Here is a 71,826-nt window from a genome sequence, read left to right as displayed (position 1 = left end):
TAGTCAAGTTGGGGATTTATTCATACTTGATGTCATGAATGAAACTTTCTCTGCTCATGTAGTTACCTTGCAGACGCTACATGAACGAATGGCCCATGTTAACGTACAAGGAATCGCATCAATGATTCACAATAATGTGGTAAGTGGCATCAATGTTCGTCAAAGCGATGTGATCAGAGCAATGAATCGAAAGTCTGACAATCACTCTCTCGTTTGTCCTGCGTGTGTGTTCGGCAAAGCAACGCGATCAGTAATCCCGAAACAGCGATCATCGTCTCGGGCACAGAACTGTCTTGACTTGGTACATTCTGACGTTTGCGGTCCGCTCGAAGTACAGTCCATTGGTGGTTCGAGATACTTCATTACATTTGTAGATGATCACTCGAACTGGGTTGTTGTGTACACGATGCGAAATAAATCTGAGGCCTTTGCAAAATACAAGTTGTATGAACAGTTTGCCCAAACGCACACTGGTCGCAAAGTGAAGGTGCTTCGCACTGATCGAGGGGGAGAGTACTTGTCGACAGAATTCAAGTCATATTTGGATTCAAACGGTACACAGCACCAGCTCACCACTGCCTACACACCTGAACAAAACGGTGTTGCTGAACGTTTAAATCGAACCTTGATTGATCTTGTCCGTTCCATGCTTTCTCATAAACAGGTCAGTAAACGATTCTGGGCAGAGGCTCTTGCCACTGCAGTATATGTACGCAATCGAGTTACTTCACGGGCTTTGCCAGTTAACACGACTCCCCATCACACTTGGATGAAGTCAACTCCAAATGTTGGCCATTTGCGAGTATTTGGGTCAAAGTGTTGGTATACATTACCGAAATTAGAGCTCCGTAAGCTTGACTTGCGAGCGCGTGAAGCGATGTTTCTCGGTTATTCGCAATGCAGTAAAGCATACAAACTTTGGGACGGAGAGTTGAGTAAAGTTGTTGTTTCACGAGATGCCAAGTTTGATGAATCGACATGTGGGATGCATGACATTCCTGCACATGAAAAAGATTCAATCAGCTCTGACGTTGGCGTTGTATTGCTCGGTGGCGACAATGAGAATGAAGCCGATACCCCAAATGCTAATGAGGTTGGGTCGGAAGAGGATGAAATTTCAGGGGAGGTTATTGAAAACGAGGACACTCACTCTGTAGGTGAGAATGATGAAGATGATGTATCACCTCCCGTCGAAACTCCGAATGTCACCCCTCCAACTCCGACTCCAGCTGTACAAAGATCGTCTCGAATCAGTAGACCTCCCGGATCATGGTGGAGGAGCAACTTTGCAGCTGCTCTTCTTTCACATGCGCATGTCGCTATTGAAGGTCCCAAGACTTTCAAACAAGCAACCCACGGTCCTAGAGCTGCATTCTGGCAAACCGGCATTGACAAAGAACTTGCATCACAGACTAAGAATCAGACCTGGAAACTTGTTCCTCGATCTGAGGCGTCAAACATCTTGACATCTCGATGGGTTTTCAATGTCAAGCAGCTGCCTGATGCAAATGGCAATATAGTTGAAAGTGCAAAAGCCAGACTTGTTGCCCGTGGATTCCAGCAAGTGCAGGGTCTTGACTATACTGAGACATATGCCCCTGTCATAAAGTTTACGACTATTCGTCTACTTCTTGCCTTAGTTGCTCATTACGACCTTGAACTTCATCAGATGGATGTCGTGACTGCGTTTTTGAACGGCGACTTGGATGAAGACATCTACATAGAGCAACCCGAAGTCTGCGTTGACAAAAGCAAAAGTGATCATGTGTGTAAACTTTTGAAAGCACTTTATGGTCTTAAACAAGCACCTCGTCAATGGCATACCAAAGTGGATGATTTCTTACTCGGTGAATTGGGATTTGAGACTTCACGTAGTGATCCGTGCCTCTACATTAAACGCATTGGTAACACTATCATGCTAATTGCACTTTATGTCGATGACTTGTTGCTCGCTGGTAGTGATATCCATGCCATCAAATGGATGAAGGGGGAGCTTAACAAACGGTTTGAGATGAAAGACCTTAGTGAGGCAAAAGTCTGCATTGGTCTTGATATTCAAAGAGATCGCACTATCAAGACATTGAGTCTCACTCAAACTAAGTATGCATTAAATGTGCTTGACCGTTTTAAAATGTCGACTTGTAACCCTTCTCTGACTCCAATGGAACAAGATCGCAAAACCACGAATTCTATCGAAAACGACTCCGAAACAAAGGCACCGTATCGTGAGGCAGTCGGTTGCCTTATGTACTTGATGGTTGGCACTCGTCCAGACTTGGCATACGCCATTGGAAAGCTTTCCCAACATTCTGCCAACCCATGTGAGTCACACTGGGCAGGTGTAAAACGAGTAATGCGATACGTGCAAGGGACTCCAAACTTAGGAATCGTGTTTGACAATAAATCCAAATCGCCGGAGTTGCTCGGTTTCAGTGATGCTGACTGGGCCGGTTGTTCAGACTCTTGCAAGTCGACCAGCGGATATGTTTTCAAATTCTGTGGTGGAGCTATCAGTTGGAGTTCCCGGAAACAGACTGTGGTTGCGACTTCGACGTGTGAAGCTGAGTACATTGCACTATGTGAAGCGTGTAAGGAGGCGACCTGGTTGCGTCAAGTTGTTGCTGATGTCCTTGGACTTGATTCTGATCCCACGATCATGATGGGGTGTGACAATGCAGGGACGATTTCGTATGCACAGAATGAATCGATCAACCGTCGCAACAAACATGTTGATGTAAAATACCACTACGTACAAGATGCTATTAAGAGAAACATTGTGTATTTGTCGCATTGTCCGACCACTTCGATGCCTGCTGATATCTTAACCAAAGCACTTGGGCGAATTCTATTCCAGAAGTTTGTAGAACTTCTGGGGCTTGCAGTGTCCAGTAAAAGCATGTGATCGAGGGGGAGTGTTGGAAATCTTCGACCACATGCTAAGCTCCAAGCCTGACAGATATTACACGTGTACGTCAACGAAACCTAAAATGCTTGCAAGAGCATTCTCAGGATATTTGGTCTTCAACGTAGACACGTGTCATATTTGTACACGGTTGCACTTTCCTATCATTTCCGAGCATGTTTCAATTTTGGTGTTGACACGTGTAAGTTATGTACCTCGTGGCACTCTACAGTACATTCTGAACATGTTTCATTTTTCTCGATTTGACACGTGTGTGACACGTATGACATTTGTCCTACACGTGTGTGACACGTATGACGTATGTGCCACAGTGGTTATTAATCGTAGTGTAAAATCTGTAATCTACAGTACAGTACATTCAGATATTATTGACTCTCAAACGGTCCCAAATTATTAGCAAGAGAGAGTGCAAGAAGGAGAGTCATTTGATTATCAACGGAGAGTGGAAGTAGGAGAGTCACTTGATTATCAACCGAGAGTGCAAGAAGGAGAGTCATTTGATTATCAACCGAGAGTGGAAGTAGGAGAGTCACTTGATTATCAACCGAGAGTGCAACAGGGAGAGTCACTTGATTATCAACGAGTGCAAGAAGGAGAGTCACGTGACCAGCCCTAATGGCTCGTATTGTATGCAGGTCGAAGAGTATAAGTAGCGCCAATAGTTGGCGACCAAGAGTAAAATGGCATCAACTTCTTTTCCCGTCAACCACCAGCAACCTTCAACCATCCTTCTTCCCTCTGCCCCGCTGACCTGTCTATATCATGTGCATGTGGATCGCTGTGTGACGGGGCGATGTTGTCCTGTAAGACACGGGCCTTGGCACGCGTCTTCTTGGTTGGAGCCCGCCTCAGGTGGGGGTGTGGAGGGTCTCGTCGGGGGCGCCTTGAAGGCTCCTCCAACACTCCGACACCGAGTGCACCCACATATCAAAAGGTATAAGTTATACCTTTTGATATGTGGTGGCGGCATGGGTTAGGGTGGTTTGGTAGGGGCCGGTGAATAGTGCGCCTTTGTGCACGCTAAGTGGAGGCGTGTGGTACGGCCGGGCTTGTGGCGTGGTGTGTTGCCATGGGGAGGCGGGTTGGATCGCATTGCGGTAATTTTGGATGCGATTAAATTTGTGCACAAAGTCTTTGGTGTCCTTGGGTTGCAGTGATAGCAGTTGGAGGCCAATGTCCGCTGTAGAGGGATTTTTTGAGTCCTTCGACCATGAAGTCGACGGTAGTAGAGGGGTTGGCGATTTCCGGGAAATCTTGCTGCGATCATCTGTGCACGGATGTGTTCGTGTCTTTTCACGTACTCGAATATTGACTGGCCTGGCTTGATGTGACATTGTTCGGCGAGTTGCTTGAGATAAAGGTGATCGCTGAAGTGGGTTGTGTCGAGGTGGGCCTTGAGCTTTTGGAGTATGTCGTACGGGGTTGGCTGCTCGTCGGGCATGAGGAGCAGGTTAATTATGTCTGAGGGTATGGTGGCTAGCATTTTGCCTATGAGCGTTTGCTTGGCGTGCATGTGAGCCTTACGGTCTTGTTAATTGTCGGGAAGCGGTGGGTTGCCGTCAACGTGCTCTATGGCGTCGTTGGTGTACGCTGCGGATCGGAGAGCGAGGAGCCATGGTCCATAGTTGGATCGATCAAGTTTTGGGATGTCTTTGAGATCCACGGTAGAGGTGTGAGGGGTTGTAGTCGGGCGGGGAGGGATGTAGAGGAGTGCTGTGGGGTGCAGTGGGGAAGGGGGTGATGAGGATTCGGTTCGGATTTGCTGTGGGAGCGGCGATGGGTTGTCCGTTCCGGCTTGGCGGTGCGCAGGGGGTCGGCGTTTGCTTGGGTTTGCGGTGCCTCTGCGTGTGCGTGTAGCGCGATATAGTTTGAAGTCAGGCTGTTGGTGAGTTTTGCAGTGGGGCGAAGCTGGCCATAACCTGATGAATCGTAATCGTCATGGGGTGGCTTTACTCGTCGTCGCCGTCGCTCCTATTAAATACTGTTGCGGACAGACTGTGATATGGACAGTCTGTCCTTGCAGTCCGTTACAAGAGCACACTTCAGCGTCTGATGAAAAGAGTTGCGGTCCGTCAGTCATGAAGGATAAACAGGTGTGTAAATCTTTAATCAATAAGCTTGCCCGCAAGCTCGAACCTGCTAAACTCCAAGAGCGGATCTTTGATGCCAGAGACTGCTAGACATCCACTCAGCTCTCTAGTATTAATTTTTTTCAGGCGAGGGTAAGTGCTATAGCGGTTGAGGTATCTCAAGGTGAGATCGCCCCGCACGGATTCAGCGCCGAAGTGGTAAACGAATTTGAGAAGAACACATCGGCAAAGAGAAGATCCCAAAAACTAAATTTCAAACCAGAAAGGAGAAAAGAGACAATAACCGACGGCAGGACGCAGATAGATCTTCTTCTGCTAAAGGCTCAACTTGGGATAAACCATGTTGGAATCCGGAGCGTTCTGAGCTACATCCGCTTTCTAAGTGTCAAAATACTCCGGATGATACGAAAAAAGATCTTTTTGCCAACTACAGCGCTCAGAAGCGTCGGAAGGGATACGAAACCCCCAATTTGGGCGTCGTGTGCAGAGTATTAATTATGCTTTGCACACGTGTATCACAGCAATGCATGTCTATCATTACTGGTTGATCTCCTATAATTGCATGGCAGTACACCAGCAATGCAACCTGCTTCTGATCATCGAACTCAGTTGAATGCAATTATTGCATGGCCGATGCAGTCTGAATGCACTCTCTCCTGTGTAATTATGTCGTGCTCCCCACAAACAAATAATGTAGCACAGAATCACATCCGTATGTTCCTTTGTTCTTTCATGAACCTTTAGCAGTGCATTTAAGCAGAACTCCCTCGCCCATCTGTATTGAGGCAGGGCACACGCACAGCACTAACACAGCATCTGATAAAAGCAAACCAAGGCGCCTGCCTACCAGCTGTAGCCCTCACGTCCAGCCAACGTACTGTACCAAGCTGCCCCTCTAACTACTTAGTTATTGGCCCAGACCTACCTTCGCGTCCCAAATTTTCTTTGGATATCAAGAATGCTCCTTGGACCGACGCCAAAGGAGGGCAAGAAAAATACTACAAGTCAGTGCTGCTATGGAAATCCTTTCACGACAAGCTACCGGGGACGAACAGCAACAAGATTCCCAACGAATTGCAAGGAATTATTATAAAATCTCTGCTTTTTGGTCGAGCAGTACATCTGATTGAAAAAGTCCCAGACGATGACATTACTGCTGTAGATGGGGCAATGGCTGTAGCAAAATGTATTTCCAAGTGTGACCCTCTTTCAGTTGTCATGGACACCTTTAACAAATTTAACGGTTTGTTGCAGACTATTCGTGGAAGCAACGAATCTTTCGTTAACTACGAATCTCGTTTTGAAGCTGCATATGCCGATACCAGGGCGCTACTTCTTCTCTCCCTGAATCTTTGGTCGGATTTATCATGATTGCGAATGCGCGTTTAGAGGACACTCAGCGAGTATCTGTCCTCTCAGCCGTGGCTCCTAAATCGGATACCGAGGAAACATCTCACGAAAACGCCTCGATTCTTTTTAAAAAAATCAAGTACGAGGACTCAGCATCGATAATCCGCTCTTTCGACAAAGTTCAGTCTCATACATCGATGGCCAACCCCGCCAACTCCTTTACTCTTACCGCAAACTCTTCGCACTATCGCCCACCGCCGCACTATGGCGCGCCGCGCGCACAAAATGGAAAGTTTAGGTATCGCCGATCACCTGATCATTTAGCTTCCCTAAAGAAGGTCTCTACCTGCAAGTCATGTAAGCAGAAGGGACATTGGGCGGGCGATAAGGAGTGTAAGAACAGCAATAACGACGTCACTCATGACTTGGAAAAATGCATTGAAACCAAATCTAATAGGGGCTCTACCGGTACAGTAACATTTCATATGGTCAGTCTCAGCAGCAATAATGCTACCAAGATCCGTTCGAGTATTCGCCCTCACGCAGACCATGACGAGAAAATCCAACTAGAACCTCTGATTGATGACGGCGCTCCGTACAGTGGCATGGGTCTAGAAGAATTCTTGGAATTGAAGGACACAATTATGCCTTCATTTGACGGCATATTGGACCCACTACCCGCTACAGTTGCGTGTAGGCCATTTTGGCAGTATGGTTCGGGAAACCATGCCAGCTCGCGCAGAAGAATACTTGGCTCTCAGTTGCTAAGTTTACTGTCCGATCAGGGGGTCAAGATGGAAATCCGACATTTAATAATTGAAGGGTCTTCACCCTGGATAATTGGACGCAATGTAACTCGCCGTACTGACATTATTCACCGCAAAGGAAACTTCTTACAATTTTCTTTACCACAATCCAATGACACAAACACATTGCAACTGATCGATCACGATTTTCACCGCTACTTGCCGCGCCACAAATTTTTTAATGATAAGTACGTTTCAGTCCATGACCCAAGGTCCACAGCGATATGCGGCCTTTCGGCTTCAGCTCAAGTGTCATGGAGTGAGAAGAAAAAAATTATTCAGCGTGTACATGCCCATACATGCGGCCATTCAAATTTTCGGGACATCAAGCCTCTCTTGCAGAGAAATAAGATTTGGGATGACCAGTGTGTGTCATTTCTCTCTCAGTTATTGGAATCGTGTCGTCATTGTCATGTTGTATCTCAATCCCTTCGCTATATGTCCGCCAACTTTAATGATGTCGTCTGCGTTGACCACTTTTTTCTGAACGACCTTAACATTTTTCATATGATGGACTATCAGACGCGATATTCGACAGGCTCAGTTGTTCCCTGTACCGATATGAATAATTGTATTCAGGCTTTCGAGTTGTGTTGGATATCTGCCTTTTGGTCACCAGCCGCTGTCATAGGCGACAAAGCTTTCGACAACGACCTGTTTTTGCGGTATCTGAAATCTCATGGGACCAAATTTCATTCTATCCCTCCTCGTCGGCATAGCAAAAATGCTATAGAGTCGAAGCACAGAATCATAAGAGATATATTTCTTCGGCTATTCTCTGCAAATCAGAGCACATCGTTGCCCCTTCTCGGAACACAGGCTATCCCAATCTCGAACAATCTATACGGAAATGACATAGCTTCAACACACGAGCTCGCAAAGGGATACACCCGCCCGGTCGGCAACCTTTCCTCACCACTGACATTCCCAATGGACATTCTCGCTGCACATGAGCAGCTCCACGCAAAGAGAAAGCTCAACCGTATTTTGCGTACCAAGCCGATCAAAACAAATCATTTGCAAGTCGGTGACACCATTCAGGTATCTTTGAGGCATGCGCAGCAGAAACGAGGACATTGGACCATGCCTACAACTGTTCTGAAATTTGATCATGAATCGCAAACAGTCACTGTAGCCGGCACTAAAGGAAAATATGTCCAAGCAGCAATAGAAGACACCAGACACGCCTTCATGCCACAAAATGATTTCTCCACCGCTGTCCAGGAAGCGCTAGATGTTTGCGAACGTTCTATGATGCAAGAACTTGATGAACTGGATGATGACTGTTCTACCAACACTCAACATAATTCTAGATCTCCAGAAGCAGATGTGCAATTCGATGGCATTAACAATAATAATGTATCACCTCAGAGTGATTGAGCCCAGGCCGACCACACCAACAGCGGCACAGCCAGCGATTGTCTGTCTATACCCAGAATCGATAACGTTACATATATGCCCGGTTGCCCATCAGTACACCCAATGAACCTCCGCAGCGCTACACATCAAGCATTTGCAGCCGATATAAAAATTCAGCCTGGAACTGAACTCACTTCCTCAAAACAGCATGATCTACAATTCTTCTATAACTGCTTCGTCAATGGATCAGCCGGATTCGCTGAACAAGGTATCCAAACAACTCTGTTAAGCTGATGTGTTTCGAAATGATAGCGCAGTAGTAACACATCCGCAATTATCGACTTATCCTGAGGTGTACGGCACGTCGAGAGCGATGAAAAAAGGTCTTTGGAGTCGACAACGACACAAGGATGGAGCTTTGTGTCAAGCAAATGTTTGTAGACCTGTGCAATCAATTTCCCTTGATCGATGGCTTCACCTGCTGAAAGAATTCATGCTTCATCAAGCACAAGGACTGCCTACCCACATCACTGAAAATGCATACAAAGCTGAAGAACAAGAGTTCAAAAAATCATGCGACATCATTCATGTCTCAAACATACCTCGCAATGCCAACATCATTTCCAGCCACGTTCTCTACAAAATCAAAAATCTAGATGACGGCAGTAAGACATGCAAAGCTCGGATCGCCCTTCATGGAAACCGCGATCATGATAAGAATGACCTACGCACGGATTCAGCAGCGTGTCCTCCGCTTGGAATGCGAATTCTACTTTCCATTTCTGCTCTCCACAATTTTTTCATAACCAAGGTCGATATCAAAAGTGCCTTCTTGCGGTCTGGTGTAGCACAAAGAGATGTGTACGTGGTACCCCCACGTGAAAGTACAAAGAAGCACTTTTACTGGTTGTTGAAAGTTGCATCATATAGCTTGGTGAACGCAAATGCCAAATGGCAGAACCACTCCGACACTACACTACTGCGCATGGGTCTTGATGTTGTTGCCTATGTACCTCAGCTCTTCTTTCAAAAGCACAATGGAGTGCTGAAGCTAATTGTCGCCAAAGTGGTGGACGATTTATTGATCGCAGGATGCGATGCAGACAGAAAAGCGTTTGTTCATGATTTATCATCATTTTACAGAATTGGAACTCTTGTACATCTCCCTGGTAAGTTCAATTTTTTTGGAATGGTTATCGAGCAAGAAGACAACGGTACGATCAGGTTATCAGCCGAGGAGAAACTCAAAGCCATATCACCGCACACGTTGACAAGACTCCGCAGAAAAAGCCCAGAGGATATTCTAAATTCAGTTGAGCTGTTTTCTTTCCAGTCAATTAATGGAAAGCTAGGATTTCTAGGGACAACAGTGAGTCCTTTCGCATCATTCACGTCCAGTCATTTGCAGCGGACAAAAGGGTCCGCTACTGTACATGACATCATCAAGCAATGTACTATGTTGAAAGTAGTTAAGCAGTATGGAAATGTCACCACGTTTTCGAAGCCAGTGTCAAGAGGACCCCATCCACTCACTATTGTTCTATTTGCAGATGCTGGACGGCCCTCAGATTATAGTCAGCTTGGATATGTCGGCGGACTGCTGATTGGATCTCTATCGCATGGTTCTCACATGCACACTATTGCGTGGACTACCCATCTTTCCCAGAGGCCTACCAAATCTATTGCCTCAGCAGAGGTACTCGCAGCAGGTGAAGCCATCGATCAAAGGAAATTGATTGCACAGGTCTACAAACATTTGCTTGACACAAAGCTCCATCCTTGTGTCGTTGTCGACTCCAAAGACCTTTTTTCATCGCTCTGGACGTGCCGTACACCTCAGGATAAGTCGATAATTGCGGATGTGTCACTACTGCGCTATCATTTCGAAACACATCAGCTTAACAGAGTTGTTTGGATACCTGGTTCAGCGAATCCGGCTGATCCATTGACGACGCGTGACAGCCCGTTAGCCGAGACTCTGCAACTCATGCTCTTCGATGGAACTCTACCGCTCCAGTTTGACAACACAGAATCAAGATCTTCCAATGCCCCTTTGGGCTAGTCGGTTTATCTCAAAAAGGGAAGAGTATTAAATATGCTTTGCACACGTGTATCACAGCAATGCATGTCTATCATTACTGGTTGATCTCCTATAATTGCATGGCAGTACACCAGCAATGCAACCTGCTTCTGATCATCGAACTCAGTTGAATGCAATTATTGCATGGCCGATGCAGTCTGAATGCACTCTCTCCTGTGTAATTATGTCGTGCTCCCCACAAACAAATAATGTAGCACAGAATCACATCCGTATGTTCCTTTGTTCTTTCATGAACCTTCAGCAGTGCATTTAAGCAGAACTCCCTCGCCCATCTGTATTGAGGCAGGGCACACGCACAGCACTAACACAGCATCTGATAAAAGCAAACCAAGGCGCCTGCCTACCAGCTGTAGCCCTCACGTCCAGCCAACGTACTGTACCAAGCTGCCCCTCTAACTACTTACGAAGGCCCTGCCGAGCCAGGCCTTGACGAGTCGAAGGGGCGGTTGTATCGGGGAAGTGTGCGCGGCAGTGGTGCGATTAGATTGGCACACTACTTAGACTGTGTCTATACGCCTTGCAGGATTTGCCCCAACTGACGTCAGGCTCACACAACATTTCCAAAGTTTCGGTGCAGTCGGAGGTCCAAATTGCGTCAATGACAACATGTCAAAAATGGTTAGAGGGGCGGATGAGCAAGAGTTGAGTTGAGTCGATCGATGAGCGATAGTCTCTGGTCGCTCTGACTTTATTTGACTCAGTACTTATAGGTAATTGTAGCAGAGGAAAACCCACCTAAACTCTGCAGATAAACACACATATGGCACTATCAGCGGGGGCCATCAAACAATAATACAGTGTGCGACTAATGGGCTCACGATAAGCTCATTATCCCACTCTGTGAACACGTTACGATCTAATTTGTTCCACGTAAACATATCAAAATCCAGTACCCTGAATTCGTCGTCCTTTCTCGCGTTAGCCATCCAATTTTGTACTAATTCAACGCATCTGCGCTCTCATACCCTTGTTACTCACACATGCGTCCCCACAGCAGGCCACGTCGATAAATGGACAACACATCAACCCCTCCCTTTGTTCATTATATCGCTGAGGGATCGAGAATCCCGAGGTTTTTGCGGTGCAACTCGAACTTCAGGCGAAGGAGAGGCTTTGTCAATACATCTGCAGTCATCTCTGCAGAGGGACAATACACCAACTGAACAACACCAATCCGGACCTGTTCCTTGACGAAATTTCTGCGAACAGCCACATGCTTTGAGTTGCGAACACGGACAGTTCCCCAGCGGATTGTGGTCTGGTTGTCTTCAAATATCTTGGTCAGAGAGCGTTTTGTAAGTACTGTAGACTCCGTGAACTCATCTAGCAGCGATCGGAGCCAGAGAACTTACTTGCAAGTTTCACTTAGAGCGATGTGCTCAGCTTCAGTCGACGAGAGGGCAGTACACTTTTGCTTGCTGGACTTCCACACAACACTGCATTCTCCGATCTGGAGCACCATACCAGTTGTCGACCCTCGGTCTTTCCAATCCCCTGCCCAGTCCGCGTCTGAGAAAGCTCTAAGCTCTTCGGTAGACTTGTTTAGCCTCAGAGAAACTTTGATGGTACCCTTCAAATACCTCAAGACTCTCTTTGCCGCGACCATATTGGCATTGGTCGGACTTGAGCAGTGGCGGCTGAGAAGGTTCACAGCAACCGAGATGTCCGGGCGGGTGCGTGTAGCTAGGAAGAGGAGGGAACCGACGATTTCTTGGTACTTTGTGACGTCGGAGGGACCGGAGCAGTCCTCATTCCATCCATCAGCGATGCACGCGGGGGTGGATACTGGTTTGCACGTGAAAATCCCAAAGCGCAGCAAAACCTCCGTACAGTATTGGCGTTGCGAGAGCCAAGCTCCTCCCTCATCACGAGCAAAGTTCACGCCAAGGAAACTGCCCATTTCTTGCAAATCCTTCATGTCCAGCCGTCCTTCAAGTTCTCTCTTCACTTTGACGACCTCTTGCAACTCTGGTCCCATGACAATGACATCATCAACGTACAGTAAAACCCAAACACTGCCTCTCCTGTATATGCAAGTGTCGGACACTAAAGACTTGAATCCCAAGGACGTCACAACGTCCTTCCACTTCTCATGCCAAAGGCGAGGCGCCTGTTTCAGACCATAGAGACCCTTTCGTAGACGAAGCGCTGTTCCAGGTTTCAGCGAGATGCCGCAACCGGAAGGGGGAATGATGAACACTTCATCATCTATATCCCCATGCAGAAATGCTGTACGGACGTCCATCTGATGTATGAAATACTCACGCTTGACGGCAATGGCGAGTGCTACTCGGACAGTGGCAAAATCAACTACCGGAGCATAGGTGAGGTCTACATTTCCCTGCATGTAACCCTTAACAACAAAGCGTGCCTTGTACCTACCAATCGAGCCATCATTCAGAAGTTTTTTCTGGAACACAAACCTGGATTTTAGCGGCTTCGAACTGGGTGGAAGCTTCTGGACCACCTATGTTCCATGATCCCTCAAGGATTTCAATTCAGACTCCAGTGCATCCTTCCAATACGGTGCATCCGGAAGCGGCATAGCTTCTTTAGCAGAGAGGGGGTCCTGACTAATGGCTGCGACTTGGGCACTCCCCGGACGATAAAAATCAGGTGCAGTCCTGTTCCTGCTTGGGAAACGGTGCGAAGATTGGATAGGGACTATGACTTGCGGCTGCGTGTCGGCGGCACTTTGGCGTGGCTCTACCACAATCTCTGGTACATCCGCTCCCTCTACTTCTCTGAAATTTGATACCTTTTCGGGGATGTATGTTAAGTCGAAATTATCATGTCCTGTAGAATTGGAGGGAGGATCTTCACAGTCCACATTCACATTTCCGGTTTCAGGGTGAACCTGATCGATCGTGTCCGGATGCGGAATGGGTACTGCAACAGGTTGGCGTTCGGTCCCATCCACGTTTTCAAGAATGGCGAACAGTTCATCTTCTCCTTCAGTCACAGCTCCTTCCGACTCGAGGAAAGTATTTTCTAGAATCTTGACATGTCTTGTCAACACTGCTGCGCGTCTTTGAGGTACCCATAACTTGTACAGAGTGTTCTCGAAACATCCGACTACGACCCCACATTCACTCTTTGCATCAAGTTTTCTTCTCTTTTCCTTAGGAACATGGGTCCAGGCTGAACTTCCAAACACACGGAGGTGATCTACGGGAGGCACACGCCCGGTCATTAACTCAAAAGAAGTCTTGCTTCGATCTCTAGGGCAAAGAAAACGATTCCTAATATCTGCGGCAAAGGAAACTGCTTCTGCCCAGAACTGTGGGGACAGCTTGGCATGCATAAGCATGGCGCGAGCGCACTCCACGAGGGTACGATTGGTACGTTCAGCCATGCCATTTTGTTCCGGAGAATAGGGAGGGATCTTGATTCTTTCAATTCCCTTGGCTTCTAAGTAGCTGTCAAGTCCTATATACTCCCCGCCCCCGTCACAATGTAAAAACTTGATTTTACAGTCGTAGGGCCTCTCGAGCCACACTTCGTACCTTCTAAACTCAAGCTGCACGTCACTCTTCTTGGCAATGGCAGCCACAGTAACGTATCCTGAAAATTCATTGACAAAGGTTACAAAGTACCTCGACCCTCCAAGTGAGCTCACCGACATAGGACCACACACGTCACTATGTATTACCTCTCCGCGACGAGTGGAGTGAGATGGCTTTCTACTCATATGGAGCTTGTGTTGCTTCCCTTTTAGGCAATCGCCACAGTGTGTATCGTCTCTCCGCGGAGTGCGAGACAGGTCAAGACCCGATACTGCCCCTTTCCGTGCCAATTCGCGAATGCTGGGGATGTTGGCATGGCCCAGCCGGTTATGCCAAAGCCTTTCTGCCTCAGGATCTGTGTGGCGCTGTAGTGTGGCAACGCATGCAGATCCTTTTATTGTATCAGAAGCATATTCAGGTTGGAGGCGTCTGCAATCAGCGATGTACACTCCATTACGGAGCTTCCCTTGAAGACTGAGGAAACCGTTTTTCATTGCGTTGCACCTGGTTCGGCTGAATTTGAGTCTAAACCCCTCCCTACACAAGGCAGAGCATGACAGCAAGTTACAGCGCAATCCGGGAACAGCCAACACTTTTGTAAGGCGAATCTTCCGTACGAAAAACTCATCCCCGTAGGAAATAGTGGCATGAAGTAAAAGATTACCCGCCTCCCTTGCCACCACCCTGTTTCCATATCCCAGACCTATCAGGCGAGGTTCAATAGAGACCTTGTTCTGGAGCCATTCTCTGTGACACACCATATGGTCAGATGCCCCTGAGTCGATCAGAAAATCTTCTTTGTCACTCCGAGCGTCCACTGCAGCCATCATCATACTTGCATGATTTGCGAAGCTGATATGCTTCTCATCTGAAGTCCTTTGTGGAGGTCTCTCATCGTGGGGGCAGTTACAGGCGAGATGACCTACTTCGTTACATGTGAAGCAACGGCGTCGTTCCTGCTTCTGAATTCGGAATGGTGAGGGGCTGTGTTTGCGAACTGGTGACGCTGTCAAGGCGACTGCACTCTCTATTGTGTTCTTAACGTGCACGTTACCACTCGTGGAAACCCATTGTTTTTCATCAGAATCTTGCAGGAGCTTGGCAGTAACTGTCTCCCAGGACGGTGTCTCGGATCCCGACTGAAGGCTGTAGATAACGTGTCCAAACGGAGATTTGTTCTTATCCCCAAACGAGGCAAGTAGCATTGTTACTTGCATATCCTCTGCTATGGCGCTCTGCATACCTTCCAAAAGATTGAATATCTCCTCAAATGCATCTATGTAGTCACTCATTGGCTGGCTTCTGTACGTCAGTCGAGCAAGCTTTGTCTGCAGCTGAACTTTCGTGGTCACGTTTGATACTGCATAACGTTCAGGTAGACGAGTCCACATCTTCCAGGGGTTCTGCATTTCTGTCACGCACATTCGCAGAGGCTTGTCTCCCAAGCCTTGAATGATTGTGGGCCTAGCAGTTACAACCGATTCAACGACACTTGTGTCAAGCTGCACTGTGCCATCTCCAATCACGTCTGTCTCTACTACAGACCGAACCTTTTTAGCTTCCAGAGCAGCCTCTGTTCTTGCTGCCCATAGAAAGAAGTCTTCTCCTGACTTTCCATAAAATTTATGGATCCTTTTACTGTCTTCCATGTCTCCGAGATCTTCGAACCGCGAGGCGGCACTAACCAGATCGATAAAGATGAGACGGACAGACTACAGCAGTGTAGAGGAAAGCAGCGAGACGCCCCTCGATTTAGGAACCCTGTCCTAGTACGACACGTAAAGCTGTTCTTCCGAAAAGACCGAGTGTAATCAATAGCGTTCCCAGTTAGGAGAACGGCAACAGGCAGCGGCGTTCCCTGCTAGAAGAACGACGACAGACTCACAGCGGTTAGAGCGTTTCTTCTGGGCCCATAACCAAATGGTTAGAGGGGCGGATGAGCAAGAGTTGAGTTGAGTCGATCGATGAGCGATAGTCTCTGGTCGCTCTGACTTTATTTGACTCAGTACTTATAGGTAATTGTAGCAGAGGAAAACCCACCTAAACTCTGCAGATAAACACACATATGGCACTATCAGCGGGGGCCATCAAACAATAATACAGTGTGCGACTAATGGGCTCACGATAAGCTCATTATCCCACTCTGTGAACACGTTACGATCTAATTTGTTCCACGTAAACATATCAAAATCCAGTACCCTGAATTCGTCGTCCTTTCTCGCGTTAGCCATCCAATTTTGTACTAATTCAACGCATCTGCGCTCTCATACCCTTGTTACTCACACATGCGTCCCCACAGCAGGCCACGTCGATAAATGGACAACACATCAACAGTCAACAGCATGGACGCTCCAATTTGGAGCCTCCATTGTTTTGACATTTTGGAGCCTCCAAGAGAAATCGTTCCCGTTCTAAGTTCAATTGAAGACCACTTTCCGCTAAGGAGTCTCACAGAATTCAGGACAAGGTTCCATTTTAATTAAGTAATGACACGTTTAGCTAGACGTTGAAACCCATACAACCACTACCTCAATAGCGACGCTGTGTCTTATTAGTGCTTCCGCTTCCTTGTTCATGCCTTCTTTTCACATGTTGGGATAACTCCTGCTTTCTGTCATACGACTTGTCACAATCGGGACAACTGAAGCCAGTCCCATTATTATGCACGCGCTTTTCGTGTCGCTTCACCTCGGCTTCGGCAAAGAATCTCTCATCACATCCAGAATACCCACACTCAAACCGCTGTTCCCTCCTATGCACTCTCCGCCAATGCCTTTCTTTCTGGCTAGGGTACTTAAATAAAACTGCACAGCCTGGGATGTCACACTTCAAAAGTCCGTTCCTCCCTCGTTCGTTGTAGCCCCGCTCCCGTCGCTTTAGAGCTTCGTCTGCAATAAACAGTGCCTCAACTTCGGAGGTTCTGTACTGCTCATCAATATCCCTTCGTGCTCTCGATGATCGACCACTTTCCATTTTTTTGTTTTCGGTAGCTTTTCTTACTTGTGGCGTTTTGAGTGTGTTCTATGGCACAAGAGGATCGTAGTTGTGTGTCGTTTGAAGAAGATAAGAATTGACTCATTAGTATATATACTCGTCAAAGAGCATGCTTGTGTTCTATGTATTACTTCTGTAAAAAGACATCATCCCCCAGGACGATTCTTTTCAGACATTCCCGGTCGCCTGCCCTTCTTTGGCCGTGTTTTGACATAAAAACAGTTGTCGAATGTAGATATCCGAGTCCAAAAAGAGAACCAATCAAGCATTAAAATGGAGCGATACGACACTGGCGACCTCTCAGGTCTCACTCGAGCTACGTTTTCCATTTGATAGAACAACAAACTTGTCGTTTTGCCTGACAGCAGAGATATTCAAGTTGAGTACTTTTTTAATTTTTCAGACCGACCGCTACGAGCTTCGAACAGCCATACTCGTGTTATGTTCGCGCATTTGACGCCCGTAAGGAACATGAAAATGTCTTCTGAAAACCCCCCGGTATGTAGACAGAAGGTACGGAGTGGTCCAAAGTCAGCATATTACACAAGTTTGAGACCAAGTCGTTTGAAGGCCGGCGGCGTGGGCAAGGAAAATTAGATAGAAATGTGGTATTTTGGTGCGTTTTGGTGCGTAGGTGCCCCATAGATTTTCTATCTCGGCAATTTATGGTGGGAAGGGAACAGTGCGGATTGATGAGCATGAAAGGTAGTTCAAATTAGTACCTCTATAACGGAAATACGATTCTATCTGGACCGATTACTATAAAGAAACAATTTTTCCTTGTCCACGCCGCTGCCTCGCAAATAATCTTATGTGAAACGAGTGTGACATGCTGACTTTCAACCGCTCCGTATCTTCTGCTCCCACATCTAGGAAGATAGTCAGTCACATTCAGATTTTGTTTTTGGGCCTCCATTGTGCGGACGCAACTCGAGTAAAGATGTTCGACGTGCGTAGCGGTCGGAATGGGCCGAAAGACTAAAGAAATAGTCTGTTTCATTGTCTCTATTGTCGAGCTGAATGACAAAAGTTTTTTGTTATTTGATATGGCAAACTTGTCAGCCTGCATGGCACCTGAGAGGTCGTCAATGTCCCATTTTCTTCTTATCTCTTGTTTTTTTGTTTAGTACTCGGATATCTACATTCGACAACTGTTTTTATGTCAGAAGACGACCAAATAAGGACAAGCGACCGGAAATACCTCGAAAGATCCATGCTGTTGATGATGCCGTTTACAGAAGTAATTCATAGAACACAAGCATGCTCTTTGACGAGTATATATACTGATGAGTCAATTCTTGTCTTCTTCAAACGACACACAACTACGATCCTCTTGTGCCATAGAACACACTCAAAACGCCACAAGTAAGAAAAGCTACCGAAAACAAAAAAATGGAGAGTGGTCGATCATCGAGAGCACGAAGGGATATTGATGAGCAGTACAGAACCTCCGAAGTTGAGGCACTGTTTATTGCAGACGAAGCTCTAAAGCGACGGGAGCGGGGCTACAACGAACGAGGGAGGAACGGACTTTTGAAGTGTGACATCCCAGGCTGTGCAGTTTTATTTAAGTACCCTAGCCAGAAAGAAAGGCATTGGCGGAGAGTGCATAGGAGGGAACAGCGGTTTGAGTGTGGGTATTCTGGATGTGATGAGAGATTCTTTGCCGAAGCCGAGGTGAAGCGACACGAAAAGCGCGTGCATAATAATGGGACTGGCTTCAGTTGTCCCGATTGTGACAAGTCGTATGACAGAAAGCAGGAGTTATCCCAACATGTGAAAAGAAGGCATGAACAAGGAAGCGGAAGCACTAATAAGACACAGCGTCGCTATTGAGGTAGTGGTTGTATGGGTTTCAACGTCTAGCTAAACGTGTCATTACTTAATTAAAATGGAACCTTGTCCTGAATTCTGTGAGACTCCTTAGCGGAAAGTGGTCTTCAATTGAACTTAGAACGGGAACGATTTCTCTTGGAGGCTCCAAAATGTCAAAACAATGGAGGCTCCAAATTGGAGCGTCCATGCTGTTGACATGTTGTAATTGACGCAATTTGGACCTCCGACTGCACCGAAACTCTGGAAATCTTGTGTGAGCCTGACGTCAGTTGGGGCAAATCCTGCAAGGCGTATAGTCGAGTTGAAGTAGTGTGCCAATCCAATCGCACTACTGCCGCGCACACTTCCACGATACGCACGCCAAGCGCTGTTGGTAGAAGTTGTCTAGCAATCCACGGCTGCGTCCCGCGTTCTCATGCGCTGCGCGCGGCAGAGCGGGCAGGGGCCATTGCCGTTGAGCCCAGCCTGTGGGCTGTAATTTTGGCGAAGGCCAACCACCCAATGAGCGGGCGCCATGGCCGCCGCGGTCATCGGTGATTGGCTGACGATGCCTTGCGGCAGTGTAAGTCCCCTTTTGCGTGTCACGAGCACGTGAGACATGCCTTCTTTTCTTCTTTCTTTTATTTGAGGGGTTAGAGCTAATTCCTCCATAACTAGACATGCCTTGTATTCCTATGACCAGAATATTCCTTTGTTGAGTGTGATGCAAGATCGATGCCTAGGTTTACTCGGGTCGCGTGCCTATCTACCTTATGTAGGCATGCTAGTGATCCGTAGGCCGGCGGCGATCGTGGTGAGTTGATCGCTGTTGTACGTGTGCAACGTGTGTGCATATGGCTCTCATGACATTGAGAATTCTTACAAACAGAAATCTCTGTACTTATAAGAGCGTTACTGCCCGCAACCCTACGTCATCGATAGAGTGATGCTTATCTGGTTATTGTGATGAAGTGTTAGGGTCGTTGAAGAGGGACAGAAAGCGTTACTGCAGCATGCTTAGATTTCTGCAAAACGCTCCCTTGCCTTGCGACTGCTGCGGTAGTCACTTGCAGGACGTACACATGGCAAGAGATCCCTGAGACTCTGGGTGGCATATTTCTGGGACAGTGAGCTTTGGACCGGGCTTTTGGCAGCGAACGGGATGTTCACAGCGGGTATACCGCACCGTGATACCGGCGCACGCTACGTGGTCTGCGGGTTCTCCCGAGCTCGTACCGGCGCTCCCGTCCTTCCGTGAGGCGCTGCGCGCCGAGCCTGCCGCCATGAGCATGCAGTTTGGGAGCTACTGTCGCGTTTCAGGCGTCCGGTTGCACTTTCGTGACGCTCTTCTGGGGAGCATCACCGGCAAGGATCTATTTGCACCCGCAGAGGGTGCGGTGCGGTGCTGTGTGTCGCGCCGCAAAGCGGGCGCTATCCCGCGGCCATACCGCAGCATGGAACGGAGTCCTCCTGTACTTTCTGCAAGGCAGCGGCCACACCCCACGGGCATGGGCACTGCAAAGGAAGAAGCTTTGAAGAGTGTCGGATGAACGCAAGCAAGCACGAAGGGGCCATAACACTGCGCCCAACTGGTGCCGGTACGCCACGGTACGCTACGCCCTGTACGAGCGGGCGCTCAGCTTTCCACCAGCACGATGCTGCTGCGGTGCTACGAGTGGCACGGAAGCGTGAGCGTGGTTAGCGGCTCGCACTCCAACGGCACCACATGCATGCCGCCACCCGACAGTAATTTACTGTACGAAGGTCTGCTGCTCCACCCCCGATGGGCACTGCGGCCCGGCGCAGCGAACCCGGAACACGAATTATAGGCGCATTTCTCGCGCCGCAGCAGCGCGTGCACACAAGCGGGGCCCCGGCCTGCGAAGCGCACATGCCCGCGGCCCGCGCTGGAATTTAGTCCCGGAAACGAGATGCGGAACAGGAAGGCCTGTCCGTGGGGGATCGGGTCTGGAAGCTGTCTGACAGCACAGGACAGAGGGACTCACCAATAGATAGAGCCGACGACAAGTAAAGGTGAGGCGGTCGTCGGACCCGTTTTCACACAGGTCAGCTTCCCATTACGCAAAGCTGCGTGGTTTTGCCGTCTGTTGGCACAAAAGATTCGATCCACACGTCGTGGAATCCACACGTCGTGGAAATGGGGGCACTTTCAATACAAGACTAAGGTTTTGTTGTTGTGTTGTGGTGACGAACCCTGATCTTTTGCTGCAGAGTCGACCTCCTTTATTCTCATGATTGTACTGTAGAGTGTCCTGGGCAACGTTAGAGAAAGCGCTGATGCCTACGGTAAAACCTGCCTATTCAGATCCGCGCTCGAGCGCGTTGCCACTCAGGATATCCTACTGTAGTGTAGTTCACTCAGGAAATTACACAGGGAAAGATTTGCTGCGTAGTTCCATTTCGGACCATCTAAAACGTATCGATAGAGTAGCGCTTGCTACTTTCAATCTTCTTCTACTAAACGGGATTGATCCGTGGTGCAAGATCGATACCTCCGTTTACTGATGCCTATCGTGTCTCTACCTTACAAGGGAATGGGAGGGATCAGTGAAACGGCGGTGAATAAAGATGATCTAATGGCGCTGTCATGCGTGTGCTACGTGTGCACGTATGGCTCTCATGACTGCGGCGGCATGCTGGTGCGGCGCCGACACTTGTTTTTATGGCTCTCATGACACTCCCCCTGTCGACGGCGCAGCGGGCTTGGCGTCTGCAGTCTGCTGGATTGTGAGTTGCAGCTTGGGTAGGAGACGCGTGTATGCTTGGTGCTGGAGGGGTTTTGTGAGGATGTCCGCCAGTTGCTCGTCGGTGGGGACATGGGCGAGGGTGATTGTTCCCTTTTTGTGACTGGTGCGTCAGATAGTGGTGACGCAGGTCTATGAATTTTCGCCGCGTTGCCGGTCCTGTGCTGTTCGCGACGTGGATTGCTGACTGATTGTCAATCGTTAGTGGTGTCGGCTTGGTCGACAGCATGTGGATGTCCTTGAGCATGCGTCGGATCCATGTTGTTTGTTGGGCGGCTGATGTTGCCGCTATGTACTCAGCCTCGCAGGTGGACAGAGCAGTGATGTTTTGCTTCAGGGATCCCCAACAGATCGGCGTTCCGGCGTAGGTGTGTAGGGTCCCTGAGATGGAATTTCTGTTCATTATGTCCGCTGCGAAATCCCCGTCTGCATGGGAGACGAGGAGGTTCTTTGTCGACTATTTGCTGGTGGACGTGCCAGCTCGGAAGGTGAGGCCTGTCGTGGGGGTACGTTTTAGGTACCTTATCAGTCGTATTAACGCGCTCCAATGCCTCTGTGTAGGCTTGTTGGCCGCGACGGCGAGTCGGTTCGTCAGGAAGTATATGTCAGGCCGGGTGGAGTCGGCGACATATCGGAGGTCCCCAATTAATTGCTGGTATTTTTGAGGGTTTCAATTTTGATCTCATCAGTATCCGTTGGATGGTGAAGCATTACTCCGTCGCAGTACGGAGTTTCCTTGCCGTTGCACTGTGCCATTTCTGCTTGTTCAACTATGTAGTTGATTGCATTAGGCTGGGAGACATGGATGTCTCCATTCGTGCTTCGCTGTACAGTCCATCCTAGGAATGTTTTGTGCTCTCCTAGACGCTTGATGTTGTACGCTTTGGCCAATGCTTTCGCGAACTCATCCTTGAGTTCTGCTGTTGACGCGACTACAGTAAAATTATCCATGCTTACTGCGGCCATGATGAGGTTTTTTCCAAATTTTTTGACCAAAGGCAGAGGTCAGCTTCGCTTTGCTGGAACTTGTTTTTGCGTAAGAGGGCGAACACCGCTGTCAGGTAGGTGTGTCCTGTAGAGGACGTCCCATAGATGTTCATTTTCAGCTTGCCTCCTTGGCATGGGTGCTTGTATGTGCCGTTGAACCGGGGTGGTTGTTTCACGTACACTTTTTCGCTGCCGTTGTGTGCGAATTTCTCATGTAGATATGCTGACTTAATATCAATGTGCTCTATATGCATGCGGTGTGTTGCTGCTATGCCGAACAGAGTCCTTACTGTTGTTTTATCCGCCATGTAAGTTGTCGTTTTGGCGGGGTCAAAGTGCTTGTGTGGCACCATCTTGTCTCCGCGTGCTGAGCAGCGCGCTTTTCTCGATGCTACTTCTCCGGCACTGTTCCTCTTGTATCGGTATCCCATTTTTAGAGGTACAGGTTTTCCTTTTTTGGGGAGGTTGGCATCTGGTGTCCACTGTACGACGTTCATTGTGTCGAGATTTTCCAATTCCTCGTTGTGTGCCTTTTCCCACTCTGCTGCGTCGGGATATTTTTTGGCTTGGGTTCTGCTAGCCGGGGCTGGTGTTGTGCGTGTGACTCGTGTGGGGATGCGGTGTGGTTTAAACGCCTTCCTCGCGTGTGATCATGACGCTGCGGGGTCAGTGTCTCTGTGGTAGGGTTGGAAGTTGACACAGCGCACTCTTCGAGGCTTGTTGGTGTTTGTTACGAGTACCATGATGTGGTGTTCGTCTATCGCATGTAAGTATCGCGCGGGGTTGGCTCTTGGGGCGAGTTTGGATATTTGTTTCCTGTTAGCCAGTTCGGGGATTGTCCCTAGTTGCCCAAATAGGAGATATTGGGGGACTCTGGGGGTGGCGTTGGTCCACGTTGTGTATAGGAGGGAGTTGGTGGAGTGGTGTAGTATGTTGTTATACTTAAACGCTGCGTCTCTGACGGTGTCTTCCCAGTGAGCTTTGGGTAGACCACTATGGTGCAGCGCTGCTCTTGCAGAATTCATCAGGGTTCCGTTGATCCTTTCTGCTATGCCGTTCTGTTGGTGTGTGTGCAGCACTGTAGTGCTGTGCATTACATTGTGTGAGCGATACATTCTGTTCGAATATTCAGATGTATATTCTTTAGCGTTGTCCGTTTGTAACAGCTTGGGCTTGCATCCGTTCCTTTATTTGAGTGCTGTAAGGATTTTGTGCAATCGGTGCGGTGTCTCAGCTCGTGATTCCAAGAAGTCGACAATGAGGTATCTTGATTTCGTGTCAATTGTCGTGAGTATGTACTTGTTTCCTTGGCGTGAGGGCGGGTTGAACGGTCCGCATATGTCACTGCTGAACGCTGCTCCTATTGGGTACCTGTGTGTGGTTGGGTAGTGCGGGGCCGGTTGTTGTTTCGCCGCTGCGCAGCTCGAGCAGGTGATGCGCCGGGGCCTTTATGTCAACGTGGGTGAGAGGTTGGGCAAGAGGCCGAGCTTTGCCATTTTTTGAAGCGTGGCGGGGCGTATGTGATTGAAGATCACATGGTAATTGTGGAAGTCCCGTTCGACTGCGGGGTGCGCCGGGGTGTACGGCGGTGGCGCGGGGTTGTGCGCTACATACAGGGGTTTCTTTTTACTGTCGGCGCCACGTGTCCGAGTTTTTGTATGCGGCTTGGTGTAGGTTTGACCGTCGTCGTATGTTTTTTTGCTCTTGGTGCTTTCGTGGGGGTAATTTTCCTTGCGGGGGCAGTCCTTGCTGCCATGCTGTTTCCTTTCACCTTGGGTACTTGCAGGTAGTACATACCCTTGGAGACTTTTTCTTTGGCTACAGTCTGCGGTGGGCTCATGCTCGTATCTAATATGAGTGCTTGCGTGGGTGCGAACCTGACTTCTCCCCACTGCCCGGCAATGTCGTGTACGGAGAGCAAGTTGGAGCGCAGTGCGGGGTTGGCAATGGCAGGGATCCGGATCTGCCTATTTGTACCGGTCGGGATGTGGAGCATCCCTTCAGGTTTTTCCTCCTCGAGGGCCTGGTATACAGTGTTGTCGTCATACTCGTCGTCTGCGTTGGCAAGTTGTCCTGTGGCGGTCTGGCGGTGCGGGTGGGTGCTGCGCGCCGGAGGTCGCTTGTGGTTAATGGGGATGGTACATTGCCTACTGCGGGGCGTTGGGGTCGTCGTGGCTTGGTGAGGCAGAGTATTTTGGGGGGCGGATCGGTGCGCCATTGGGCTTGTCGTGGTTGGTATGGGGTGCCTCTCCCTGGCCTTCTGCCGCGTGTGCGGAGTGGCGGGGGCGGGGTGTTGATCTCTGGTGCCCATGGCGCCTGGTTAGGCATTCCTTGTGGATCTTGGTCGCGGTTGGCCTGCTTTTGTTCATCTCGTACTTGTACTGCCTTCAGGCGTTGTGCGAGATTATTAATGTTGGTGGGGACTGTGTTATTTGCGATCCACATGTCCGCCAGGTGGCGGGACGCCGGGTGCAAGTTCAGGCCGTCGATTATGAAGTCAATGGTGATGTCGTGCACTGAGGGGGAAGGGGTGGGATCCCCCTCTGGCAGAGCGCGCGCGTTCGGGGGGCGCGTGTAGGGGGTTATCGGGAGACCACCCGTAAGGGACCGGTACGGGGCCGGGCGCGAAGCGCAGTAGGGAAAGTAAGGGAAAAAGAGGCAAAACAGAGCCCAGGAGGGGCGGAGCGGTAGGGACAGCTGTCGCGCGGAGAGCCCGGCGTGGCGGGACGACGCGCGCGGTAGAGACAGGAGGGAATCGGGACGTAGATGGCTCGCAGGGTACCGTCGTGGGACGGGGACCGACGCGAGGCTACGACTCCGTTCCAGAAACCCGAGTTGTAGACCCAAAGCTTCGTGAGGATTTACTTAGGGTCGGACGTCGGCTATATACTAGCCGACGTCGGAGCTATAATTAATTAAACTAAAAGAAACTAAATTAAAACGACGGCGGCGACGACCGGAGAAACTCCCCTTGGGGAGGTATGACAACCACTACACGTGGGGGGGTGACACCTGGACACAGGGGCCTTGACGCCTGGTTACACGTGGCGCGTGGTACACGTGTGTCCCGGAGAAGGAGTCGTGCTGGCCGGGGACAGGTGTCCCCTGGGAAAAGGAAAAGGTGGGTCAGTGCACTACATAGCCCCCCGCTTAGAATAGAGCGTCCTCGCGAACCCTGGTTACGGCGACTGGTGGACCGCCGGTGGTCTGGCACGGGACATTGCCTTGTCCGGAATTATGAGGGGGGGGGCGGGCCCCTGCCAGCCGCGATGTCCACTTCTTCACGCCACGCGCACTTCTTCGTACCAGCACGCGTACCTGTCCGCCTGGACGAGCGCGATGTCCTCCGCTGCCCCCTTCCTCGCGCCAAAGAGCGCGGTGTTCCCCGATGCGCCCTTCCTCACGCCAACGAGCGCGGTGTTCTCCGATACCTGTCCTTCCTCGCGCCAACGAGCGCGGTGTTCTCCGATACCTGTCCTTCCTCGCGCCAACGAGCGCGGTGTTCTCCCACGCCCTTCCTCACGCCAACGAGCGCGGTGTTCTCCGATACCTGTCCTTCCTCGCGCCAACGAGCGCGGTGTTCTCCCACGCCCTTCCTCACGCCAACGAGCGCGGTGTTCTCCGATACCTGTCCTTCCTCGCGCCAACGAGCGCGGTGTTCTCCCACGCCCTTCCTCACGCCAACGAGCGCGGTGTTCTGCGGCCTCCGGGTCGTGGGGAATACGATGGTAACGGATACGCGAACGGCGCGGGGAGGGACACGGCCAGCGCACGCCCCCGGGGGGGGCCGTGGCTCGAGCCCGGGTGGCCCCTTCTAGGACAGGTGTCCCGGCGGAGAGCAGGTGTCCCGTAACAGGGGGCGGCAGTCCGGGCCTTACATATGTACCGTAGCCCCCCCTTATACTCGGGCGTCGCGAGCCCTGACTGTGGCGGTTCGTGTACCGCCGGGGGACTCGACGATCCCCCGCCAGCCATGATCGGGGGCGGAACGTAGGTGGCTGAGGGCAACGGTATTCGTGGGTCCCCTGAAGTAGGTCGGCGCCCAGGGCCACACCGCAGCAGCTCACCTTCTGTGTCCCTTCCCCCCTTTTGTTTTGTGACAACTCCTCCTTTCGACGCGCGAACGCGGAGCCCACGATACGCAAGGTACGCCGTACCAGTCTCTTACCTTCGTGGCGCCGACGTGGTAGAGGTCCGCGGCGGTGGCATCCCCGAGCGAACGCGTACCGTCCCGCCTCCCCGAGATGCACGCGCCGATGTACCCCCCCGGGGGAGTCTCGGCCCTCGAGGGCGAGATGTGGCCCCGACCACGAGACTTATGGGGTCGGAACTTGTACGACGATGCGCTACTCTTCGAGCGAGCCCCTTTTATGGCGCCGGAGGGTTTACGCGACGCGGAATTGATCCGTGCGTACGCGACGTCTACTGGGGAACTCCCTGGGGGTTTGAGCGTGGCAGCCGTCGGCTCTCGCGACTTCACGCGCCGCCTGGTCGTGGAGCCGGCTTTGTTGCGTCCGGAATTCAGACGGGTGAACACGGAGACCCGTGTGGCCTTCGTGGAATTAATTCGCCAACGTATACGCCGTACCCCCCTGTAACAAGCTCGTCCCTCGGGCTTGGAACCTGGACACCTGGGCGTATCGGGCGGATGGGGACCGGGGGTACGTTGCGAATCTGAAACGAATATTTGATGAACTCCGCATCCGGGAGGAAGAACCCTCGGTGGCCATGATGGCCTGGGACCGACCTCTGTTGCCGGAGGACTTCGCTCGATCCCCAGATCGGAGGCGCGACCCCGCGATGCATGCCAAGCTCAAGGTTGAGCGACGCATGCGTAATCGGATGGGGGTGTTCGTCGCATACGAATGGGTGGAGGTAAAGACATTCGAGCGGACGGTGTTGAGCACGCGGTATCCTGAGATACCGGCGTGGTTTGCGCAGTACGAAGTCGCTGCGGACTTCATTGCGGAAATTCCCCCGTGCGTGGTGTACTTTGGACTGAGTCTCACGGAGGACCCTCAGTCCGCACGCTGGATGGTTTTTCTCAGCGAGTGGCTCGCCTTAGTTGCGGGGCGGTTCTTGAAGTACGCCCACGAGGGGCGGTTATTCATCCTCCCGACCATGGTCGTGGAGTGGTTGCACCGGCTGGACTTGACGCGCATCCTGGGTAGCACAGAAGCACAGCGACAGTTACGGGTCCTCCTGGCTCTCCACGGGGACATCGACTGGTCGCGCGTCCCTTAAGCTCAGGGCCATCACTTCGACAACCCTCGGAGCACGCACTACTCCCCTGGGAGACAGCATGACGCGGGCCGCCCGGACCGTGGGAACTGGATTCGGCTCGAGAGCGGAACGCTTCGCCTGGACCAACCGGAATTACTGAGGGGAGGGGAAGGGGTTCCCGAAGGAGGCGGCGGAGGGGGACGTTCCGGAGAAGTCCGGTTCGCGGAGCGAGAGGGCGAGGGTCGGCGCGTCCGGCGTCGCGGCGTCGGTTTTGGGAAGGGTACTGAGGACCCCCGCCCGAGGGGGGTGGAGCGACGCGATACAGCGACGATGACGGACGCCGAGCTGCGCGGTTGGCTGAAGGATCCGCAATGGCGAGAACAGCTACATCGTCTGCTCGCGGAGGGGACGTCGGAGCCGAGCGAGGTCGCGGCCGGTGAGCCCGCGGGGGACGCGCTCGCGGCCTCCTCGTCGCCGGTGCGAGGCGACCACGCTGTGAGGACCCCGACGGCGGTCGCCTCCGGAGGGCTCGTGCCGCACGAGGGGGGACGCGACGCGTAAGGTCGGTGTTACCGCGCGTAGCAGCGTGCCGGAGACGATCGGCGATTATCGCGGTGCGGCCGGTAGTCTCGCCCAAGGCGAGGGAGTATACGACATGAAGTCGGAAGTAGGGTCGCGGCGCGCGGCGGTGAGGGCGGACCGTCAGCGACAGCGCAGCGCGGAAGGTAATTCTCGTCGAGGGCGAGGTAATGAAACGACACGAAGTCGGAAGTAGGGTCGCAGCGCGCGGCGGTGAGGGCGGACCGTCAGCGACAGCGCAGCGCGGAAGGTAATTCTCGTCGAGGGCGAGGTAATGAAACGACACGAAGTCGGGAGTAGGGACGCGGCGCGCGGCGGTGGGGGCGGGCCGTCAGCGACAGCGCAGCGCGGATGGTAATTCTCGTCGATCGGGAGTAGGGACGCGGCCCGCGGCGGTGGGGGCGGGCCGTCAGCGACAGCGCAGCGCGGATGGTAATTCTCGTCGGGGGCGAGGGAAGTGGTTCTGGGTTCCCTCACGAAGACAGCGTCTTCTTCAAGCGAGCACCAATTTTTCTTCTCCCTCGTGCGGGTCGAGGTTCTGGGTTCCCTCACGAAGACAGCGTCTTCTTCAAGCGAGCACCAATTTTTCTTCTCCCTCGTGCGGGTAGGGGCCCGGGACGCGAACGGAACGACGCACATGTCGGGCTGGTGGCTCGGTCCTGAGGCGGGAGCGGATCGTTGCCGACGGACGCGTGAGACCGGGGCGACGCACATGTCGGGCTGGTGGCTCGGTCCTGAGGCGGGAGCGGATCGTTGCCGACGGACGCGTGAGACCGGGGTGGATACCACAGTTGCTTGACGTGGGAGGGGAGCGTCTTTCTCTCCCTCCGCAGGGGGTGGTGACCCGCGAGGGCGTGGGGAGAGGGAGCGACTACTGTACTGCAGGGCGAGACACCGTCAACCGCTCCCGGAAGGGACGGGTCGGTGTCTGTTCTCGCCCAGGAGTGGGCCTCCCCAACCAAAAAATGAAAAATCAAACCATTCCCAAAAAATCAAAAAATCAAATACGACAGGTGGGCGGCGTTGACTGGCTAGGGCGTCCGGCGGCGGTCCGCGTCGACGCGTCGCGTGTTTCCAGGGGCTCCACAGTAGGCTATCGTACCTCAACCGAGGTGCTGGGGCGCGATCCATCCCTCTAATTCCCGATTCCCACGCTGCCGGGATGCCCCCATAGAGCGCGGTCGGGGATTGGTACCCGCTCCCTTCGGCAATATCGCGCGACCGTGTTGTAGTCGATATGACGGGCGGGCTCCCAGGTCGACTCGGCGTCGCTGTACCCGTACCAACGTACGCGAAACAGGGGGAGCCCGTCATCTCCCGGCCCATGCCCGGTTAGCGATTGCACGACGTAGGTGTCGGTGGGGTCTCCCGCAGAGGAAGCAGGAGGGAGGGCCTGCCCCGAAGGCACGCGTAGAGGTACGCGGAAGGCGTCGGGTCGGAACGTGCACCTCGCGGCCAGGTGCGCCGCGCCCGACGAGATGAACGCGCGGTGAGCGGGATCGCCGGGGGGGCGGAGGCCCTGTCGCGGCGGGGCGCAGGTGGTTCCGTAGGGTCCACTGTTGGCTCGTGGGGTTCCCTCGCCGTTTGCGAGCGCGTAACGGGACGCGTTTCCTTCGTTAGGGGTCTTGAGTCCGGCGGCGGGGGGCAGTTCGCTGTTTCGGGGCGGTTCGCCCCGATTCGAGAGCGGAACCCAGCGAGACGTGTGAGGGCGTCCTCGGTTCTTCCGCCGATGACGGCGTCCATCAGCCCCGGCGGCCGCGGCCTTGCGAGCGCCGGTGTCGCGGGGGTCCCTTCCGAAGGGGTCGCGTCGGGGAGGTTTTCGTCTTCCCCGTTTGAGGACCCCGGTCCCAGCGGGGGGTCTGTCACGTTGCTACGAAGCGGGGGAGACCTGACGACCCGGTCGCGAGAGAGCCGGTCCTTCAGTCCCGTCCCCCGTAAGATGGTGACGGTGTGGTCGTCCACCTGTACGACAGGGAAGGGTCCCTCGGTTCGCGGTGTGAGCTTATTGTTAACCCGGTCCTTGTCCGTTTTCTCCTCGGAGCGTAGCGCAGCCTCGCGGTTCACGAGTACCTGATCCCCCACCCGATAGTCCGGGGTGGGGTGGCGTATCCGATTATCGAAATCGTTCTTATACCGCTCCTGTCCGGCCAGCAAGTTGCGGCTGGCCGTCGATATCAGGCTGCGGAGCCACGCTAGGTAGCGGATCTTGAACTGCGCCCTTGAGGCGGATGGGTCCAACAGCGGCGTTTGTTGCAGGGATAACGGACTCGGGGTCCGGGATAATACCAGGTCGAACGGCCGCATACCGATCATCCTGTTCGCCGTGCAATTATAGCCGTACGTCAGTGCATCCGTGTACTGATCCCAGTCACGTTGATTATCGGCGAGGTAATGCCGGAGGGTGGATACCAACGTCCGGTTGAATCTTTCCACCTGCCCATTCGTTTGGGGGTGATAGGCCGTGGTGAACACGCTCTCAATTGAGAGTATCTTGCACACGGCGAGGAAAAACCTCGAGGTGAATTTTCCCCCGTTATCGGAGAGAAGTTTCACTGGGGCGCCGTATACGAACACCCAGTGGGAAATAAACGCCTGAGCAACCGTTTCAGCGGTAATCCTCTTGAGCGGGACCGTCCTGGTCAGCTTGGAGTATCTGTCCGTCATCACCAAGAGGTAACGGTTTCCTCTTGGTGTACGGGGAAGTTCGCCGAGAATATCGATGGCGATGTACTCCAGGGGCCCTGACGGAGGAAATGTCTTCAACTCAGAGTTGTGCTTCCGCAGTTTGATGCGTGCCTTCGCGCAGTCGGGACACATCCTTACGGTCGAGTAGGAGTCCACCGACATGCTTGGCCAATAGAACCGCTGTCTTAGCGTATAGAACAATCGCCTGCCTCCCGGGTGACCGGAGGTGGCGGGATAATGCGACAAGTACAACAACCTTTCCCGGAGGGTTGTGGGTACTACGATCTGTTCCACACCGTCGAGGTGGGCTTTCCGGCAGACCAGCCCTTCCTGATTCACGAAGAATCGGGACCGGCGCAATTCAGCGAACCCCTCCCCCTTCTCAAGACGGGAAGTCACCTCCTTACAAAATGGGTCGGAGTGCTGTTCACGAGAGAAGTCTTCGTGGGTTATCGCGGCCATCGAGGCCGGGGGGTCCAGCGCGTAGCAACCCGCGGAAATTTCGACGTCGGTGGGGTCGTAGGTCTCCTCTTGATGCTGAGGCTCATCGTCGAAATTCAGGACGGAGTAGCAAGGAATTTCTTCGTCGGTCGGGACAGTCGTACCCCCCGTAGATGGGATACGGCTCAGCGCATCGGCGAGGCAGTTCTTGATTCCCTTCACGTAGGTTACGTCGAAGTCATATTCGGCAAGGCGCAACCGCCACCGGGCCAGTCGGCCACTCGCATCGGCGAGGTTCATCAGCCACCGCAGGGAGTGGTGGTCGGTGTTGACCGTGAACCGCTCCCTTTCCAGGTACGGGCGGAGCGTCTGTACCGCCCATACGATGGCGAGGCATTCCTTCTCGGTTGTCGAGTAGTTGCGTTCCGCTGGCGAGAGCGTACGTGACCAATATCCGACAGGGTATCGGTGTCCATCCTCGTGGGTCTGCAGTAGTGTGTAGCCCAACTGAGCGTCTGACGCATCCGTGTCCAGTGAGTAGGGGCGCCCCAGTCGTGGGAGTTTTAAGACCGGAGGCGAAATTAAGCACTCCTTCAGTGTCTGGAAGGCCGTGGTCTGCTCTTCATCCAGATCGGGGAGGACATCCGGTTCTCCTTTTCGGAGCATAGCCGTAAGGGGCGCCGCTATCTTGGCGAAATGTTCGACGAAACGTCGGTAGACATTACACATTCCCAAGAACGAGCGCAGCTCGGTCTGGGTCCGTGGTTGAGTCGCTTCTGAGAGCGCTTTCACATTCTTCGGGTGGACTTCGAGTTCGCCCGGTCGGATGATATGTCCCAGGTACTCGACAGAGTCCTGGAAAAACTTGCACTTGTTAAGTTTAAGTGATAATCCCTCCTGCTGCAGAGCACGGAGTATTACGTCCACATCCTTGAGGTGCGTGTCATAATCCTTGGAGAAGATTATGATATCATCCAGGTAGATGAGGCAGCTCTTCCAGCGATAGCCTGAGAGGAGGATATCCAGCATACGTTGAAAGGTGGCCGGGGCGTCCATCAACCCGAAGGGCATACGGTTGAATTGATACGTCCCGGCGTGGCACGTAAACGTGGTCTTCGGTCGATCCTCCTTGGCGACTGGAATTTGCCAGTACCCGGAGTTACAATCAAGGGTAGAAAAGACCTTGGCTTCCCCGAGTGTGTCAAGACACTCGTCCATGCGAGGGATGGGGTACGTATCTCGCACGGTCAACGCGTTCAGCCGTCGATAATCGATGCAGAAACGGAGGCTCCCATCTGACTTGGGGATGAGCACGACGGGGGACGCCCATTCGGACTTGGACCGGGAAATTACCCCGCCAGCTAACATCTCGTCAACCGAGGCTTGTTCCGCCTCCCGGGCGCGGGGACCAGCTCGATAGGGCTGACATCGAAACGGCTTGGCGCCGGGGGTGAGTTCGATGCGATGCTCTGTCGCTCGAACCTCGCCCAAGTTTCCATCCCACATTCCGGCGTAGGGCGCGAGCATGGTGCGGACCTGCCCTCGCACTTGCGCCGGCAGGTGGTTGAGGGGAACCGACTCCGACGGAGGGGATGGCTCCGCTTGGGGGAGGGCTCCACGAGGGGGCCTCTCGCCCTGTAGAGGGGGGCTCCCCTCGGAGAATTCCGCGGCTAGGACCGCGTCCAACGGCATCGCCGTGCGCACCATCGCCCGCGGATGGGGAGTGACGAAGCCAACGACTTGGTTCTTCGACAACCTCTTGTTGGCGGTCGAGAAGTTCGCCATGAGGACCTTGAACTCTTGCAACGGGGTGATGTGCACCACCCCGTTGGAGAGGGAGATCCGATGCTTCGCATATAACTGCGGGTTCGCCTCGAGGACCGAGAGTCCGGCCCGTCCACTTGTGACGTATACCCAAGTCTGGGTGCCCGCCGGGATCTCCACGGCGCGCGACACCTTGAGCCTTGGGGAAGTCCGCCCAGCGGCGGGGGCATACTCTTGCTCCGTCGGGAGGGGAGGGGCGTTCGCGGCCCGAGACGCCGGCTTCCGGACGATGGGGATCTTAGTACCATCGTCCAGTTCCACCTCCTTCCGCCGGGGGTAGATGGCTTCGACGAACTTGTCGTTAAAGTCGCACCCCAGTATCACGGGGGCGGCTAATCGTTCACAGACGATGAAGGTACACCTCATGGTACGGTCACCTAACCGCACCACGAGGGGGATTTGGCCGCTCGTACGCAAGGGTCTCCCATTGGCGTCCGCGATCGTCGGGATTTCACCCGGAATAATCAGCGCCTCCCATCCGGAGGGAAGCGTGTCGGCCCGTACGAAATTGGAGCCAGCCCCTGTATCTAATATTGTGAGCTGGCGCACCAATATCGACGGGGATAATCCAAGGTCTGCGTAGACCTTGTAATTCCGCCGAGACAGCGCGAGCACTGTCTCGGGATGGCTAACACCCCTTGCAAGCGGGGGGGTGTTTCTTCGCCATGGTCGGCGTAAGGTACCGAGCCGTTCGGGGTCGGGGTCTCCCTGGGATGGCCCAGTGTGTTTGCGGCCGAGTATCCGGTACCGCTTCTCCGCCTCGGGAGGTGAGGACGGTTCCGCCACCCTGGGCGAGTGATCCGGGGATGTGGCCGTGTCCACCTCAGCTGCTGCGGGCTGAGGTTCTCCTAGTTTTTTGGAGGAGGAGAAGCTTCCCCGGGGGGCGGTACGGACCTCGTCCCGGTACCCGCACGCGGCGGCGGGCCGGCGACGGCGTCGGGGTTCATTACTCGGTTCGCCTCGTAACTGAGAAGGGCGACGGCTCGGAGGTACGCCTCCGGAGGCACTCGGCTCTTTTGGGCCGCGGTCAACTTCTCGTACTGATGGGGTACGAGGGATACATACTTCACCTTCATGTCGCAGTCGGGGGAAATGTGGTCCCCGACCCGATAACAGGTGAAGCAGATGATCTGCGGGGACGGAGGTCCCCGCCGATCCTTTTGGTAATTACGGGACGTTTTCCCCGGTGGAAGTCCGCGAAAGCCCTCGGCGGGCTCTCGAGCGGGTTGATACGGCTTGCGCCGGTCGCCGTAAAACAGCGAGTCTCCGTCGTTGAAGGAGGATTCTTCCGTCGGGAGGGAAGGAGCCCCCCCGGCGAGGTCACCATCGGTAGCGAAGTAGTTCTCGGCTCCCCGGGCCGTTTGGAAACTGGGAGAGGGGCCGGTCGATGACGACGGGGCGCCATCCAGGGCAGCGAGAACCTGTTTAACCGGGCGAGGCTTCCCGAATTCCACGCGGCGCCCCGCCCCGTGCTGGGCCCGGAAAGCATCGCCGTGCGAGCGCGCGAGGGCGATGGTATCCTCGAACGAGGATCGCGGTCGATCCTCGCGAGCTTGTAACACCAGCGGCTTGATCGCGGGGGTGAGCCCCTCGATGAAGAGGGTCGTCCTCTCGTATGCCGAGTGCACGTCCCCGCACCTCCCCAGGGCGGTGGACATTCGAGTAGCGTACTCGGTTTCCAGTTCGCCCGGCTTCTGGCGTAGCTCCCTCAATGCCATGAGGGCCCGCTCGATCTCGAGGTTCGTCGCATAGGTGCGCAACAGCCAATTGACGGCGCCGGCCCAGCTCGCGATCCCCTGAGATTTGCGGTACAGTCCCCGCTGGGACTCATACGCTTCCTTCGCTGGCGGAGCCAGCAGATGGGGTAGGGCCATCAGGGCCATCGCCTCGGTCATATTGGCGTTGTCAAAATTTTCCTTGCAGCGAGCCAGGAAGCTGATAACCCTGATAGGATCTACCCCGCTGAATTTGTACTCCCCTATGACCACGAGGAGGTACTGCACCCTCTTACGGGTGGTAGCGTAGACCCGGTCGTCCAGGGTTCGGTTGGTATCCACGAGGCGGTAGGCTCGGTAGTTACACACACCTCTGAACCGGTGGTTCGTCGGCTTCCAGACAGAAACCTTTTTCTGTTTGGGGCCGAACGTCGGCATTGGGGCCGTAAGGGACTCTGACTCGGAGTCGGTCTCCGAGTCAGAGGAGGATGACGAGGACGGGCTTGAGTACCCGTCCGGAGGGTATCCATCCTTTCGTCCTTTGCGACGGTTCGCCTTCCGCTCTTTCCGACTGGGTTTGGACTTTTTTCGTCGTCCACTCCCCTCGTCGTCTGAGCTTCCCCCTTGATCGGGGTCCTCTCCCCGTAAATTCTGGGAGGGTAAATCACCTTCAAGGTGGATAGGTCCGGCGGAGGCTCCCTCGCGGGAGGCTCCTGCCGCGGTTCGCGACGCCTGCGGATTGGCGGAGAATTGGGGTGCGGTCTCTATGGAGGGGACGCGTATCCCCGCGGCTTGCAGCGCCGGCGTTGTCACGTTGGAAAAGAGCAGGCTCTTATTCAACGGGGGCAACCCCTCAGCGGGAGGGAGAGTCGCTACTCCGACTGTAGTCGAAGGGATTCCAGCAGCGGAGGCTGATGTTTGCGTCTTCAAGATGGCAATTTCTCGACGGAGGGCCTTGAGGTCCTCCGCCGTGGCGGTCTCCTCTTGCTTACGCAGGATGGCGGCCTCCTTGGCGCTGGCAGCTATGTCCGCCTGCCAGGCCTTGGTGAGCACGCCTTCCAGGGCGGTTAGGCGATCGCGCTCTCGCGCGGCTTGTACCTCGGCTTGGGCCGCGATAGTTTCCTCAATAAAAGTCTTGAGGTTTTCCCGCAGCGCCGACGGTTGCGCTGCGAGCTTCTCCGCTACAGTATTGAGCGTGAATCTTTCCGCTTCTCGGAGCGTCTCGCGACAACTCCGAGTGATCCACGCCGCAACTGGCGGAGGCACGTCTCGAGAACGGGTCTCACGGGACGAATCGGACCCGGATACCATAGCCTTGAGCTTGTCGGAACCTGTTGAAACAGGGATAGAACACCTAGGACCAAAAACGGTAAGGGATAAGGGACACTCCGTAGACTTCTAGGTCGGGAGACCAAAATGTCGTGCACTGAGGGGGAAGGGGTGGGATCCCCCTCTGGCAGAGCGCGCGCGTTCGGGGGGCGCGTGTAGGGGTTATCGGGAAACCACCCGTAAGGGACCGGTACGGGGCCGGGCGCGAAGCGCAGTAGGGAAAGTAAGGGAAAAAGAGGCAAAACAGAGCCCAGGAGGGGCGGAGCGGTAGGGACAGCTGTCGCGCGGAGAGCCCGGCGTGGCGGGACGACGCGCGCGGTAGAGACAGGAGGGAATCGGGACGTAGATGGCTCGCAGGGTACCGTCGTGGGACGGGGACCGACGCGAGGCTACGACTCCGTTCCAGAAACCCGAGTTGTAGACCCAAAGCTTCGTGAGGATTTACTTAGGGTCGGACGTCGGCTATATACTAGCCGACGTCGGAGCTATAATTAATTAAACTAAAAGAAACTAAATTAAAACGACGGCGGCGACGACCGGAGAAACTCCCCTTGGGGAGGTATGACAACCACTACACGTGGGGGGGGTGACACCTGGACACAGGGGCCTTGACGCCTGGTTACACGTGGCGCGTGTTACACGTGTGTCCCGGAGAAGGAGTCGTGCTGGCCGGGGACAGGTGTCCCCTGGGAAAAGGAAAAGTTGGGTCAGTGCACTACAGGTGACAGCTCCATGTTGCTGGATACTGGGGTACCCAGCCATTCGTATTTTCATCCAGAGTGTCCTGTGCTTCGCGATGTACTCTGTGGTATAACTACCTTCGTCCCGACCACTCGGAACGAGGGGGGTTAGAGGTAAGGGAACGCGCGCCGCTGGGTAACCCACGCGAGCGCAACCGTACGGAAGGACTCGAAAAGAGAGAAGGCTCACGTGGCCGGTGACGCGCAGCCGGTCGGTGGTGTTAGATCCGGACGGCCGGTCACGGGTTAGAAGCCTGAGACTTAGAGGTAAAACCGGACGGAGTTAGCAAAAAGCCGTAAAGGGAAGGGAGGCGAGTCTGCCTCCATTTACTGGAACGGGGCAGGTGCCCCCGGTCTTAACCCCTAAGTGGGACGCCAGGACACCTGTCCCGCTACAGTAGCTGTTACATACTGTATACCAGCTACTGTACTAAATTGGCTAACTTGTGCCATTAACCACTAGTTGTTAATTACTTACCGGACGGGTCGCACACGTGTGCCCGTGGCCACGACCGGCGCCAACGGTTGTGCCACGTGTACGCCGTGGAGGTACTACTGTGCTCGCAGAGGGCGCGTGCACGATTACTACAGTAGTAACCGCCCGTCTCGACGGTTCTCATCTCCCACCGGGGGTCGCGGTGTGGAATTGTACCATAGACCCCCTTCCTTACTTCGCGACACGTCCTCGTCGTGGCCGGGGGTTGACATGACCGGCTTGCAGAGTGTCCCATCCGTACGGAGAAGTCCGCGCCCACCACGGGGGCGCGGGCGGACTACGGCCAACTCCATAGAGGAGCCCATGGAGTTTTTGGTATTTAACCGCGTCGGATCCCCTGGCGCGGCAATGGGTCCCCTCACGCTTTCCTTTTCTCCCACATCACCCCACACCACGCACCCCACTTTCTCCACCTCCACATCTCGTTTCCTCCCCCTGTCTTCCTCCCGCATGGACAACCGATCGTCCGAGCGGGGTCACCCCCCTCGGGCTCAGCTCCCTACGGTGCCGGCCGCGCCGGTCCCTACCTTTCACCCGGCGCTGGCGGCGGGCCCCGTGAGTCAACCCGCGGCGAGCATCGCAGCCCCGCGCGTGCGGGCTTCGAGCGCGGGGGTTCTTCCCTCGCGCGGCCCTCCCGCCGTCCAGAGTCCCCTGCCGCGCCCTCCGCGCTCAGCCCCAGCTCCCCAAGTCGGTGAGACGACCGTACTGAGACGGTCCCCCGACTGGGTTGTAGCCACGGGGCAGACGGCGGCCGGGGCGGGTGACCGCCCGGTACCGCCGGACCCGTACGCGACCACGCCCCCGGCGACAGAGGCGTCGCCATCCGGCTGGCTCCGGACGGGTGTTCGTGCCGTTCGGAGTTTGTTGCCCGGGGCCGACTTAGACCACCGGATTCCCCGGGGTGGTTGCAACCCATCACAAGCGCAGCCGCCAATGTCCGTCGAGGCTTACATCGGAACGGCCTTCCCCGATGCCGCTCGGTTTGGGGCCATCCCCAGGCGGCGGGGTATCCGCACGCCCTCCCCTCTCGGACGAATCCGCCAAGACAACCGCTCGGCCGGTTGGAGGACCCGCTGCGTCCACGTGCCCCACCGCGTAATGGCGGATTCCCGTTCGGATCTTCTGTACATCCGCTGTGCGGGTGAGGACCAGTACCATTCGCGGTTGTTCGACCTCTTCGAGAGGTTCGGCGGGGACGTGGATCCTAAGCTCCACGTGCAGTTGGTGGCATTCCCCCGCCCGTTCGACCGGTGATACAGTGTGGCCGACGGTGTGCCGTGGGGCGAGAATTCCGCCAAGGAGAGCCGGCTGCGATGTCGCCGCGCCGATGCCTACTTCCATATGTGGCACACGACGGAATTCTTCGCCGTGACCACGGGCGCTAGGGGGCGGCTATACCCAGCCCTACCGGACGGTTGGAGCAATCCGGAGACTCCACAGTACCTCTGCGTCCCCACCCCCAGCGTTCTCGCGCATGTCGCAGCGCGGTGGATGCCGGACGGTTCCTTCGGGCGAGAGGCGACGCCCGGGATGCGTCGACTGATCGACGCCATCTTGCTCTCGGAGTGGGCGGTCCTGGCGTTGCTTTGTTTCCTGCACGCCGCACGGGACGGCCTCCCGTTCTTCACAAGGTGTCCGGACCCTCGCCTGGCGAGCCGGAACGGGAACGAACCCGGCGAGCGAGGCTCTCTCTTCCGGTTGTCGGCGGGGCTTCTGCAGCTCATCCGATCGGTCGGGGTGGCCGCCATTCTCGAGGGGACGTCATTCGACCCGGTTGGCGCCGAGGCCATCCTCGATTTTTCCGAACGGTTGGACTGGTCTCTTCCAGAGCGCGGAGACTTCGTGTGGTACAGTTGGGCCCGCGGCTGCTCCTTGCGGATGCCGCATTGGTATGGTACGTCGGCGGAGGCCGACAACTGGTACGACTCCCTCCCGGACGACGGGTCGCCGTTGTACGGTGCGACCATCGCCTCCAGTGACGGGTGGGGCGCCGTGGTTGCCTCCGCAGGGACTCCCGCCGAACCGTCCGTGGAGTCTCCGCCCGTGTCGACGCGGCCCGGTTCTACCGATGCCGGGTGACACCGCCCTCGGAGAGGGCCTTCCAGTCGGTCCCTCAACGCCCCCTAGGGTGGGCGACGCGACCACTGCGGAGTCGCCACCGCCGGCCACGGAGACGCCGGCCATGGAAGTGCCGGTCACGGACCCCGCCGCAGTGGGGGCCCATCGCGAGGTTCCTACTGTCGAGCCCGCGGAGGATAACCTCCCTGCGGTAGCTACCGGATCGGTGCCGGGCTCCGCCGTCTTCCCCGTCAGCGAAATGACTGCGACGGGGACGCAGACCCCCTCGGCGGCGGCCGATAGAGCTCAGGTGGTGGCACCAGCGAACGAAGCCCCCGTCTTGGTCCCGGACGCGCAGGCCGCCCTGTGCGCTCTGCAGATAGAGTGCCGCTACGCGGGCGTCCCTGCACCGACCACCCTCGAGGCGGCTTTGGAGTCCGCGCGCGCCTGGCTGGTCGAGGCGACTCAGCTCAGGGCGCGGGTGGCCGGCCTGCAGTGTGCCATCCGCCAACGCGACACCGGCGAGGATCTCTTGCGCAGTGAGACGATGGCGCGGATCCGTGCGGCACAGGACCACCTCGCCGTCTTGAGCGAACAGGTGTCCGCAAAGAGACCGTACGGTGCAGTTGATGCTGATCCCGCCATCGCGGCGGTGCGGGGAGCGGAGCCCTCTGCCAACCGCCAACGCCGTGAGTGATGTCCGTGGGGGAGGCAGAGAGAGTAGCGAACCGCCTCCGGGGACCAGGTCCCATCCAGTCCAGTAAATTGCCCCCTGTTCTCCTTCTTCTTCCTCTCCTTCACTGCCCTTCCCGCTCGGTACTGTGGTCTCTCCGCGCCGGTCGTCATCATGGCGGCCGGGTTACCCTCTGGCTCATGCCGGCGAGACCCCGCGCGGTGAGTGTACCAGGTGGTCGCAGGGAGGGTCCCCCAGCTGCCCCCGCGACACCGGAGGGCGCCCGTCTGGTAGGTAATTTTAGGCCGGATTTTACCGCCCCGCGGCGGGTGGCTTTTTCAGCGCATTGACGAACTCCGATTGGGTACTCCCCGAGGATGGGAGGCGTCTTGAACCGCCGCCGTGGTCCAGCGGCCACACGTGCCGGGCAGTGTATGCCGGCCGCGCGCCTCGTGGTACGCAGTGCCCCGGAGCCTCGGCGAGGTCACCCCCATACAGTATTTACGCGCTGGGTTCCGTCCCTCGGCAGCGGGTGTGCACCGGGGTGCCGCGCCGTTTGAACACCGCCGCGTTGGGTCGTCCTGCCGGCGGGTCAGCTTTCTCCGCGCCGGTCCATCCGGTACGGCCCGAGCGGTGGCACGCAGGGTATTCGCGTGCGCCGTACGGGTGGTGGCCGCCTGGAGGAGACCCTCGGCGGAGTCGCCCCCATCCGCGCCGGGTATTCCGGTGCGGGGTTTGGGGTGGCGCACGCATGGTTCCGCGTGCGTCCGTAGCGACCTTGCCCCCTCCTGCGCCGGGTCTTCCGGCGCGGGGTTGGCGGTGACGTGCGCGGGGTTCCGCGTGCGTCTGTGGCGACCTCGCCCCCTCCTGCGCCGGGTCTTCCGGCGCGGGGTTTGCGGTGACTTGCGCGGGGTTCCGCGTGCGTCTGTGGCGATTGGCCGCTGCGCGGGGGAGGTCCTCCGCGGGATCGTCCCGCCCCGCGCTGGTTTGCCCATTGCGGTGTTAGCGGTGGCGTGCTGCCGCCCGCGTGAGCCAGATGCGGTCTATGAAGGCCTGGGGGAGTCCCTCCGCGGGTTCCCAGGTATCGTCTGCTGGGGCGTAGCCATACCAGCGGACCTTGTACTGGGTTCCTGTGCGGTTCTCCCGGTGACCGACCAGATGGTCGATCACATACTCCGCGGCGGGTTCGGGTTCTCCGTCCGCCGCGGGCTGGGTCGGGGCGGCCGCAGTGACGTCGCGGGGTCCCCGCGGCATCGGGGTTATCCGGTCGATGCTCACGCGGTTTGAGACCCCGTCTTGATCGACGACCACTGTGGTCTCCGTAGCGGATCGGACCCGAAACGGGCCTTCCGTTTTCGGTAAACGCTTGACGGAGGGTCCCCCGTCATTGCTTGGCAGGTCTCCCCGTTCGGTACTCGTGAATGGCCGAGGTGGGCGGTCGACATAGACCAGGTCTCCCACCTCGATGACCGGACGGAAACGCACCTTCTTATCGAAGTCGGCCTTGTATCGCCTTTGCGCCGCGGTTAGTTTCACCCGCGTGCGCTCAAGGGCGTCGCGGAGTTTACGCAGCGTCGCGCGCTTGTACTGTACCGGGGTCCTCGGATCTTCCGTGTTGGAGACGGCATCCTGTGGTACAGTACCAGGTAGGGCCAAACCGGACGGTGGTCGCGTCAGCACCAGGTCGAACGGGGTTGTCTCCGTCGACCGGTGGACCTGCGTGTTATACGCGAAGGTCAGGGGCTGGATGTATTCGTCCCAGTCCCTCTGATGCTCCGCGACATAATGTCGGAAGCGCTGTACCAGAGTACGGTTGAACCGTTCGGTCTGCCCATTTGTCTGGGGGTGATAGGCGGTAGTCAGGTAGTGCCTCACCCCCAGCAAGGCGCACACCGCGTCGAAGAACTTGGCGGCAAATTGTGGTCCGTTATCGGTTAGCACGTAACGAGGTGCGCCGTATACGTACACCCAATTGTCCAGGAAGGCGTTTGCCACGACCGACGCGGTGGTTGTCCGTAACGAGATGCTGCGCGTCAGCTTCGTAACCCGGTCGGTCATGACGAGCACGTGGCGATTCCCGTGCGTCGTCTTCGGTAAAGGACCCAGCAGGTCCATGGCGACGAAATCCAGCGGTCCTGCCGCTGGGAAGAGCTTGAGATCCTTCTGGTGCCTCACCAGGGTTCCCCGGGTGGCAGCGCATGACGCGCAGTTCCGTACGGTACTGAAGGCGTCGTTGGCCATATGAGGCCAATAATATTCCCGCCGGAGGGTATAGTACATCCTCGTACCGCCCGGGTGTCCGGCTAGGCGGGGATGATGGGCGAGGTACAATATCTTCGCCCGGAGCCGTTTCGGTACAACCCGCTGCAGGGTCCCATCGAGGGGGGACTTGCGGACGACGAACCCGTATCGGTCAACGTCGTACCGCGAGTCCGGGTTCCCCACGGTCTCGGCGGCCGCCCTACAGAAGGGGTCCTCGGCCTGTTCCCGAAGGAACTCTTCCACCGTTACGGATGAGATGTCGCGTTCTTCGGGTATAACCGCGAACGCGTGCTCAGCTCTCCCCGGGTCGACGGGGGTCTCCCAGTGTACGGTACCTTGGCGGGGGTTATGCTACTCCTCTCGCCATTGTACCGCGAAACACGTGACCTCGTCGTCAACCGGTTCGGAGGTTGCGCCGTCAACTCGGAGTCGTGATACACCATCCGCGAGTTGGTGCTTAATACCCAGCCGGTACAGTACGTCGTAGTCGTACTCGGCTATGCGGAGACGCCAGCGCGCTAGCCGGATGGAGCTATCCGCCAGGTTGAGAACCCAGTGGAGGGCCTCATGATCCGTACGGAGGTCGAACGTATTCCCATACAGGTATGGTCGAAGCGTGAGAATACTCCATACGACGGCGAGGAATTCCTTCTCGGTAGTGGTGTAGTTCCTCTCGGCGTCCGTGAGGGCGCGGCTCCAATAACCGATCGGTAGACGGTCTCCGTCCGGCTGCTCCTGTAGTAGGGCACAGCCGACGTGGTACGCGCAAGCGTCCGTGTCCAGGGTGTATTTCTTTCCGTAACGGGGTAGAGCGAGGATCGGTGGGGACACGGGGCGCTTCTTGAGTTCCAAGAACGCCTCGTATTCCTCGTCGGTAAGAACCTCAAACTCGAAGGGTTGATTTTTCCCCGTCTTCCGGTTTACCGGAGCGGCTATTTTCGCGAAGCCCTTCACGAACCGACGGTACACGTTGCACATTCCTAAGAATGACCGCAATTCCGTTTGGTTCTGGGGAGGTCGAGCGCACTCGATGGCGACCACGTTGCGGCGCTCGACCTCCAACCTGCCTGGTCGAATCACGTGTCCCAGGTAGGTGACCGAGGTGTCGAAGAAGGCGCACTTCGACAGCTTCAGCGACACGCCCGCGTCCCGCAGTAGGCGTAGAACCTCACGGACGTGCGCGACGTGTTCCGTTACGGTCTTGGAGTACATGATAACATCATCCAGGTAGACCAGAGCGGTTTCCCATTTTACCCGCGACAGTATGATGTCGACGGCCCGCTGAAAGGTTGCGGGGGCGTTCTTCAAACCGAACGGCATGCGGAGGAAACGGTACAACCCGCAGTGCGACGCGAACGTCGTCTTTTCGCGGTCCTCCTCGGCGATTTCTACTTGCCAATACCCGCTGTTGCAATCCAGCGTGGTAAAGACAGTAGCGTCGCCGAGGGAATCAATGCACTCGTCCATCCTCGGCAACAGATAGAAATCCTGAACGGTGACTGCGTTGAGCTTTCTGTAGTCGACACAGAACCGCATGGTACCATCCTTTTTAGGGACGAATACCACGGGGCTTGCCCATTCGGCCGTGGCGGGTTCGGTTACCCCTGCCCGGAGCATGCCGTCGATCTCCGTTTTCTCTTTTTCCCATGCGGTTGGTCCGGCGCGGTAAGGCTCCTAGTAAATCGGGCGAGCACCGGGCTTGAGCTCAATCCGGTGCTTCGTGGCCCCGATTTTTCCCAGCCGGCCGGTCCACATGTCCTCGAATTCGGACAGTACCTCGAGGATCTCCGAGCATACCTCCACGTCCTCGGCACCGATGTGGACGTCCTCCTGCCAGGCGTTGGGGTCCTCCTCAGGGGCGGCGGTGTCTTCGGGTTTATCCGTTCCAACCGCCCCGAGGTGCGCCTTGGGCGGCGTAGCTTGTTCAGCCTCGCCCTTGTCCGTACTGTTGTCGGCGGCTTCTTCCGCGCCCTCCTTTGCGGTTGAGAGGTTGGAATTAAATATCCCTCCCCCTTCCTTAGCTTCGGCCGCTTCCGCGGCCGAGTCGCCAAGGGTCAGGATGTGAATGGGCGACGGAAGAGCCAGTCCGACTACGGTATGCTTCGGGATGTGAACCGAGCGGTGCCCAAAATTGCTGAGCATTACCGAGAACGGTTTTTCGGGGACAACATCCATGACCCCCTGTGACATGAGGGTCAAATTCTTGTGCGCGGTTTTTGGGGAGTTCTGTAAAAAACACAGCCCCCCCACCGGCGTGGCGACCCTCATCATGGCCTGCGTCATCGGGGGAATTGTTACCCCTCTGACGAGGCGGATCCTCCGTGACGGTTTGTTGGCGGGGAACGCCACCTGCTTCCGTTCGGGTTTATCCGACGGCGGTAGTTGTTGTGCGGTGCTCCTCGAGGCCATCTTGCGGTCGTGCCTCGAGGGGGTTGTTCCGACCAACGCCACGGGTGGCGCGTCGTGGAACACGACCTTCCGTTGCGGTGGGAGGATCGCCTTGACGTGGCGATCCAGGAAGGTCGTACCGAGGATACAGTCCACGGCGAGGCTCGTGACTACCAGGAACGGGACGCGCGCCACAAACTCACCGACTCGGACGAGCAGGGGGATTTCCCCTAGTTCCTTCATCGCGCGGTTTGACGCGTCGATGAGCGCTGGGCTCCGAACCGGTTTTATCGATGGTCGCCACGACTCGGCGACACACCGTAAATGGATGAGGTTCGGGCCGGCTCCTGAGTCAAGCACTGGCGTGATGGCGACCATCAACGCCTGCTTCTGACCAACCGTCGCAGAGATCTTGTAATTCTGCTTCTTGAAGAAGCAGATGGCCTGGACTTCCGTTCGGTTACCCGGCTGCGCTTCCGCTGGCGCAGCCGGATCGGGAGTGCCTAAGCTTCTGAGGCTGGGCACGGGGAGAGACGTCGTCGCCTCTACGCGTCCTCCCCGGCTTCCCCCGTCAGCAGCAAGTCCTCGCGGATTTCGTCCGCGGCTTGCGCCACGTGGTCTTCGATAGGGCCGTGGTGCGGCTCTTCTACCACGTTCACGCCCGCGGGGGCCGTCGGACGCTGGTTTCTCCAAGCGGACGGTCCCTGGCGGTTGAACGGGGATCCCGGGCGGAGGCCCTGCCGGATGCGTAGCTTTTGGTAGTTGGCCTCTCGTGCCTCCAGAAGCTTGGCCCGCAGGCCCGCATCGGCAACGACGGGGCACGCCTCTTGTCGGTGCGTGGTGTCAAGGCAGAACCGGCACGGTGGCGGTCCGGGAAATCTCCCGCCGGAGAATCGGACGCGTGGATCCTGCCCTTGCCTCCCGTACGGTCCTGTGCGCACGTCGCCAGGGTTGGCGGGCGGAACCGGGGCGCCCGCCGTCGAGGCTGCCGGCGACGGATAGTAACTCGTCGGTGGCGAGCTCATCGAGGTCGGCGTGGCGGTTTGGTCCGTCACGGCCAGGATTGCTTCTTCAGCAAATCCCCCGGCCGTCGGGATGTCGGATGCCGACTCAACCGACAGCACGGGCCTCGTCCTTGCGGTGCGGTCGGATCTTCTAGCCGCTCCGGACGGCTCTCGGTGCGCCATGGCGGACATCCCCTGTCGACGGGAAGCCCGATTGGTTTCCCCGATCGCTTGCGCATAGCGAGCGACGGATTGGTAATCCACATCCGGGTGCGTAGCGAGGTAATTGCGGACCTGCGCGCACGTGGCGGGAAGTAACCCCTCGACGAATAGGGACTTCAACCGCCGGTCGGAGAAAACCGTAACGCATCGGAGGGCCTTGTCCCAGAGGTGGTTACTGTAGACCTCCTCCGTCATGTTCGAACTTTGACGGAAGGAGGTCACGTCACCAACCGCTTCGGAAACTACCTCATCGGTCGCATAGGTACGCAACAAAAAGTTGACGACCTGCGGGTACGTCCGGAGCAGTTCGCGCAGCTCCACGTCAACCGCCATGGTATTTCCATTGAGACGGGACTGGAGTAGGGCGTGAGCCTGACCGGTGAGGTAGAACTGGAAGCACCACACGGCGGCTCCCTCTGTGATCCCGTTGTGGTCGCACGCCATCTTGAGGTGTGCGAGGAATCCCAATACCGCAATCGGATCTTGACCACTGAACGTGTGGGACCTCATCTGCACGTCCAGTTTCTTCCGGTAACGGTTAATGTGCCGCGCTACTGTAGAGTCGTAGCGCGAGCTACGCCGTTCCAGGCGGTAGGTCTTGTAGTTGACGGCCTTGGTAAACAGGTCATTGAGGGGCCTGATTACCGTGGGCCGTCGCTCGTCGCTCTTCGGGGCAGCCCGGCGGTGTCTGCTCGACCGACGACGCCCCTCATCCGACTCGGTGTGGTAGTCTTCCGAGTCGGACGGGTCGTGCCGGTGCCGGTCTCGGCTTCTATCGCGGCGTGCCCTGTGGCCCCGCCTGCGAGAGTCTTCCGAACCGGATGGGTCATCATCGGAGGGGTATCCTCCCCCTCCGGCATCGCGGTATCGCCCGTGGCGTGCCTCGCGGTTATTGCGGTATCGCCAGCGGCGTTCCTCGCGGTCTTCATCCGTCCTGTGACGGGGGTCTTCTGCATCGGAATACCGGGTGTATTCCGCTTCGGTCCTGTGCGTGCCGGGTGCACGTCTTCTGCTCAACCGGTACGGGTCCCGATTCTCTGTCTCGGGGAGCCCCAGGCGGTTGTCTGTCCCGCGGGGTTGCCCGTACCGGCGAGTATGGGGAGGACATTTTCTGGGTTCCTCCCTGTAGCACCGTGAACGGTTGGGAGATAGATGGCTCTGCCCTCCGGGTGAGGGTCCATCCTATCAATCCTGGGTACGGCGCCGATCGGATCAGCGATATTAAAGCTTGAGTCCGGAACGGTTTCACGGCGCGGCGCCGGCGGCGGTACCGCGCCTCCCGTTTCGGTAAATGTCGTGGCCAGACGGATGGCCACGGCGGAGCTAATAGCTCCCTTTAGAGCCAATGCGGTGGGAGATTCGTCCTCCTCCGCGGCGAGCGCGGCCACCACCTCGTCGCGTACGAGGGGGGCGATCTTCTCGTCCAGCAGGGCGCGGAGCGCGGTGTCCGCATGCTCCGCCACCAGTCTTGGTGCCGTTTGGTCGAGGCAAACCTGGACGACCTGAGGTAGTTCCTCAGCGAGAAAATCCTCCATCCAGGCTTGTAGTCGCGAGAGTAACGCGTCGTACAGTACTTGTACGCGGTTCCCCCCACCAGCCGGTAGCCCGGCGGTGGTGTCCGAAACGTAAGGGGTCTTCTGGCCCCTGGTAGACGGCGGGCGTAGCAGGGCTTCCCGATTGTCGATCCGGGGGCGCTGTGCGCCTCTGCCGCTGCGGGTACTTGCTCGCCCGGAGGCGGTATCTTCTCCGGCGGAATCCGCAAGGTTCATCGTCGATGATCACTGGCGACCGACGCGGTGATTTTCGACCTCTTTCAATCCCATCCGTAGTTGCTCGCGCTGGCGATCCAGTGCGGGCTCAACCTCTGTAGTTATTCCCTCCACAAGAGTACCAAGATGTGGTATAACTACCTTCGTCCCGACCACTCGGAACGAGGGGGGTTGGAGGTAAGGGAACGCGCGCCGCTGGGTAACCCACGCGAGCGCAACCGTACGGAAGGACTCGAAAAGAGGGAAGGCTCACGTGGCCGGTGACGCGCAGCCGGTCGGTGGTGTTAGATCCGGACGGCCGGTCACGGGTTAGAAGCCTGAGACTTAGAGGTAAAACCGGACGGAGTTAGCAAAAAGCCGTAAAGGGAAGGGAGGCGAGTCTGCCTCCGTTTACTGGAACGGGGCAGGTGCCCCCGGTCTTAACCCCTAAGTGGGACGCCAGGACACCTGTCCCGCTACAGTAGCTGTTACATACTGTATACCAGCTACTGTACTAAATTGGCTAATTTGTGCCATTAACCACTAGTTGTTAATTACTTACCGGACAGGTCGCACACGTGTGCCCGTGGCCACGACCGGCGCCAACGGTTGTGCCACGTGTACGCCGTGGAGGTACTACTGTGCTCGCAGAGGGCGCGTGCACGATTACTACAGTAGTAACCGCCCGTCTCGACGGTTCTCATCTCCCACCGGGGGTCGCGGTGTGGAATTGTACCACATACTCTTCCAGATCTCCCCCTGCCGTCAGCTTGGTTCGCTGGGCTTCCTGTTTCAGGGTGAGGTGCGTAGTCGGGGTGGAGTCCGTGAAGTGGGCCGTGATTTCGGCGACCAGTTGCCGCGGTGTGACAGTGGACTCTAGATCTATCGTACCTGGAGATCGGATGGCAGGCTTGTCATTATGGTCGTGCGCAAGAATGCGTATTTTCTCCTGTAGATGGGATGATGCGGGCTTGTGATGGTCGGCGGTGGTGCGGTGTCATCAAGGGCTGCCTCGACATTGTTGATGATCGCGATGTCTTGCAATGTTTGTTTCCATATGCCGTAATTGGTCCCGTCGCTGAGGACCGCAAAGAGATGTTCTCCCAGAAGGAGAACAAATTAACCATGAGGAGAACAAGAAGGAGACGTTCTCCGCAATGTTTTCCCTTCTTTGACTACAGTAGAGATAAAACGAGAACTAGACGTCCTATGACTTTGAGAATGGTATTGAAAGAATCGGCGAGATCAGGCGGTTCTATCAGCGGTCGTCAGTTGCATAAGTGAGTTACTCTGGCGGGACGCGGGTCAAATTTTGATAATCTCAAAATCGGAAGTTCTCCCTATTTGGCGCACAGGGTTATCGCAGCCCTGTTTCAGTATCCCTACTTCAGCCACACCCGTCTGATCCTTGATCCAAATATGGCCAATAATCCCATAACTGTGCAATCGTGGCGTGATAAACGCCTGAAGACCCCTACTGTACCTTTGTGTCGCTGACCAAGGATACCTGAAGTAGAAATCGCTAAGATGTGGTTGACCTATGACGTGCTTGATTTCTTGGTATGCCTAGTGAGATTATTAGAATTCTCTTCTTTGCATGTACTTTGATTTAAGGGACTGTCTATTTGCATCATTGGGTACTGTAATCCAAAAGGGGAATTATCTACTCTTCTTTCTAGCCCATGAGTAACGTACCCTTGATTTACGTATAAGGTAGCTCGAAGTATAGCTTAAAGCTCCAGAAGAAAAAGGGTAAGAAAGAATAAACATCAGCATTAGCTTTATCCGAGAGGACGCAATTTCTTGCAACTAAGACAACTGTCTTAGAATCTGTTCGCCTGAATTCTGACCCACGAGCTCGCCGCGGTTGGACTCACGCGAGTGCAGATTCAATCGTCTGATTACTCCGGGTCGTCCTGATCCTGAAATAACAGCGACTTGGATACCAAAACTTGGCGATTACTCCGGACTGACTAGGTCCTGAAATAACGCGAGGGCATGGCTTCATTTATTCGGTTCAACTTCTATCTGAACCACTGGTTGGTACTACTGTCTACTTCTTTGAATTGGAAAGGTGCAACACTTTGGTAAAGGGGGGGTTGGTCAATTCTTGGACAAACACATAAACCGTCCGAGAAAGTCAAATTCTGCCCATTTTAAATAAAAAAGAAGAAATTATATCGAAAACTGTAATCGAAAAAGGTGATGACAGCTATTGACGAGAGGCCAGACGTACAACGCATGGATAAATTTAAAAATAGATATTCTCAAACGTTTTGGCGCCTTTTTGTCCACCAAGAGGCATATTCTCAATGCATACCGCCCATGCATTTTACCGTAACAAGGCTCAAGACTCCTGACATTCAGTGGCACCCATCCCCATCCCATCACCGGAGTTCCGCACAATGCCGCCTCGTCGTAGCGTTCTTCGCCGAGAGAAGAGCATCACCAACCCAATTGATGCTGTCAAACGTGGCAAATCCGTCAGAGATGCTGCACAGACATTCAAACTTCCCAAATCAACCCTTCACTACCGTTTAACAACTCCCCTCAAGACAAAACCTGGACGAAAAACAGCATTCACAGCTGAAGAAGAGCAAACTATTGTGAAATTTATACTTCGCAATGCCACACCAGGAATTCCGCTGACCCAACGTCATCTATGTGAGGCAATCTCTGTCTTTCGTGCTAATCTAACGCCGGCTCGTCGAGTGTCTCTGCCATTTAAAAGGGACAAGCCCAGTTCAGGTTATCTTGGCGCATTTCGTCGTGGGCACGCCAACGTCATAAGGTTTGGTAAGCCTTTACGGCAGGAAGGGAAGCGATTCAGAGCTGTCAATGCAGATGCGCTAACGACACACTTCGCCACAATGGAGAAGCTTGTCACTGAGCATAGCATTGCTTCGTCTAGATTGTTTAATCTTGACGAAGTTGGAGTGTCCCCCGGTAAAGATGCTGACGGCAGTCTGGCATGCAAGAGACTCATGCATAAGAATGGTGTGCAGGATTTTGTGTGTAGTGACTTTTCATACGAAAACAGGCTTACAATGATGCCAATTATAAGCGCCGATGGTGACTGTGCACCTCCCCTTTTCGTGATGAAGGGAAAACGCGTCCCGTATAGAGAGATTCTTCGAAATGGCACTGCAACACCCGAAACTCCCTTATCCCGTTTACCCCGAAGGGCTGTATTGGCGACGCGCGAAGAAAATGGTGGTGTGGACAAGTACAATTTCCTTTCTTGGGCCTGGACGTTTGTTGAGTACACTCGGGACCTGCGCGTAGAGGGGCGGAAGATCCTTCTGGTTTATGATGCATACAGGTCGCATATCTCCCTGGAAGTGCTGGGTGTTTTTAAAAGCCATGGTATTGTAGTTTATGCGTTACCGGCGCACACATCGGGGAAACCGTAGCCTTTGGATGTGGTCCTGTTCTCTGTTTTTAAGAACTATCTGAATGATGCAGTGAGCAACTGCTCAGGTTTTGATGACGAGAGAAAGCTGGATCTCTTCGATTTATGTGGTATTATGAAACAGGCGTATGAAGGGGCTTTTACTCGACCAAATATCAAGTCTGGTTTCAAACGGGCAGGTCTGTGGCCGGTCGACTGTTCTTCTCTGCTCAGTGTGGAACGTCCGTCAGATGGAACGAGTGGTGCTACATTTCTAACCGTAGAACAACTACAAGATGCGTATGATTCCAAGCGATTAGAATTACGTAATGCAACACTGGGTGCCGACGCGAAAATGCTCGACTGTGGATATGTAGGTACTAAGAATGGATGTGTTATGACGTCGGCAACGGTTTTAGATCTCATGCGCAAACGTCAGGATGAGCGTAAGTACAAAAAAGAACGGGAGGAACGAGAGTCTTTACGGAGAGAAATGAGAGCTGCGAAGAGGCTGGTGAAGGTTTTGAATGGATGTAAGAAGATGACAGAGGCACAAAATCGTCGTAGGGCTGGGATGGCGAACATGCCGGTGGATAATTATCTCAGTCGCGTCCGTTCCTCGAAAGTAAGAAGGGCTGCAGCAAAGATTCGGGTGCTTAATAGGAAGGACAAGTTGTGATGTGTCACTGAGTTTTTTTCAATTTTGCCTCAAAAGAATAATCACAAACCGGGCCAAATTTTGCTGCCGTCCGATCATTCGTGCATTTTATCAATGTTTGTGTCTCACAGCAATGATGAATGTTTAAAGGACAACTTGGACAACCGCTACCCAATGACCGCCATATCCGGTACTCAAAAAGACATTTTCTCGCCGCTCCCAGCCAGTAAAAACCCATTAAAAAAGGACCACAAGAAGTCTTAATAATAGTCACTTTGTGGAATGTGTCCAATATTTGATGCACCTGCCTTTACTGTACAAGTGTAATTGTTATTAATCTCGGATACTGTATCCCATGATTTTGCGCGCACTGCCGCGCGCTCTACAAACTTGTACCGCGAGCGGCGCATGAGAGCGCGGAGTGAGGCCGGGTTGCAGCCGTGGACTGTGTCAGCTGGTGTTTGGGGTGTTGTTGTTCGTTTACTTTTTGGCTCCGTCTTCCTTGATTCCCCCCCTCATCATAGTTACACCTGGTAGCAACCTAAATTATCTGTCATCGCTAGTACGTATGTCGCCTGGGGTCAGTCTGTCGGCCTGGGCCGACGTAACTGGCTCCGGGCTAGGTCCCGCGGTTCTCGGCTATCCTTTCCCCCTGCGTCTCTTATTCTTGTTCCTCTAGTGGCTGTACGACCTCTTAGCAGTTGCGTATCGGCGGGTATGTTCGGGAGCATACCGCCGGCACCTTCCTCCAGGTGCCAGATGCCGTGCGTACTATCGCATGATAGGCTCCTCCCATCCCGGGTAGTCAACGTCCTTCCCTTGATAAAAACTGTTCTTCCTCTAACGTCACCTAGTGCCAACGCCCCCAGCCTTACTCCTCTGGGGTCGGTCTGCCTGTTGGGGCAATAGCACCCGGTGTCCGCGTTGACCCTCAGCGGCGTCAACCCACAATCTATGGTGAGCAGCACGGCGTCCAGGGTCACACCGGCCAGCATGGCTAACATGGCCAAATCAACTTGCTCGGACCGGAGTAGACTCATGGCCTTGTCTATTCTCTCACCAGTCTTATACAAATGGGAGGTGCGGTAAGCGAGGGAGAAGGATAAGTGAAGGAAGGGAGTGAACACGAACAGAAGAAAGCAGAGTGGAGCAGGTATTGTTGCTCTGATGGTTTACTGAGCAGCAGGTATTGTTGTGTTGCCCATGTCTCAGAGGAAGGAGAACAAGGGCGCTTAAGTAGGCAACAGAGAGTGGCAAACCGTGAGCTGAACAGTGAACGCGCTGAGAAGGGAGGAACAGTATAGGTAGCATAGAGAACGATAGAAGAGCACAGAGGTGGGCAGAAGCGGTGAACCAGTGCAACCTAGGCGACACAGTATGAGGACTAAATAGCTTGACACACTTGGGTAGCACATGAATCAAATTGGGTGGCCCAGTAGACCACATGGTATCAGGGTGTAGTATCAACTTAGGTCGCGACTGTCCGACTAGGACTGAGTGCACAGATCAGGATTCACACTCATTCTCTTTCAGGGTGAGCTTAACCGAGGAATTGCTCACTGTCACGATGCTGAGCAGTAGAGAAATCAACTGGAATCTTTCCAGAGAACATGAGAAGTTGAAGAGTCTGACGAAGAGGGCTGTCAGGTTTAGTCAATGCATCCGATGGATTGACGCTTCCAGGTATCCAAATCATTCTAGAGATCTTCTGAGTTTCGAATTCGTATCGAATGAGGCTGACATCAGCTCAAATGGATTTATCTGTAACCCCACGGCAGGTGGACAGAGAGTCGTAGAGGTCTTTTGAGTCGACAATGACAACCAAGTCCATCGCAATATCTAGCAGCTCTTGATAAGCTCGAGCAAGAACCTTTCCTTCGTCGACAGCAGACCCAGCAGCCAATGTCTCGGCTGCGCCGACCGACTTGGTTGGACGCTTGGATTTTTGAGAACACCATGCAATTGTGTGAAAGACAGATTCTTTGTTGACTTCTCCGATTACGAGACCAGCAACAAAGGCTAGTTGGCCGTGGTCATTTGATCTGGCAGCATCTGAGAAAACCACTATCTTCAGGGGGAACGATCCAGGCGTGTCCGGGCGGCGGAAGGTAATGGTGGAGCCCAGATCCTGGAGCTGGCGGAGCATGTTGCATTGCTGAATCAAGTCTTTGACCACAGGGTGAGAGCGTTTATGCTGGAGGTAGCTGGTAGTAAAAGCGCAAAATGGGCTGGCTGTGTGACCGATAAAGCCCAATGACCCGTTCAGGGATCCAAAAGAGAATGACTCTACAGCATTCAGGCGCTCATCGATTTCCTTCCGTCGAAGACGAGATACAGGGTGCGGCCGCAGGGCCAAGAGCTTTTCATCTCCCGACACCTGTATCTTTCCATCAATGTCCTGTGCGATTGTTAGACCGAAGAAGGAGAAGGAACCGGGTCCTCGAACAACGGTGCCAACCTTGTGCTTGAGAGAAATTTGTTTGACAAATTGAGTGAGCTTGGTACTTTCGGCAACAACAAGTATGTCATCAACAACCTTGACGGCTAGTGCTTGAAGACGGTTGGATTTCTTCATGTAGAACAGTTGTGGGACATGGACAAGCTGTATGAATCCAAGGTCACGTAGGAAGGAGTCACTGTGTTGTTGCCACTTGGCGTTAGCATTGACCAGCCCATAGGCAGCTGTCAAAAGTAGCCAGTAGAAGCCTCTAGTTTCACATTCACGTGGAGGAACGACATAGACCTCGCGAAGGGCAGAGCCGGATTGCAGGAAGGCGGATTTGATATCAATCTTGACCACAGACCAACCCATGATGACACATACGGATAGTAGAATTCGTAGGCCGATAGGGGGGCATGTTTGGGCATCTGTCTTGAGGAGGTCCTTTTCCTTGTATTTGTTTCCATGTGGTGCGATGCGAGCTTTGCACAGCAGTGAATTGTCGTCAAGGGCCTTGATCTTGTAAAGAACATGACTGGTGATGACGTTGGAGCCTGGGGGAATTTTTGAAACGTGAATTTCCTGCACTGTCTTCTTGAAGCTCGATTCCTCTTTGCGATAAGCATTCTCGGTTAGGAAAGAGGGCAGGCCTTCAACTTGGGGGAGCAAAAAATTCCTTGTGCTGAAAGCGATCGACATACATACAGGCCACCTCTTTTTCTTGGGTAGTCAGCTCTGTGCCTGGGGACAGTTCAACGTCATAGGCCTGGAGAGAAGATTGGCTGCGTGTCGTCATGGAATGAGTGCTCGAAGCAGGCAATGCGACGGGATGAACTTCATTGAGGGGCAGTATGTACAGTAGTTGATCATCTGCTACAGATCCGTGGACCGGGTGTACGGCGTCAAAGAATCCAGGGGAGGCACCTTCTTCATCTGTGGAGGTAGTAGGCGAGGGATTTACTGCAGGATATTCACAGGCTACTGTGGTGATTGCCTCATCAAGAGAGGAGTCCAGGGAGTCCATTGAATCCTGAATGGCGACAGCCAACTCGTTTTCCGGTAAAGCAGGGCGAACATCCTCTAGAGCCGCTCGAATTTGCTTCCGGTTTGCATCAGGAACAGTCACTGTACGCGATTGGTGATCATACTCCAGCACAGGTTTAGAAGCAGTCCAATGACCGCGTTTCTCATTTTGCTGCTTCAAGTATACTTGTATCAAGTCCCCAACATGTACTGGAGTCTCACTGATGGATTTGGAGCGAAGAATTAGAGTGAGCTTTCTTTTTGCGAGCAGGTGTTCATGTGCAGTTAGAATTTCAGCAGGAACAGATGCTGGAAATTGGTCAGAAGCGAGTGGGCGAGTGTATCCTTTCGCCAGTTCATGCGCTGACATGACGTCGCTCCCATACAAGTCGTTGGAGACACGCAGGGCTTCAACGATGAGCAATTGAGGGCTGGAATCTGGAGCAGCAGCGCGAAGCCTGAGATAAATGTCTCGAATTATCCGATGCTTCGACTCTAGGACGTTCTTATTGTGACGACGTGGAGGAATGGGCCTTGCAGTTATTCCGAGGTGTGTGAGATAATCTTTGAACTCAGAGTTTCCGAAAGCTGGATCATAGAGGACGGTCTGTGGCACCCAGAAAGGAGTGATCCAGTGTGATTCAAAAGCAGCAATTGCCGAATTCATGGCAGTATCAGAAACCACACAGCCTGAGGAGTAGCGAGAAGTAGAGTCCATGCAGTGAAACACTTTTCGTTGATCAATGAACAAGTGATCGATGCAGACAACTTGGTTGAACTCGCGTGACATGGCACTGAGCGAAACGGAGCGCTCGCCGTTCGGTTCTTGTACTGCCGTGCAGGCGGAACAGGTGTCGAGCACTGTAGACAGATATTTATTGACATCTGCATTCCAAAGATTGCGGCGCTCGAGTAGCAGCTTGATGTCATGATAATTTGAATGGCCACACACATGGCGATGAACCTTGTCAACGATCACTGCCAATTCATTCCAAGGTCGCTGGGGATGGCTTGCAGAGTTAACATGTAGAGTAGCACAGAACACACGACCAAGGGTACTGGCATCAGAGGGCGAAGAGTTGCGTGGGATGAAGATGCCATACGGAAGGTAGCTATGGAAGCCGTGGTCTGTAATAGAAATTGAGAACGCATCAGGCCCTGGCAGCAGTAGAGAATTATCTCCTATGTGCTCTATGTTGCAATGTCGAGTGACATTTCGACCAATGAGCCACTGGGAGGAACCTTCGATAATGAGGTGGCGGATATGAACGGCTGTACCTTGGTCGGTGGTGGCTGTCAAGAGAACGGATCCCAATATCTTCCTTGACGGACTGGAATGATCACCGGAGCCGTACTGCCAATACGGGCATGCTGCGATAGTATCCGGGACAGCGTCATAGACTTTGTTCCATAAAGGTAGCAATGTGGGCGCAAGCAGTTGAAATTCTTGTTCTCCAATCCCACTGTAGGGAGCGCCGTCATCCAGTAACGGACCGGAGAATAAGGTAGTATCAGCACCAGGCTCGAAGACGTGAGCCATGTGAAAAGTAACAGACTTTCCACGGGTGCTGTTCGGTTTCGTAGTCGCATCAGTCGACGTTTTCGTCGGATATTCACCCTCGGGTCCGTGTTCTTGTGCCCAGTGTCCCCTCTTGCGGCAGAGGCGACACGTGCTTCTTGCCTTTAAATTAGCCAACTGTTCTGGGAGAGACGGGCACGAGGTCTGGGAGCACGAACTGGTTCGGAGCCGACAGCATTGGCATATATCACAGAATGTTCCGTCTCATGTCCTGGCGGAGAGTCACACTGCCGAATGACAGATGCAACGGCTGTGTATGTAACAGCCTTCAACAACTCATTGTTGGAATCATTGGAACCGTACTCGCCAGTACGCGGGGCCGCGGCAGCAAGAACTGAGACGCGCTGACTGCTATCCACATTCGAGTTGGCCAGAAGCATGAAAGAGATTAGAGCTTCTGGTAGCTGGTTCTCAGAGGACTGAAAATTGAATTTTGAAACTTGTGCTTCGAATCGACATTCAAAGTTCTGAAACGATTCCGTGACGCCGCGTTTAGTGCTAAGAACTTCTAGGAACAGCTGATACAGGTTGCTGACAACTGCAAGAGGGTCACGACGGTAGATAGCATTGATTAAGGCGGTAACACCTGCTGCAGACTGCAGCGTGTTAGACGGAATTTTCTTTGAGAGGTCGAGCGCACGACCATACAGTTGCGATTGTAGCATTATCCCTTGGAGCTCGGCAGGGATCTTGTTACTGTTCGCGTCGGGTAGTCTGTCGTGAAACGCTTTCCATAACTCGACAGAGTTCTTGTAGGGTTCCTGATCACCCTTGCCATCTGTCCAGGGGACGTTTCTGAAATCCCAAGAGAACCTTGGACGACTGGGAAGGTCTGGGCCCATAACAATGGGAGGTGCGGTAAGCGAGGGAGAAGGACAAGTGAAGGAAGGGAGTGAACACGAACAGAAGAAAGCAGAGTGGAGCAGGTATTGTTGCTCTGATGGTTTACTGAGCAGCAGGTATTGTTGTGTTGCCCATGTCTCAGAGGAAGGAGAACAAGGGCGCTTAAGTAGGCAACAGAGAGTGGCAAACCGTGAGCTGAACAGTGAACGCGCTGAGAAGGGAGGAACAGTATAGGTAGCATAGAGAACGATAGAAGAGCACAGAGGTGGGCAGAAGCGGTGAACCAGTGCAACCTAGGCGACACAGTATGAGGACTAAATAGCTTGACACACTTGGGTAGCACATGAATCAAATTGGGTGGCCCAGTAGACCACATGGTATCAGGGTGTAGTATCAACTTAGGTCGCGACTGTCCGACTAGGACTGAGTGCACAGATCGGGATTCACAATACAACCCTACTTTTCCGATTGAGTATCGCACCCTCTCTTCGACGCCCACCCACTTTTCCAGTTCAGGTGGGCGCGTTATCGTCGTCCCCACCACTCGCTCGGTCACCGGGCTGTGACCCGACACTAGTACTTCGGCTCCGACGTCGTAACCTGCCTCTAGATACGTAACTCCCGACGCCTGAGCAGCCCTCAGTAATGCGTCGTCCGTCCTCACTCCAATAAAGTCAGGCCGGCCCGCCACTTTCTCAGGAACGCCTAACACGATACGCCTGGGCCCTTGTAAGTCCACGAGCCTGCTAGCCCTCACTTCTGCTCCGTCTCCAAACCTCATCTTCCGCACCTTCCCGGCCGGGTTAGTCCTCGGGCACCCTCCCCGGTTTTCTCGTGTGTACGGTCCACTGGCGGGTGATACGCGTACCCACGAGGTCTTGGTAAAGGCGTCTGACACTTTTCCTTTCACGATGTCTCTCACATCCGTAATAGGCAAGACACGTAAATCTTCCCTGGTAGTGATGTCCACTGGTCCTTGGATAATAGGTAGCACCAATTCCGTGTCCAGCCTTACTCTGCTCTCGGAGGGGGGTCCACCTTCCCGTATGCTGGGGCCGAGCCCTGTCTCTAGGGTCACGCACCCTTCCGACACTAGCTGACCTAAGTGGAACAACATATCCAACTGCTCCTCTAGCAGTAGACCGTCTGTCCTCCCGTGAGGGGTAATCCTGAAGTAGCTGGAAGGCATCTCGCTAGCCATCCGCAAGCGTATGCTCCTCCAGCCCGAGCGGCGTACACACAACCTCCCGTCTTCTAACCCCAATGTCAGTCCTCTAGCCCAGGGTTTGCTGCCCCTGTCAGGTCTCTCTGCCCTGGCACTTCTTGCTTGTGCCCCTGGCAGGATTCTCGCCCCACTGACGAGTGGCGTGCGGTATGAATTATCTGAGCACGAGCAGTGGTCTGTACACGACCAGCGCACTCTGCAAGATATCCACCTTGTGCAGACCTCCAAGTGGCACGGGCATACACAGTCGTCGTCGTCTTCTCTACATCTCGGGCACGTTGCCATTGGTACGCGCTCGGTGACAGCTCGGTGCAGCCGGTCGTAGTTGCTGCGTCAAAACGTCAAAACCAGCGCACTCTCCGGTGGTCGTGGCGGTAGTCTCTGTAAATCTCCTCACCGCGGCACGGTAAAATTGAATGATATCAGGGCCGTTCCTAACGAAGAGTTCGCCGTGCCAGCACCCGAGCACCCTGAAACTTGGCATGAATGTATTGGTTGAAAAATTATTGGAAATGCTTTTACTCCCGTTCAACCAATCCATTCATGCCAAATGTCAGGGTGTTTGCGTGGTAGTATACCGAACTCTTCGTTAGGAACGGCCCTGAGGGCCGTACACGTAGTGATTCTACAACTACTAAAATCCGTGTCTGTGTGTCTGTCTGTATGTCCTTGCGCTCCCGCGTTGCCATTGGCGCACGGGGGCGGCGCCGCGGTGACAAGTGGCGGCCACGTGCGGCGCGGCCTGGCCGCAGGCCAGGCGGCCACGGGGACACGTGGCGTGACAAGTGGCGCACCCCGGGTGACGAGTGGCGACACGTGGCCACTGGCGGCCACGTGCAGGGCGGCTTGGCCGCAGGCCAGGCGGCCACGGGGACACGTCGCGTGACAAGTGTCCCCGCGTATACTAATTTCCGTGTCTGTCTGTCTGTGTGTTTGTGTATGTGTGTTCGTGCGCTCCTGCACGGGTTCTCATTGGCGCACGGGGCGCTGCGGCGACAAGTGGCGGCCACGTGCGGGGCGGCCTGGCCGCAGGCCAAGCGGCCACCAAGGACACGTGGCGGCTACGGGATGGGCAGAAATTACGTGGGTCATTTAAAAATTCCGCATGACCTCAGAGGCGGCAGCAGCGAGGGGAAAGGGTGTGTCACTGGCGGGGGGCGAGGGGGCCCGCATGACCACGCTGTCGCGAGGGTCGCGCACGGTGGGTGAAGGCAGAGGCCGCTGACGGGGCCCGAGAGGTGGGTGCGGAGCGCGGGCGGAAGGGGCCGGACCGCGCCCGGGGGGGAAGGGGGTGGCGGCGAGCGCCGGCGCGAGGGGCAGGGGCGAGGAACGCCGAAGACCGTCGCTGCGAGGCGGGCAGGTGTCGCAGCCGGCAGCGCAAGAAGACGCGCGCGGGTGAGGGGGGGCCGGGAATTGATGCCCAGGCGGTCGCGCTGCACTCCTTCCGCGGGGTTCGCAGCGTACGAGAGGGAAGATTGACTAACTGCGATGACTGTGGGTGCGGGAGCGGCACCGCGACGGACGAGAAGGAGGGCCTACGGAAACGGCGTGAAGAGGGGAAGGCGGCTGTGATTGGCTTGATCAAGAAGAGGCGGGCAGGCGGGGGATGGGGGAAGCGCATCATAAGGGGAGGAGGGATCGTAGGGCGGTCAAAGGAGGCAGGAGGGGAGGGGAACCAGGAGAGGGGAGGGCAGGAGAGTCGCTGAGAGCGCACGCGAGGAAGCACGGGCAGCGGCAGCAGCAGCAAGGGTGGGGACGTCGGGAGCAGTAACTGCAAAGGTCGGAGCAGGAAGCCGAGCGGGAGGGGCACAGGCGGCGAAATGGGTGGAGCGGAAGGCGAGGTGGGGGTGCAAGCCCGGGCACGCGAGGCGACGGTTACTTGGGGGCGGCAAGAGCAGCAGCAGGGGCGGAGGCCGGCGACGGAGAGGGCAAGGCCGCCGCAGGGCGGGAGGGAGCGGGGCGAGCCACACGAGTAGAGGGGCCGGGTGGAGTAGGGCGGGGCGGCGGGTGAGGTGTGATTGCGCGGGCGTGTGTCTAGAGCGTGAGAGCCATGTTGGAGTGCTATTTTCTGGATGCACCCATTGTTAGAGTGCTATTTTCTGGATGCACCCAATAATAACGAAAGGGTAGGGGCACGGAAGTGGGAGTGCGGGGATTGAGGAAGCGAAGCGCCTCGCGGCGTAGGCGGCAGGCAACGCGGGCGGCGGCGAAACAGTCGAGAGCAGAAGCGGGGAGAGGGAGGGGGCAGTGTAGCGACCAGGGTAACGGCCTGGGAAAGGGTGGCGAGCAGGACTGAGGCGAGTGTGGCGAGAGCAGCGCGACCTGCAGCCAGAGTGAGCACGGAGGGGCGGTACGCGTGGCAGGACGAGGGGGAAAGGGGCGACGAAGACCGGAGAGAGGACGAGAGCAGTAGCAAAGAGGACGGGGGAGCAGCGGGGCGGGGAACGCCGGCAACGATGGTGGACCAGAGACGAAGGGACGGCGGAGCGGGAGGTGCGGGGCGAGGAGCGGAGAAAGAAGGGATTTGGCTCGGCGCGCGAAGCGCGCACGGAGCCCACTTGTTTGTACCAATAGTGCGCGGATACCCCTTTGGACACACTATCCATGGATAGATAAATGCTATCCCTGGGTCATTTTGGACTCGAGCGGTTTTAGGATATCCGCGATATTACAATTTCGAAAATGGATACGGTTTCCCAAAAAACCCTTGATTGCATAGCACGTAAAGCGGTTTCCCGGATTATCCGTATTGTCATATTTTTGAAACACGGTTTGTCGGATTATCCGCGCAAAACCCCAAAAACCGCGCACGGATATCCACGAAAACAGTCAAAACTAATAATATACAGGGAGCGGTGCGCGAGTGGAGGCATTACCGACGCCACAGGAAGGGGTCCCTAATCCCCTCATCAGAGACCATGGAAACGAGCACAAACGTTTCTTCGGAGGCTCCTCCTGGCCATGACGCATTATTTGCGAATGCCACTGCATGGCTCGACGGATCTGCTGGCACAAAGAAAGCACCAATCTGGGCCTTTTACGATACGGCGGTGGACATGACTGCAGATTCTGTCGCATTGTGCTGCTCCCTATGCAAAACGAAGATGGCGTATAAAAGGAAGAATGGAAGTTCCTCTCTTATCAATCACGTTAATGTAAAGCACAAATCCCTGTATGCGGCATATGTCGCTAATCTGCATGGAACCAATGCGAACCGTTCGAAGAAGAAGAAGAAGATAAGTGATCTTCGAATTCATTTCAAGGCCACTCCTTATGCAGCAACAAGTGATATGCAGAAGAATCTGATCCGCAACATGATATTAGTTTGCTGCAATTCTCTCCGACCGTTTTCAGTAGTTGACTGTGTGTGGATGAGGAAGCTTTTGGGTGACATTGATCCTCGTCTTTCTCTCCCTTCCCGTAAAAGTTTACAGAGGTCATGCTCCCGGCCTTGGCCAAGCAGACTAAAGACTCTGTAGTCGCCGACCTCAGGAGTGCAAGATTTGTTTCTATCTCTTTCGACCTCTGGATGACCCGCGGCTGCCAAGACATTTTCTCGGTTATCGCCTATTGGATTGATGATTCCTTACAGCGACGTACTCGCTACCTGCGAATGATCAAGATGGATTCGACTTCTGGATCACAGATAGCCCTGCATCTCAGGGATGTTCTCGACGAGTTCAACATCAAAGACAAGATTGTGGCATACGTAACGGATGGTAGAGCTAACTTGAATACATGTTCACGAGAACTGCAGGGGATCGTTTGTTGTGGAGCCCTCGACATATACTGTGTCTATAAGGGTGATTGTTGGGCACACATAATGAGTTCAATATGCCGTCGAGCTCTATCAGAAGACCACTGCAGTAATTTCGATGTCGTCAATCTGAGACAAGTCCAGAAGAAACTACAGCTCGCTATTACCTGGACTAAGAAGTCTGGCAAAGGAAATCAGATGTGGCATGCAGCCTGTCGAAAGGTAGGTCTTCGCCCTGTTCAGCTCTATACTCCGGTTAAGACATGCTTCGGTTCTGTATTTATTATGTTTAGCCAAATGCTTGCATATCGTGAAGCAGTACATGCCTGCTATGCCGATCCCAATAATTACAGCAACAGCCACCGAGACCCATCAAACGCAGATTGGGCGATTGTGAAGGCGGCGACGGAGCACATGGGGCCTATCATAAAGGCATGTGTACAAAACCAAAGATCACGAAAATGGGGTTTGTCCGACGCAATTGCCCTTTGCTTTACACTTCTAGATTCATACAAAGTTAATTACACGGAGGGTGCTGGAGTTATGTTGCAACAGGAGGAGGAGTCAGTGTTGGAGGGTGAGCTGCACACATGGGCAAAGAGAGTTAGTGAGGATGTTTCGAAGACTTTGAAGAAATACCTCCGCGCCTTTTTCGAGGAGGATCGTATCTCGCAGAATTGTTTATCTCGTGGGCACTCTATGATAGCATTAATGCTCGACCCTCGATTCAAGTGTCTGAAAATTCTTCTCTCGAGCATGAGTGTTGCACATGGAAAAGCGTTGATCGCTACGTACGACGTTACCATTGTAGATTACTTAGTCGCGATCTTTAATGAGGAGACGAAGTCGAGAGGGGGTGAGCTCGACGTTCCTGATGCCGACGGGACTGAAGGTACGGATTCTATCAACCCTTTTTTCAACGCAAGTGGAGTAGACAAGCGCGATGAAGACGTCAAGAAAATGATAAAGTCTGAACTAATGCGATTTAGGACAGACAAATACGATGGGAATAATTCGTTCGGGGATGCCATGGGATGGTTTGGTACGAAGAGGGACATTTATCCTTATATATTTATTTTGGCAACCGCGTTTCTTGCTATTCCGGGATCGCAGGTGGACAACGAACGTTCCTTCTCTGTTGCTGGCATTACAGTTAACCAACGGAGATCGCGTATCAAGACGGAAAATCTAGATAATGTCATGCAGATACATGAGAACTACGAGTTACATATGCATACTGCACCATCCTCAACCTTCACACCAACCTCTACTTTACCAGAACTCGCTAACGCAGAGGCAAATATGGAGGGGGAAGTGTCTGAAGTTGAGTCGGATTGATGCTCGAATAAAAGTCTTACACGCATCAAACTTTATCTCTACATGTTTCGTCTGCAGCGAGTGGCACACGGGCGGAGGCACATAGCTTCCTTGTTTAAGGGGTAGGGCTTCGAGGAGGAGCGCCGCGGCGAGGCCCGGCTCGCCATCAAGGCCCGCAACGACAAGAACATCAACGTCGCCAAGGCCCACATGCCCAACGCCACCCGCCTCAAGCAGAAGATCGCAAGCTACGAGACGAGGGTCGTCGTCAACCAGAGCCAGCTCGACGTCCTGGAGGACGCCAGCTTTAACGTCGGCAACGAGAAGCAGATGAAGGCCTTTAAAGACGATATCTAGAGCCTGCAGCAGAACCCCGAAGAGATCAACGAGACTCTGCAGGGCATCTGAGTCCCCTCCCAACCCCCATTCCCTTTTCATCTCCCCCTTCCTTTCCCTTTCTTCCTACACCCCACCGCCGCAGTCTACCTTGTTTTTTTCCCACCCAGCCCGCGCAGGTCCCCCTGCGCCGGCCCGCTGCCCTCGACCTTACAGTAGCTCTTTTTCCCACCCCTTTGCGCTGTCCCGTTCCCATCCATCCCTTTTCCATCCAGACTGGAAGGGGGAGGCGACAATGAGCCCAATTCTCCGTAGATATGAGACAATCTTGACAGGATTGCCCTCAATAAATTCGCCGTTGACCTGCGCGTCCCTAACCTGGAGAGCATCGAGTTTGCGTGGATTGACTCCATCCACGAAATGATGGGCGAGTGGTCTTCCATCCGATGGAGGACCACTCGCTCATCATTGCTTGCCGCCGTTTCGACGAGACGCGTGGCCCGCCGCGGACGGCGAGCTCGCGGCGCGGACGGATGCTGGGAGAGTTGAAGGAGGAATAGAGGTGAACGGGCGGTATGGGCAAGGACAGCCCCATGGAGGGGGGGACGGGATGAAAGGGACGGAGGAGGGGGCGAAAGGAGTGCGTGTGGGGGAGGCGAGGAGGGTGGAGGGCATATGTATAGGTTTTGATTGTGAGTGGGGGGCGGCTGTGAGGGGTCGGGAGAGGTGAATTGGAAGGGGCAATTGTGTGAGGAGTAACAATGAGGGGACCCGAGATTCGAGGCTTCAACGGCGTGGCATGGTGGGGCGATGTCCTAGCAGGCGGAATTGTTCTGCAGTCGTGGTAGAGGGCGGCGAACTTGGGCCTCTGCTGACAGAGAAAGTGGCCCTGGTTGGACAGGGCGCGGCACGTCCACAGTCGAAAACATTCGGCGCCGACGTGCCGACTGTGTGCTATAACAGCATTGTTTGGAACAAATGATATGATAAATACAGCAGCAGATTGGATACGATTACCAGGTATTCCCGCCCTACAATCCGTGAGACACCCGACTGAAATGGAAGGATACGGTTGGGATATCCGTTGTTGTAAATATAATACACGGATTTTAAAAAGAAAACCGTAATAATGTTTTAGAAAGCACGGATTATGGATATTATCCGTATACATCTATAACGAATCCGTAAACCGCGGATAAATCCGTGGTGTTGTCTCAAAGCACGGTTAGGGATTTACGGTTATTCGTATCCGTCCTATCCGCGGATATCCTCGGCTTTATGGATATCCGCGCACCATTGGTTTGTACCTAAAGTTGTCTTCCCACACGTGTGGCCGGTGTTTAATGTAACTACAAATTTGATTTTAGAATTACAATTCGAATTTAGTTGAAAATTCGTAATGAGTTCTGGAGCTTTCTAGCTAGACGTTGAAACCCAAACAACCACTACTATCTCATGAGCGACGCTGTGTCGTATTAGTGCTTCCGCTTCCTTGTCCATGCTTTCTTTTCACATGTTGCGATAACTCCTGCTTTCTGTCATACGACTTGTCACAATCTGGACAACTGAAGCCAGTCCCATTATTATGCACGCGCTTTTCGTGTCGCTTCACCTCGGCTTCGGCGAAGAATCTCTCATCACATCCAGAATACCCACACCCAAACCGCTGTTCCCTCCTATGCACTCTCCGCCAATGCCTTTCTTTCTGGCTAGGATACTTAAATAAAACTGCACAGCCTGAGATGTCGCACTTCAAAAGTCCGTTCCTCCCCCGTTCATTGTAGCCTCGCTCCCGTCGCTTTAGAGCTTCGTCTGCAATAAACAGTGCCTCAACTTCGGAGGTTCTGTACTGCTCATCAATAGCCCTTCGTGCTCTGGATGATCGACCACTTTCCATTTTCTTGTTTTCGGTAGCTTTTCTTACTTGTGGCGTTTTGAGTGTGTTCTATGGCACAAGAGGATCGTAGTTTTGTGTCGTTTGAAGAAGACAAGAATTGATTCATCAGTATATATACTCGTCAAAGAGCATGCTTGTGTTCTATGTAGTACTTCTACAAATTGCGTCATCAACAGGATGGCTGTTTCGAGGTATTTCCGGTCGTTCGCCCTTCTTTAGATATCTTTGACAATGAAACAGACTATTTCTTTAGTCTTTCGGCCCATCCCGACCGCCACGCACGTCGAACATCTTTACTCGAATTGCGTCCGCACAATGGAGGCGCAAAAACAACATCTGAATGTGACTGACTATCTTCCTAGATGTGGGAGCAGAAGATACGGAGCGGTTGAAAGTCAGCATGTCACACTAGTTTCACATAAGATTATTTGCGAGGCAGCGGCGTGGACAAGGAAAAATTGTGTCTTTATAGTAATCGGTCCAGATAGAATCGTATTTCCGTTATAGAGGTACTAATTTGAACTACCTTTCAAGCTCATCAATCTGCACTGTTCCCTTCCCACCATAAATTGCCCAGATAGAAAATCCATTGGGCACCTACGCAGCAAAATACCACATTTCTATGTAATTTCCCTTGCCGCCGCCGCCGGCCTTCAAACGACTTAGTCTCAAACTTGTGTAGTATGCTGACTTTGGACCACTCCGTACCTTCTGTGTACATACCGGGGGGTTTTCAGAAGACATTTTCATGTTCCTTACGGGCGTCAAACACGCGAACATAACACGAGTATGGCTGTTCGAAGTTCGTAGCGGTCGGTCTGAAAAAATAAAAAAGTATTCAACTTGAATATCTCTGCTGTAAGGCAAAACGATAAGTTTGTTGTTCTATCAAATGGAAAACGTAGCTCGAGTGAGACCTGAGAGGTCGCCAGTGTCGTATCGCTCCATTTTAATGCTTGATTGGTTCTCTTTTTGGACTCGGATATCTACATTCGACAACTGTTTTTATGTCAAAACACGACCAAAGAAGAGCAAGCGACCGGGAATGTCTGAAAAGAATCGTCCTGGGGGATGATGTCTTTTTTACAGAAGTAATACATAGAACACAAGCATGCTCTTTGACGAGTATATATACTGATGAATCAATTCTTGTCTTCTTCAAACGACACAAAACTACGATCCTCTTGTGCCATAGAACACACTCAAAACGCCACAAGTAAGAAAAGCTACCGAAAACAAGAAAATGGAAAGTGGTCGATCATCCAGAGCACGAAGGGCTATTGATGAGCAGTACAGAACCTCCGAAGTTGAGGCACTGTTTATTGCAGACGAAGCTCTAAAGCGACGGGAGCGAGGCTACAATGAACGGGGGAGGAACGGACTTTTGAAGTGCGACATCTCAGGCTGTGCAGTTTTATTTAAGTATCCTAGCCAGAAAGAAAGGCATTGGCGGAGAGTGCATAGGAGGGAACAGCGGTTTGAGTGTGGGTATTCTGGATGTGATGAGAGATTCTTCGCCGAAGCCGAGGTGAAGCGACACGAAAAGCGCGTGCATAATAATGGGACTGGCTTCAGTTGTCCAGATTGTGACAAGTCGTATGACAGAAAGCAGGAGTTATCGCAACATGTGAAAAGAAAGCATGGACAAGGAAGCGGAAGCACTAATACGACGCAGCATCGCTCATGAGATAGTAGTGGTTGTTTGGGTTTCAACGTCTAGACGTGTCGTTATTTAATTAAAATGGAATCTTGCACTGAATTTTGCGAGACTCCTTCGTGAAAAGTGGGCCTCAGTTGAACCTAGAACGGCTACAATTTGTTTTGGAGCGTCCATTCTCATGAAGTTTTGTGAATGAGAGAATGCGTACCCACCCACTGCACTAATATCCCATGACTACAGAGTAAAGTCTCGATAAGCTGCGTACCTGATATGATGAACTGTCTCGGTACAGTGAACCGAAGGACTATGAGGGAGGCGCCACCCCGCTTTTTTGGCCCAGAATCGACGTTTTCGTATTTCTAACGTGAACTAGACTCTATAGAATGAACTACGCGATACCATGAACATACAAAAACATGAAAACCCCAGAGTTCACTTTATCGAGGCCGAAATGCGAACTAGAAACGAACCTTCAACGACTACAGAAGCCATCCATACGACTTTGCCTCACATTCGAACGCTGAAGCCTCCTTACGCGGCTTTTGTTCCTCATACAGAAGTGACTTGATGCTCGAAGGCAGCCCCGATTGAACTAGATTGGCGTCCGTCATAATACAACTGAGTTCGTTAGATAGAGCTTCTAATGTTCCGCGATACCGAGCAAGCGACGGTTTGCGTCCTGTCCGGTCTTTCGCTGGCACAGTAGAGCGATCGTCCTCACTATCTGAATCACCGTTAAATTGATCTTGCTCAATGCCAGTAAATGCCCCAAAATCCCCTAATCCAAGATCAATGGCTTGACCGAGAGCTGACTCTTCTGATATAGACTCTGGATGTGGCAGAATTAAAAGAAAAGGAAGGCTGGATCACAATGTGAAGTGGTCCAGATATGGAATTGCGCCCGTCGACGTTGCCCGTCGACGTTGCCCGTCGATGGACAGAGTCAAGGAAAGTGAGTTTGTGTTCTTGTGACCGTATCATCGGCATTGGTGAAGACGCTCTAAGAGCGTCTCCACCGGTGTGGTCCAAATCATACTGTACCCGTAAAACGGGTACACGTGTACACGAGCATTTCCGCCGCCGCGAACTGCCTCGGTAAGGCGAACTCAATGGGCTGCTCGGAAGCGCCACATTTCGGTTCACGATATCGAGACTTTACTCTGTATAATATAGTAAAAATACTGCACGGTGTGCAGCATACAGTGCGTTCCAAAATCATAGCCGAAATTCGAATTTTTACGTAAGTCATACAAAAATTGACTACACACGGTTTCCAATCGTCATAAATATCTACCATGTATGTGAAACCTCTCGCATACAATACTGAACGAATACTGCCCATCTGCCAGTCCGGATGTAAACTTCATGATAAACACATGTTTCAAAAATATAGCTTTTATTCCAACTATATCAAATTTCTCCCTAATAACCTGTCAAATCGCCACTACGCACAATAGCCTTCAAACACCTATTCGGCATTGACGATATTAGGCTATTACAGTACTGCAATGCGATGCCATTCCAGCACTGCTGTATGGCATCAACCAGGCTGTCACGTGAGGTGAACTGCCTCCCGTTGGCGTACACTGCACGTGCCAAGTGGCCCCAAACGTTCTCAATCGGATTCAGATCCGGAGAGCGAGAGGGCCACGGTAGCAAATTAATTTCCAATTGATATAACCGCGAATGCGTTAAATTGGATCTATGAATAGATGCCCCACCTTGCATAAAAACGAATGAATCATCATGATAACAGTACGCGAATGGTAGAAAATAGTTCTCGAGAGTAGTACAGTAAGCAGCAGAATCCTGCATACTGTTTAATAAAGCCAACGAAGATATTCCTTTTGACGAAAATGCTCCCCAAATCATAACGGATCCGCCGCCAGCCTGTCGTGAGAAACATTGCTGCTTTTCTTTCCTCAAATCCCTCTAATAGTACTGGAACCCGTCAGGCCCATCTAGATTGAACTTTTCTCATCAGAAAATATCACATCGTTCCATTCCTGGGACCAATAAGCATGACTGGCAGCCCCCAGTTTACACGGACAGTTTTATGAGCCTCAGTCAATAGTGGTACAGGATTTCGTTTCTGATGCTTTTGTGTCCCCTGTTTCCCATCCTCACGCCATATTGTTTGGCGTGATACTTGTAAATCAATATTTCGTTTAACAGAGGCGCAGCTCTGAGGTTCTTTAGAAATCTCCATTTTTATCCCCCTTTTTCCCTTGGTGATAACTTTGACGGTCTTCCAGGACTCTTTTTAGTCCCATACGATTCGGGATCTCTTAAAAAGTTAGCGACGACCTTCCCGGATCGACCCAGACGCCTTGCTACTTCAGTAGGTATGAATCCTTCCTCCTTAAACGCGAGGATTTTTCCTTGCTCAACGAGCGTTAATTTGGTTCCTCTCGGCATGCTGGGTTGTGTGAATCGGTGGTGTGAGGTAGGGCCTTGCTTTTGGAGTGGTGAGGATCAATGTTAAACTATTTTGAGGTCTTTATCGCACTTAAGTATCTTTTTATTTTGCACGGAGTGTATAAAGGCTATAATTATGTTACTAACGGATACGAACAATTGCTTGTCTGCCCAAGCTAGATGCTGCCGTTTTAGTTTTAACGTCTCCACAATGTTTCAGCTTTGTCTTGGAGTAACATGTGCTAGTCGTTTTCTGAAGAACGCTTTTCTGACTACAGTACGACATTTTTCCGAAACGGCTATATTTTTGTAACGCACTGTATTATGCTGCACACCGTGCAGTATTTTTGTACTGCAATGTACGATTTGTCACAAGCCGCAGAATGTCAGCGGCAGACGATGACGGCGACTAAGGTTAATGCTGCAGCGGTATAGCATAATTAAGGGTGCCTGAAATCCGCCGGTGCGCACGTTCTCCGGGGCGCCTGTAGCCAACCGCGCTCGGCTAGCCCCGGCATTTGGACATGTGCAAGTAGCACAGTATTGTACTGTGCTGTATAGATTTTCCAGCTCTGTGGATTTCATCGTCAACTGCCGGTACTGTCGGATATGTTTAGATGCTGACAAAAAACCGCATGCGTTAACAGCCTTCGGGGGAACAGTAGGATTTAGGTAGACCAATGTTCTTCATCACGAAAAGGGAGACATCGATGACTTTCACTACCACCTTTTACGGAACCTTTTGACTCCGCCCGACGTGCGGAGACTGGAGTCTCCACATTGATCACTACGGTATACCCAGGTATCCATTTTCGTTCCGACTAGCCACATTTCTCGTCATCTTCAACTCACAGAAGACAGATATGGCGGAAACGAGTGCGACTCCAGAGGCTTCGCCTTTTCTGGCAATGTTCGTTAACCACCCAAGACTCGTTCGCACCGATGCGGAGTCGATCCGAGTTTTACTTCGGATATACGATCAGTATTCGAAGGAAGTACCTGCCCGTGCGCAGCAATTCACGGTAAGTCCGGAAACAACTGAAGCCATGCGTCCGGTCACCTTGAAGTATTGCGTTGATCCGGAATACCTGGAGTCAGCAATTGATCTCGGCTCATTGACGACGTCGAAAAATACGACGACCTCACAGACATTGATGTTCTGAAGTATCTTGAAGGAAAAGCCGAGGAATCCAGAAGAA

At 53.9% G+C, this 71,826-nt stretch overlaps 1 protein-coding gene across 1 annotated transcript; it reads right to left on the bottom strand.

Annotated features, from left to right (window-relative positions):
* Window positions 1-69,631: 69,631 nt before the first annotated feature.
* CHC_T00006688001 (hypothetical protein) lies at window positions 69,632-70,081 on the bottom strand. The gene has a single exon (XM_005718821.1). The coding sequence runs from the start codon at window positions 70,079-70,081 to the stop codon at window positions 69,632-69,634; it is 450 nt and encodes a 149-aa protein (XP_005718878.1).
* Window positions 70,082-71,826: the final 1,745 nt, after the last annotated feature.

This window comes from Chondrus crispus, genomic scaffold (genome assembly GCF_000350225.1).
Source record: "Chondrus crispus Stackhouse genomic scaffold, scaffold_5, whole genome shotgun sequence".
Taxonomy (NCBI): Eukaryota; Rhodophyta; class Florideophyceae; order Gigartinales; family Gigartinaceae; genus Chondrus; species Chondrus crispus.
The sequence above is the reverse complement of the archived record's forward strand: the minus strand, read 5'-3'. Positions and strand labels throughout refer to the sequence as shown.

Bases quoted from the DNA above. Each gene is read 5' to 3' on its own strand.
- CHC_T00006688001 (XM_005718821.1), bottom strand. From the start codon at position 70,081: ATGATTTGGGGAGCATTTTCGTCAAAAGGAATATCTTCGTTGGCTTTA.